Below are 50,796 nucleotides of genomic sequence, written 5' to 3' on the forward strand. Positions count from 1 at the left end.
TTTTTTTTTGAGAGAGATAATTAGTATATAGTCTACAAGATCTTTTAAGGTTGTGTAAAAAATAAAAAAATAAATAAAAAAAAGATCTTTAAGGTAATTTATCGGTAATATAATCAAACAATTTAACCCCCCCCCCCCTTTTTTTTAAAGAAATCATCATTCTAAGGCCTCGTTCACTTCACCTTATTTTTGCTGAACTTATATTGAAATGAAATTAGTTTTACTGAACAGAAATTATTTTTTACTGATTCCACATTATATTTCTTCTTTGAAATTGCTGATTTTTACTGAAATTATATTATTTTTACTAAACTGAACTCATTTTTACTTAACTGAACTTATTTTTACTGAACTGAAATTATTTTTACTTAATATTATTTTTTAAGGTGAAGTGAACAGGGCCTTGGGCCCCATTCACTTCACCTTATTTTTTGCTGAACTGAAATTATATTTACTGAACTAAAACTATTTTTGCTAAACTAAAATTATTTTTACTGAACTGAAATTATTTTTACTGATTTTCTACTATTATATTTCTTCTTTAAAGTTACTAAATTTTACTTAACTAAACTTATTATTACTGAACTCAAATTATTTTATTAAGATGAACTTATTTTTACTAAACTGAACTTATTTTTATTGAAATGAAATTAATTTTACTTATTATTATTTTTTTAAGGTGAATTGAACAGGTCTTGGTATCTTATCTTAACCTATTACTCCATATTTAATTTGAAAAACTTATTTTATTTCCTTTTTTTTTAAAGAAAATTCTTATTCCTTAATTTGTTTTATTTGAATGAGAAATTGATTGAATTTTTCTATTTTATAACCACTTAAAATAAATTTATTTTGTTTGGAATTTATTAATTTTAAAAAACTTGTTTTGACTAAGCTTATTTTTGTTACTCGTTTGATTTTGTTTTGATATAAATTAAATTAAATTGGGGCTTAAGTGTATTACACGAGTTTGAAAACAATTTCATACGGAGTGATGATATCTAATATATAATTTAAGAGTCATTTTCACAACTTCTCACCACATCACTCCAAAACCCAATCCCTCAATTCTCATTCAATCCCTTTTTTTTTTCTTTTTCTTTTTTTTTTTTTTTTTGCCCTACAAATAACTTCCACCTGTCATTTTTTAAAAAATAAATAAAAATACCCTCCTAAAAAAACTTCCACTGTTATTTTTCCTAATAACACACACTACCCCAAAAAACTACCAACGTAGTATTTTATTATATTACCCAATTTCTTTTTAAAAACACCAATATTACAATAATTGCACATGTTTTTCCCAAATTATGTGTACTCTTTTTTTTAGTAATATCGCTACTATAAGTTCCACTATTTACCTCTTTAGAAATTCTTCCAATTGTTTATTTATATTTTAAAAAATCAGTTAACTACCTTATTATTAATTCAATAATCATCGAAACCAGGGGCGGATCTATTAAGGTGCACAGTGAGTCACGTGACTCACCAGCACAAAAAAAAAAAAAAAAAAAAAAAAAAAAAAAAAAAAAAAAAAAAAAAAACCTAAGAGACCGCCTATTACAGTTAGGTGGTCTCTTTGTTGCTTCTATTTGAGATGACCACTGTCATATTTTTTAAACTAGAGTGTACCCGTGCAAAATGCACAAGATATATAAGAAAAAATATATCTAAAATGTGGAAATTTGATTATGATGTTGTAATTTAAACTTGATCTGTAATGGTCGGTTTTATTGAACCCTAATTAGCTCTGTTGTACTGAGTATTAATAATAATCGTATTAATAATGTGTTGACGCCTGCTGTGCTATGCTGAAATATGATACTCTATGCTTTGCTTAGAAGCTCAAAAAACAGGGTCTTACTCTTTTATGTCGGTGGCCACGCAATGCTATTATGGGGTTTACTTTTTCAAAGTTATAGAGGTTGTTACCCATTCAGTGTTATAGGGATTACTCATGTTACTCAGTTAGTGTCATATGGGTTAGTGTCTTGCTCTAGGAGTTACATAATTTGTTCTGTTGTAAGTAGTTATTCGCTGAGGCCAGTTGCACAAAATCGTGTTCTACATTTTTTTTTGTTTTTGATTATTAAAGAAGTGGAAAATGTTTGGAGATTAGTCCCTAAAAAAATGCATATAATCGAAGGGTTGGGGATTTAGAGTACTATGGTGAAATGTTGATAAAGGAACTGTATACTCGTGCTAATGCATGACCAGCTGCCTAGCAGCTTGATCGATCAGTGCGGAACAACGGGGCAATGCATGACATATATTATATTATGTACCAAAAAAAATACTCGTAAAACAAAGTGAAATGTTAATTAGTACGTAGTGTTTAAAAAAAAAGTGAAATGTTGGGGATTTTGAGTGATATAGTGAATTGTTGATAAAGGAACTGTATACTCGTGCTAATGCATGTCATATGTTATACTACGTACCAAAAAAAAACATACACACAAACAAAGTGAAATGTTAGTAGTATTCCCATTAAAAAAAAAAAAAAAAAAAAAAAAAAAAAAAAAAAACAAAAACAAAAACAAAAAAAAAAGAAATAGTGAATGGGTAGTTATTGATTTTTTTTTTTTTTAAAATGATATTATGATAAAAATAGAGTAGTGAAATGGTAGTTATTTTTTCCTTAAAAAAAAAAAAAAAATCAAATGCATTAGAGTTAAGCATTGGGGTTTTGGAGGGCTCTTGTTAAAATGACTCTACAATTATATTATAGGTGTCAAAGAGACCGCCTATTAAAATATCAGATAAGTGGTCTCTTTGTTGCTGCTTTTGCCACCACGTCATTAGAGACCTCTTTTCTAGATAACAGGTCTCTTTTTGTCAGCCAGAATATTTTTTTGCGCTGCTTTCATATTTCATTAAAGAGACCTGTTATATTTAATAACTGGTCTCTTAAGTAATCTCACTTTTTTTTAATTAATTCTTGTTTCTAAGTAAAAAAAAAATCATAAAGTTAGTTTAATGTAATAGTTTTATAGTATGTATTTTTATGTCCTATTTTTGGATTGAAATCATTTTGGTGAAATATAAATTTTTTTATATAATTTTTAGATTGAAATAAGTGATCAATTAATAATGGTGTCTCATAAGTTCGAAAATCCTAGATCCGCCACTGATCAAAACAAAAGATACATACATAATGTTTTTTATGTGACAACATGTTTTTTTTTTTTTTTTTTTTTTTTTTTTTTTTTTTTTTTTTGCGACAAACAGACTGGAGTAACCCCTATAATATTGACGGAGTAACCCTCTTTAACACAAAACACATAACCCTTATAACATTGGCGGGATAACAACAATAACTAAACGGGTAACCCCTATAACATTGACAGAGTAACCCCTATAACACTGATAAAGTAACTTCTATAATATCTAGCTACACGGAGTATCCAGACACATAAAAGAGTCAGTTGCTATAGCACAAACAACTTCACGTATTTAAAATATATTTTTGTTATTGGATTTTTGTAATGTCTTTTTATAAAATATATATCCCGTGCATTCTGCACGGGTACACTCTAGTCTAATATATAATTGTAGAGTTAATTTTGGAACACTTCACCACAATCCTTCAAAACCCCAACTCTTAAATCTCATTAACTCTCCTTTTTTTTATTTTTATTTTTATTTTATTTGGCATCCAAACAACTTCTACCTCTCTAAAAAAATAAATCTCCAAATAACTTCCACTATTATTTTTCCTAATAATACACAACTACCCAAAAAACTACCAATTTTATTATACACTATATAAAAATCAACTTCACGTTTTTGAAATATAATTTTGTTATTAGATTTTTTATATATATCCCGTGCATTTTGCACGGGTACACTCTAGTTAAAACAATTATCAAGTAGAGAATAAACATTATCATATTAAACACCATATTTCTTCAAAAAAATTAGATTTTTATGGTATGATTTAAAGTACTTAGTAATAATTACAGTATATTATGTGTAATAAACTAATTGATATTGTCTTGTCAAAAAAAAAAAAAAAAAAGAGACTTATTGATATTGTTAGAAGCGTGATACCTAATTAAAAACCTTTTAAGAGGAAGAAGGTACTTTAGATTCAATAAACAAATTTTCAACTAATTTTGATATTGTCTTGTCAAAAAAAAAAAAAAAAAAAAAAAAAAGAAAAAGACTTATTGATATTGTTAGAAGCGTGATACCTAATTAAAATCCTTTTAAGAGGAAGAAGGTACTTTAGATTCAATAAACAAATTTTCTTTAATTAGCAATTAGATAAAGAGCAAATCTGAAATCGACAACCAAGGTTACAGAATCCTAAGAAGGTACATAGAACAATCCCAAAATATTGAAAACAAAACATTGTTACGATACCCACTTCTTACCATTTTGCTTAATTAATCATCGGAGAATAAGTTAATGCAAGTTGACATGCAATATACTCTTACTTAATTAACCCATTTTTGGACCACCTATTATGTATGTCCTACTTATAAATTTAGTAAGAACAACGTTATTAGTTCACCAAGTACAACTAATAATTTGAAAATTATATACATTTTATTTATAATAATTAATATGAAATTATTATCAGATAATAATATGTGTTGATAATTATATTTATTTGAGTTTTGTAAAAAAAAAATAGTAAATAAAATATTGTTTTGTGAATCAATATTTGATGCACTTGAGTCTTAAGAACATCACTTCATTGTAAAATGATACGAAGAATACCTTCCATCTTTAAAAATAAAGCATACTTCAATTGGAAAAACTTTTAGACTCCGAGAGGGAGTAATATTTAGTAAAAAAAAAAAAAAAAAATTCTAATGTCCATGTTGTTCCTCTATTTATGCTAGCTAGAAAGTTTATTTATAGTGAAGTAAATAATTATAGGGTACGATTATGGCTTTTTAGATTTTCAAGTAAAAATAAGTAAATCACATGCCCTAACTAACAGTATGTAAAGCAAATTTTATACCGGTATAATTGATACAATTTTAGCAATTACTACTAAGGGGTAAGGGCAACTTGAATCAGTTCAGTTCAGCTCATTTCAATTCAGCTCCTAATTTTCTTCTCTCATAAAAATTCATTTCAACTCACTTCAATTCAGTTCAGTAGAGAACTAATAAATCGACATTAGTTAAAGAAAATATACTCCGTAATATTTAATGAGATACACGAAATAAAAGTTAGGTAGTTAGATGATATGCACATACATACGTTACCATAGTTGATTATCCATCGATCCATGGTGCTTTTGCTTTAGTAATCTATAGGGAAACTATCTAGCCTGCTGTCCCCTGTTCTTAAGTTTAATTAAACAGTAACAAGCAACACCACAATAAGGAATCAACTTGCATGGCCAAGACACTTTAAAGCTTGCATACTTTATTATCATGAACAACTTTCACACAAGTTAACAAAAAGATTCACATGATTTAATTAATTAACATTATAATTCATCATTTGTACATCTTTAACAAACTCTACTAGCTTGATTGATGTATACTTCAATTATAGGGACAAGCACATTGATTAATAATTTAATCTTCTCTCTCTTTTTTTTTTCATATATTTTCACATTACATTATTTTCAACTTCAATTTCTTTAGTATACTATATATATACTTTGTACCTCATATCATGAGTCGTATTTGTTTTGTTGACACCGGTTAATAATTAAATCTCATTCTCAATTTCTCGTACCACTAGGGAGAGAATAATTTTGTTTCGATAGTGCAATCGAAGTAAAAAGGCATAAAGGTGAAAAATAAAGATCAATAATGCAAACAAAGATCATTGTCCTCCACTCCATCTCCTTTCTCATTGGTGAGAAAGACGAATCGCGATTAAAGTTTTTGTAAATCATCATAACTCGTTGAGTTGTAAGATAATAACATAAACTAACATTTTGAATTTCATCAATCTAGTGAGTATTGAAGCCCTATGAAAGACCTCAATCTATATTTAAAAAGAAAGTTCTTCTTCATCTACTTAATTATTAATTAAAAACTTATTAATGAACTTCAAATTGTTTTGAAATTTCTAACAAGATCTTCTATAAACAATTAGGTATTCATCACTACTACACCCTATCTAAACATCATTTCTCAAGAAAAAATAATCTTATCATAAAATTAAAGTAGCAATATAAACATCTAGATTTGATGAATACTACTTTAGTGCTTTGAAAGAATTTGGTCCCTACCATTCACTGCTTCTTAATTGCTGCTTCACTACTTTGAAAATTGGTCACTACATTGTTTTTCACTACATTTACTTATGAGCTTGTTCCTAACCTTAGCATGCATCCACTTTATGTATTCAAATGGAGCTAATTAATTTTACTAGCTTTTACTTGCTACCTGTTTAAAAAAAAACAAAACAAAAAAAATATGTTTACTAGCTAATTATTGTAGATTTGTTGTATGACTATTTTTTTAATGATATTATTACTTCCCGTTAAAAAAAATAATAATAATAATAATAAAATACGTAGTAGAATTATTCCCTCCATATGCAAGTAAATAATATGCCATATTTGATTATTTTGTGTAATTGTTACATAATTAATTAGTACGAAAAAATTCTTATGTGCCTAAAAGTTTTTGTTTGAACAATGATTGTCTTTAAAAAAAAAATTCAAAAACTTAGATACGAGGAAAGTAGTTTAAAATACCTTTCTATTTAGTTTTACAATTTCATTATATCACTAGGTAGTCCTCGTTGAAATTATCATTAAGCTTATTATGGACAAGTACGCAAGTTTAATTTTTTTTTTTTTTTTTTTTTTGGTTAAAGGTTTAATAGCCTACTTCAGGAAATCAAAACCAAAACTAAAACACCAAAAAAATACTCCGTAAACAATATGGAGTAATAGGGCATTATATAATGAGAACCATTTTTATGTGAGAATTAACATTTGCAATTTACAATCACCTTTTTACCTTCTCTCTTACCGATTTTGAAATTAAAAATAAATAAATTCTTGTTGATGTGTCAAATATTGAAAAATAAAGGTAAAATAAAAGAAATCTATATAGGATTATAGGAACAGGCTATACTTAGCTTTCCCTTTATAATTTAAGGTAATGGAAGTTGGAAGTTTGATACACACCTTTTTAATTAATTATAATGTAACCTAATATATGTTAAAGCATCTCCTATACACACCCTAAATCATCACTTAGTGAAAGAGGAGTGAAATAGCTCCTGGACCACTTTAACTTTCTTCTTAAACCAGGGAGTTAATTATGGGTGATCATAATAGAAAATTTTAAGTTAGGACATGCATACATACTTTACATACTCATTTAGGTTCCATATGATATATAATTAATTTTAAGTGGGAAGTTTATATGTCTGCAATCAGTCTATATAATCTTTACATACATACATTAAAGATTAAATGATGCAACAAATGGCAATGATCCTAGTATTAAACAGAATTTAATCTCACGTCTCATATTCAATATCCTAGATTTCTAGACTTTAAGAATGTGTTCGTTCTATTCACCTGATTTTCACTTATTTGAATTTATCTTAATTATCTTATAAGAACTTATCTGAACTTACCTGAACATATTTGAACTTATTTGACCTTATGAAAACTTATTTTAGTTGTAATTTGTACTTGAGTAACCCTTATATTAGAACTAATTTTTCTAGAATTGAACTTATTATATTATACCTGATATAAGGAGAACAAAACATGTAAGTCATCTAGCTATTCACATCCACATAATACCTTTTTTTTTTTTTAAAAAAAAAAAAAAAAAAAAACTTTTTACAATTTTACAAATAAGTGAAAATAAAGTGAACATGACATGTAAATTATCTAGCTATTCACATCCACATACTACCTTTGTTTCTTTAAACTCTTTAATATACAATTTTACTTTTGTCCGTGCTTACAAACTATCTTCGATCATATTTGTAATTTACATACAAAGAAAAAAAAAATCGGGTAGTAGGTTCTAGGCAATTAGATTCATTTCAATATGTATTTTCACAAAATCAACTTTTCTTAATATATTAAGGAAAATATAGAGATATTAATGGTACAAGAAACTTCTACAAGACAAATGTGAAAAGTTAAAGTGTAAAGAATTTACAAAAACTAAAACGAAAGGTAAATCACAATATAGAACAATTGAGTACATGTAGTACAAACTATTGCAATGGAGTAATTGTTTTGATGATTATAATTAAACTAACTGTTTAGAGAACAAATTCGATCTGCACTGTCTGTTATAGTATCTAGATGAGTACAATTAACTTAAGCTTACATCTCTTCTTTCTTTGACCGAATCATTCATACCTAATCAGCTTTTTATCAGTCAACTACATCTAGGGTTTTGAACTTCCCTAAAACAACCAACATTTTAATTTCTTCCGTATTTATTAGGGTTTTTTTTTAATATATTTATACTTCTTTTGGGAAAATGAGAGAGTAGGTTATTCTTAATATCTTATATTATCTTTGAATTAATTTTAATTTTATTTTATAATTTTGTAGATGAGGAGAATACATGTATTTTGCTAAAGATAAAGGTAAAGTTTGACCATCCAAAAAAAAAAAAAAAAAAGTAGACATTTAACAGGAACAAAAAGTCCCATCAAAAAAAGGAAAGTAAAATTAAGAAGAAAGATTAACTAACTAATTACATAAATATTAAAAATTAAATCTGAAATCATGAACATATCTTACACAGAAAATCTCAAACAACCCAAACAATAAGAATTATAAAAATAATTCCTGAATTTTGAATTTCTAATTTGGTCACATTTAGTAGCTCTTTATGCCCCTAAAAATAATTAAAATCCTTAATTTGGTCATAATAACATTAATTAGAAGCTAAAGCATGCTCCTAGTCCAACTTAAAAGACTACACACTTTCTGGGAAACAAAACCTCACGGCATACAAGTTGTTGCTAATGGTCCATGTTCTTGAGTCCATTGCAAACTCTTGACTAGCTATAACATCGCAATCGTTAATTTGCTGCTCGATTTGCTTCCCTATTTTCACGCTTGATTAATTATCACTTGATCCGTCTCCATTTGCTCTTTAATCATTAGATCAAGCACAATCATATGAAAATTAATTGCAATATTATGCTGAAAATACAATAACTTTTAGTAGCTAACACCAATAATTAATTTCCAAAATATAATAATTAATAGTACAACCTTAACCAATCAAAATTAAAATTAAATATTACCTGGATTGCAGCCAACTGATCAGCCTTCTCTACAGTAAAATTATTAAAAAATATTTTGTAAATTAAACTAAAAAAAACCCTAAAATTTTATTCAATATCATGGTAATAAAACCACAAATATTTTTCATTTAGCAAAAACAGGTAAAGACGAGAAAAAGGAAGATAGAAAAACGAGTAGGCGGGCGGGGGAGACAGACAGAGAGTAAGCACGCATAGCTTCAAGCATAAGAAAAGATGCAAGAAAAGAACCATGTGTGCTCACTCTCTTCTGTCACCTCCCTCTTACCATTCATTTGTTTGGTTATTTACGCCGAAAGGATGCCCTAATTAGGTAATTAGGGCATTTAATAGAAGAAAGATTGCCCTAATTTAGTGTTGAGTAGATTGGAAACAGTGAAATGGATTGTTGTGGTGAAGAGAAGGCATGCTGGTTGATGTGTTTATATAGAGGGAGTTGGAAGGAGGGGTGTTGATAGTGAGTAGTGGGTAGCATGACATTTCGAATAAATGTGCATTCTCTCTCCTTTTAGTTTTTTATTTGCTTATATTAAATCTTTCTACAAGTGGTAGTGGGAGGATAACTCATATAATTATCAATGGACAATTTTAATTACTTCATTTAACTAACCTTGGCTTTCAATACTTGAATACTTTTTTTTTTTTTTGAAGACTCGATACTTTGACTATTATGATGAGTATGTTGTTTGTCGTTTTTAAATAATTGACCGTGTGAGCTGAATGATTTGAAACATGATTTTTGATGAAATTAATCGGAAATTTTGACTAATTTTGACAATTGGTCATCCTTTTAGAATTTATTGGGCCAATTGGCATACAAGGGATCTTATCAGTGTGAAACACAATCTATGTCTATGTCGAGATTTAGGAGGGAGGCACGAAGAGTCTTCCATGAGTTTAGTCCATTGGAACATGATCCCAAGCTTACAAGATTCACCAATATAGGGTCACAAAGTTAGTTTTAGTCAAGGATGAGTTCGGAAAAACAATTTGAATTGTCGTCTAGGGCATGGTTTGTGCTTACTCCTAGCTACAAGGTGGAACAAAGGTTGTAGTGATGGACTATGCATGTTTTACTTCATTCAAGGTTTCTTTTGTGACTTCCAATCTACCATAGGGCAAGCCAATTGTCTTAAGTTGCCTAGTTTAATGTGTATTTTATAAGTATCAGGTTGTTGGTATCTTTTGTAGCATAGCCAAAGTTTGTGTCATTTAAGATATATTCTTTTTAGCTTAAATTATTTCATTGTCTTTAAATCAAGATAAGCTCAATCAATCAACTCATAAACCCACATTAATGCTTAATCCCTCTCTAGCTCTATGATAATTTATAATTAATTCATTAAAATCAAGATTGGTGCCAATTAATATAAATTCATGAAATGTTGTGGACAATAATGAAAACACAAACATAAGTTTATTTCTCAAGAAAGATGCCCTGATATAATTAAGTTGTCACGTCTTAGGGCCTGTTCACATTTACTAAACTGAGATGATCTGAACTGAATTGAAATGAACTGATTGGAGTTGAATTGAACTGAACTGAAGTGATTAGAGCTGAACTGAACTGAGCAGAGCAGAGCTGAGCTGAAATGAATATTTTATAAGAGAGGAAAATTAAGAGATGAAATGAACTGAACTGATTGGAGCTGAACTAAACTGAACTGAAATTAAGTAAAGGTGAACATGCCCTTAGATTCAAATCAATCTGAAATGGTTAGTAAATTTACTTAACCGGTGAATACAAGCTAGTAAACCTACAATAAAATTATAACAATTGTTTTTAAGTGAAAAAAAACAATTAAAACATAGATCAAAACTTCAATTATCTTTTTAACAATATCCTTGTGAGAAATCAACTAGAATAAACAATGTAATATAAAATGATTAAGCAGAGAATAACATGTAAATCTACATCCAATGTCCAATAGCTAATAACCATACATTTTATTATAAATTAACTTCCAAGAAATTTTGAAATGGAGTTAAGTAAATTATATTATCCCTAATGTTTATTACAAAATACAAATATATAAAAATATAGAAATAGAAAGATAGCTAGTGAAAAGTGTAAGCAAAGGGTGTGTGGTGTGATCTATTTCCTGACATTTTTTATGTATTATTTATAATTTAGTTATTATTATTACAGTTATTAAATAATTTAAAAAACCAATGCAATGCATCTTGTGCTTCCAAAAATTGTCAAAGCTCGAATCCCTTATCAATTGCAGGCCATGCATATCTAACGGAATCCTCTGATTCTTGTTTTTATCCTTTCCCTTGTTTTTTTCATCGATATCTCTTTTTTCCTCTTTTCTTTTTCTTTTTGACGATTTAATAATGTCTAGGAGACTCGAGAGACAATAAGGAGACATGGAATTTTTTAGGGTAACAAGTCATCAATCAGGTTATGGTTTTTTGGTTGTTACATTCTTGACACGTAATGCTCGAGTCATGCTCGGATTTTTAATTTGACAATTGACATCGATTATAGCCGTATTAATTTGTATAATTAGGGAGTATAAAAATTTTCTAAATGCAAACTATCTAGATATTATAGCTTTAATTACGTTTTTCATTTATTGTAATCATATAATTGCATTCGAAAATGATCATGCTTTAGTTTAGGAGAGATCTTTAACTATAAGAAAAAAATCTACTTTGATTTTATGTATTTCTCTTAATTAATGTATTATAGACTATAGAGCTAGTATATAGACAAGAGACATGTATACCCATATGTTTTTTTAGAGTAGCCTTAAGAATATGTATGGAAATTTATTATATTATCCAAATAAATTGGATATTAACAATTACCCACTAAGCTAACTTTTAAACTAACCTTTAATTTCCTAAATACAAAATACAAATGTAAGTATACTACTATTAGTTTTGTTTTGCAAATATACATTTTTTATAAGGTAAGAAGAAGGACCCTACCGAACCGGTACCTCTCACAAGTTTAGCCAGCCCAGCTCCGCATGTTATCGCTTGAGAGTAGAGGGGGGAGGTAAGGAAATCCCCCTACACTCCACCATTTTGTAGTTGGTGGGGCTCGCACTCGTGACCTCAAAATCACAAGGTGAGTTCCCCACCAACTCCACCAAACTTTGTTGGGTTATTGCTATACATGCATACGAGTATTCTATATTACAAATACTTATACTAAGCTAAGGGATCATTCTCTTTATCGTCTAATTTTCACTTTTTTGAACTAGTGTGATCCTTTATTTAGAGATGGATACGACTTAGGGTCTATTCACATTTACTAAACTGAACTGATTGGAGCTGAACTGAACTGATTGGAGCTAAACTGAACTGAATTGAACTGAACTGAGCTGAAATGAATATTCTATGAGAGAGGGAAATTAGGAGCTGAAATGAATTGAACTGATTGGAGCTGAACTGAATTGAACTGAACTGAACTGAACTGAATTGACTGAAATTAAGTAAATGTGAACATGCCCTTAACATGTTAATTAATCTTCCTCAAACTAATTAAAAAAAAAATGCTAAAGTTTTCCAAAATGGTGACATTCAAATATCCCTTGGTGTTTTTCTTTTTAGTCTTATTTTTATTTAATTTTTTTCCTTAAAAATGCTCTAATGCTCCACAAATGTTATGTTAGTAATATAAGGTACAAATTCAAACACGTTAAGTGACCTTCGCCCTTTGAAGAAAGTGGGGGACGATAAAAGATAAAGATGGTCCAAAAAAAAATTATAAATTGATTTTATGATTTAAATTGATGAATTAACACACACTTTTTTTTAATTACAGGTCTTTCATAAACCTGCCCAGTTGCCCACGCGAAGATCTAATGCGGCGCAAAAGCAGTATAAAGTATATATCCTTTTATATTAATTATTATGAGTATTATACTAATCAAAGACACTAATTACAGTAATCAGTGATACAATGAAGTAGAATCACTGACAATTTTCTTGTTAATTGCCAATACAATCACTGGATTAACGTGGTTAGCGGCCGTAATTGTCCTTCTTTCACTCTTTTATCCAAATCACATTCAAGGGAATAAATATAGGATGTCAACTAATTTAATTAGAAAAGCATATTGCCATATTAGAAATAACGAAAGGTACTCAATACCTAAAATCAAATCTTATCTACTTTATTGCTGTCTGATTACTCTCGTATATTTATGCCAAATAACAAATGTAACAAATAGGAATAGATATTTATGCTTTTACATATGCTTGGGAATAGATATTCTCTTATATCCTCTAATCCCCCCCTGCCCCACTAAAGTGTTAGGCCCTGTTCTTTTTAGTTGTTGTGATCTGCTCTGCTGAGTCCTGGTCTGCTGAGTATTAATAATCTGCTCCGCTCTATTGACACTTGCTTTGCTGACATCTGCTCTAATCTGCGGAAATCTGCTTTGCTCTGCTCAAAAGAACATGACCTTACTTGAGTAGCTAGCCTAGCAGAACTATAAGACATAACGATTCACTAAGATCCTTAGCTTTCCCTTAAAAATAAATAAAAATTAGACTATATCGAGCCTACAGTCTAATTAACCACATAGATACATAAAATGCATGTGAATGGATCTCACATTTTCACATAATATGGGCATATAATTATTAATATGAAACCAAACAATTGAACTGTAATAATGATCAGAGAAATTAGGACATTGGTAATTAAAAGAAGTATATATGCAATAGCCATTAATTAAAGGAAAAGAAAGGCATGCCAGAATCCAAGAGATTAATTAAGTTGCTAATCTTCCATGATACAAGGCTTTACCCTAATGATGACAATTGGTGGGCTAAATGAAAGACACGTAAGCAACCTTCCTTTTCTGGAAGGATATTATTTTAAGATTAATAAACTTTCCCCTTCCAGAAGGAGCATATATACACCTATAATCTTGTTTAGTGATTCCCAACACCTTTGTCTTCACCACTAAATGGAGTACGTTTCGAGCTGTAAGAGGCTATATATTATCGAATATAACACATTCCTTTCTTTTCTTATTGGTGTTAATCGGGTGTAATTTTATATCACCCGCTGTTTTTCCTATAATCCTATGTGTTATGTATGTATGTATCAATGTATATATATACATAACGAGCATGTGGTTGAGAGAGTAAAAAAATTACTTACGACATTACCTATTACAAAATTTTATTAAATTCTTTTGTCTAGCCAAAATGTAAAGGTACTCTTATTGAATTGAAAGATTAATGGCATTTTTTTATAAGAGGGAATTCAAACACGTCATCAATGTACATAATAGGGCTTCACTGATAAATTTTGAGATGAAAAGGAAATATAAAGCAAATTAACAACTTTGATAATATTTTACACATGGTATAAAAACCAATAGTACAATTGGTACCAATAATCTTCATTAGGGTTTGAGTAGGCTATGCATGCCCTCCTTGAAGGCTTGTCTAAGCCCTAAAAATAGGCAAATTGTGTGAAGTAAAAAGCTTTGTATCGCTTCATATTATTGTACTCTGTCACAATCAAGCTTAACTTCGCCTCTAAATAAAATAAAATTTGACACCGGCCAATAAAGGACCACCACATGTACCTTCCTAAATTATGTAGTCGATATATTACTCCAAAAGGAGGTAAAAGGGTTATGGGATTGATCTGGCAAATGGTGATCCAATCTTTTCCACTTTCGGCAAACAAAATGGGCATCATATGTGTAGGCAGGGTGGATCACCACGTGGCAGGCTAGGGTTGGTCTACTTTAAAGGCTGACAACCAACCATATATGAGAGATATGTTTGCTTTATGGAGGTTTTGATTAGGTTAGAGATATGTAGATCGATGTAGCCTTACTTTGGTCTAACTACTTTGGCATTTAGTAAGGTCAATTTCTCATGCTATCTATTATTGTTACCCCACGATCGACATCTCCATCAGCAAGATAGGGCATTTAGGGTGTAGGGATGGGAATGAGACCATGAGTTGTCGCCATATGAATTATATACTTTCTCCGTTACCCTAATATTGTAAATATTGAGGATTACACGTCTGTATTTGTAAGTAGGGAATATCCTGACTAAACAATATCAATCCTTCCGATTTTATTCCACGATTTGTGGACCAAACACTTAGTAGTAAATGGGAGAGTAGTAAGAGAATTCTCGCCCTGGCCCCAAGCACATCACTTGATAGGATTCAAATCTCAAATTTCTAAATTTTTGAGGTAAAAAAGAAACTTATAAAATGAGCTACGAGCCAACACTTTATTGATCAATATGAATCGCGAATAAGGGCTTGTTCACATTTACTGAATTGAATTGAACTGAACAGAATATTTTATTAGAGAAGGAAATTGAGAGCTGAACTGAACTGAGCTGATTGGAGCTGAACTGAACTGAACTGAACTGAACTGAAATTCAGCTGAAGTGAACAAGCCTTAATTCGTCTTGTAATACGGAAGAAGGTGCAAAGAAGGGGTGTAAAAAGGGGGGAATGATTAGGGTAAATTGGAGGCATGTGCCATAATCACATGCCTTATAAACGTTGGGAACATGCAATGCAGCAACATAACAGTAAATTGAATAAGCCTGCATTTGCATAATGTTGTTAATATTGCTCGGAGATCTGCATGTACACTACTGTTACGGCCACATTCCACCGCCCTCTCTTTTCTGCATATTGTTGTTGGTCAACTTTAGTATTTACTTCGTTCTTTCCTGTCAATTTTCATGCATAAATCTGCATTTTCTTAAAGTTTGTCACATGATGATGATGCATATAACTTCTTTATTTCAATAATTTAAAGAAATGTCGTTTATGACTGTAAATGTAACCATTAAACTATTACAAAAACATATACTTATATATGTTACACAGTCTTACTATCATACATATAAGCATGATGTCATACACTCCATATACCGGTAACCGGTTTATGGTATGAATTTCACCATACATTTTTACAGCATTTTGGTTAAAAAAATGTTTGCTATAATTATTATTTTTTTTATTTTTTTAGGAAACACTAATGCTACCCTAACTATGGACATTCTTTTTTAAAAAAGTTTCAACTATTGATTAACTCATAACGGTCCCACTTTTTCGGGGTGGGGTACTTCTTAAAATAGTCCCTAGCTTATTAAGTACAACTAGGTTAATCAATTGAAATTGTCACATGTTGAAAACTAATCCGTTTTACTCAATAGTATTGTATTGTCTTATGAGGAAGAAAATAAACAAGGCATGAAGGAAGGGGTGGGTGTTAGAGTGGTGGATGATTTTTTTAACTACGCTTCATGAAAACAAGATACATAGCACTTTTAACCAACCAAACTAGTTAAACTATATTAGGGATCGTTTTCAAAAGGACCCCTCCCCCCCCCCCCCCCTAAAAAAAAATTAAGAAAAAAAAAACTAGGCTCGTCCTAAGGGCTTGTTCTGTTCGGCTTAAATTTAATTCAATTCAGTTCCTAATTTCCTTCTCGCATAAACAATTCATTTCAACTCTATTCAGTTCATTTCAATTGTTTTCTGCAATTGGAACAGGCCCTAAGTTAATTGATAATTGGAATCTTGTAAAGAACACTTGCCATAGTTAGGACTACTAGTGTCAGTTTTTCTTTTTTATTTTTGGTGCAAAATTAGAGTAAGCCCTAATATATTTTAGTTGATTTAATTTCAATGTATGTATGTGCAAGACACCAAAAAATTAGTAAATGATAGTACCATTATTAGATCTCTTTTTATATAGTCTATGAAGACACATTAGGATGGACAACTTATTATTTGATTATTTTAATATTTCTCATGTTAAAAAGGTATACCTTATAGTAAGATGAGATAAGATAAGATACTTGTGGCAATATAGAGTATATTTGTATTGGTTTTTTTTCCCCATAAAGTCTCTATTTTGGCGTAATTGGATTTGATTTAGTGAAATGCCCAATATCTTCCCCTAAAAAAATATAAATAAAGTTGAGAAGAAGAATGTCAATTAAACCCCCCCTCCCCCACTCCCACTCTTTCCTCCGAAAAAAAAGTAAATAAATAAATAAAATCCCTGCTCTTTTTTGTTTATTTTTACCCCAAACCCTCTCCCAACGTGGACTGTTTGGAAGTGAGAATTCTCTTGCTTCGATCCCCCCCCCCCTCTCTTTTTAGGGATAATCTAGCTCGTCGACCTAAAATAGATTTATTTAACTACGCGAGAGTACTCTAACTTAACATGGATAACTCCTAAATCAGTGAGTCATGTGTGTTGCCACATTTGTTTATAAGAGTTCCCTTTATTCATTGATATGAATAGCCCCAATTATAGATAAGGATAACATTTTCTTTTTGTCTATAAAGAATATTAAGCATAACCCTAAATTATTGTTCGTGTAATATCATTTAATTAAAAAAAATAATTCATTTGTTCATTCGACTAACCTTTCAATTTTATTTTTACTATTAAAATAATAACCCCACTTTTTATCTATAAAAGGTTACTTTGTTTCTCATTACATCAACCTCATTTGTCAAATAAACACCAATTGATTATCATTGTGCCTCTCATAACTCAGTTAATTGTTTATATGTGAAGCTGTCACACCATCAACTAGTGGTGTTACTAGCCATACACTTCCTTTGTTCTTTTTTACTTGACCTGATTCTATCACCACGATTGTCAATGCAAAACTTTAATGACCAATAACTTTAATTCTCCATAAGTAAAAATTATGAAAGTTATACTTCCTCCGTTTTCTTTTAGATGCAACACACACTTTTTCACGGTATTTAAGAAATGTGGGGTTCACATGAAATGGGATGAGTGGTTGTTATGAGTGTAATTTAGTGGGTCACGTGCTTTAAATAAGGGAAATAGTATAGTTTTTCCCTAAAGTAACTTTCCTTTATAGTGTGCTGCAAGTATTATGACATTTCCTTTTTAGGGAAGTGTTGCAAGTAAAAGAAAACGGAGGAAGTATATATTATGATAGTACTTATTGAGATGAATTAAAAAAGATCTCACATGAATATGTTTTTCCTTACATACTATCATAAAAGACAGTTACAGAAGGAATGGTGAATAGTATAAAAGTCAAAGTGGGTCAAGTAAAAAAAAAATTGGAAGAAGTATAAAAAATTTGTGCTCTAATTGGTAAAAAAAAATTATTTTAGCTTGCTAGTAAACCCTTTCCTGCCTCTTTTCCAGCAAATGAGGTAAATAACTCAAATACTTAATACCAATAAAGAGCAAGTGGCCCAATGAATAACCATTTTGTGAATAAGCAGGCCCAAGAAAAGGTAGTTGGACCTAACAATGTAATAATGATCAAAGCTAGATCTAACAAAGTCAACCTGGGATAGTGGAATACCAAGCAACTAGTAACATCATACAATTACTTTATCTTTCTCCCTATAACTTCTTAATTATGTTTCATTCTTGTCCAAATACATTAGGAACTTCGCTTGTGATTAAAATTATCTATTGTTTATTTATAGTACATTCTAATTAAAAGTTAACCGTAAATTTATTTCCTCTTTTAAAATTTATAGTCGCGTACTTGCGTATAATTAAATAATCCAAAAGGAATTCCCACTTTTTCGATATTAGGCCCTACAACCCCTATTATATTAACTTTGACATTTTGACTTATTTTAGAGTGATGATTTCAAATACTACATCCTCCCTTCGTTCTTAAAAATTCTTTGCATTTTATTATGTGTGTTTGCTAATGTATTACCTTGACCATAATGTTCTTTAGTTAAAAACATAAGTGTAACAATTGAATGTAAATAAACCAATCATTGAGATGAATCAATTACAATCAAATATTATTATACGGACTTTATATCAGGAATAATTTTGAAAATTCTTTCATCTTAACAAGATTTCAAATGAAATTAACAATAAGGAAAGTATAAGTTAATGGCATTTCTTACAAAATTTAAAGACAAAGAAAAATCAATTCTTTTTTTTTTTTTTTGGCTTAACCAACTACAGTTTAAAAAGTCACAAAAATAAAAAGGGTGCATGTACTCCGACACTTTATTCTAACTCTTACCTCTCGTTGGCATTTGTAATTAAAATAAATAAAATCAAGAAATTAGTAAAAAAAAAAATATAACTCTAAATTTTGAATCAAGTAATACTTTTAATCTCAATACAAATATATTTGCTACCATTATTACAGTCCAAGGTAAGTGAATTTTCACAAGACTTTACACCGGTATAATCCCACTTGAAGTAGGTATGACCGCATGAGTATAACTTTGTTGGATAATAAAGCAGTAAGCTAGTAAGCATGTACGATCAGCAAAAGCCAAACTCAAGGACAACGACCGGGCCTAAAAACTAATTTGAATGATTTAAGGCGAAATTGAATGATTTAAGACGAAATTATACTTTTGATGCACCTAGACTACACGTACATGAGTGAACGAACAATAGAGGTTGTAAAGGGGGGGAATGGAAAAGAAAAGAGTTGGTCAAACTAGAGTTTAAGCACATGTTCTCAATAAAAAAAAGATGAGATACGAATCTCGACCAAAATTTATTCACACAACTATCATCCAATCATAAAAGCAAAAACCCAAGAATATTCTACAATTATAAATGGTTTATTCGATCAAAGAAAAACATGCCTAAAGTAAAAGAACACCAAAGTTTACACATTTTATTGAAGCCTAGCTTTAAGTCTTTAACCCCATCCATACAAATTCACCGGATTTAACGCTTGCGTCATAGAATCATCAAAAGAATAAGATCCAATTCACCACAAAACATTGCCAATGAGAATTCAATTCTTGCATTGATCTTCTTTGAGAGTTAAGACCACCCTTTACTAATGCGGAAAGGGTGCTTGGAGATGTAATCGAATATTATAGTTAAGAATCTCAAGATCATATTCCTTGTGGAGGTTCGGGAGCACTACCAAATCTATAACTGTGATATATTTATCGTAGCAAAGATTTTTCAGTGCGGCAGGCCACATGGTGCGGTAGGGGTTACTGGTAAGTTGTTATTGATTTTGTCAGGGATTACTTGTATTTTGAGTAAGTGTTATTTGTATTCTTGGATTACTTGTACCCAGACCAAACCCCCATACCAAATCAGTAACACCCTACAAGTAACCCCTGACTAAAACCAGTGTCACCTTACAAGTAAGCCCTGACTAAACCAGCAACACCCTACAAGTAACCCCTGCCGCATACAAAAATTTGTATTATCTGTATTATCGTAGAGGTATTTCGAGTATACTGAGAGCATTGGAAGTTTTTGTTGATCAAGGGTTAGTTACAAGGTACTTAATGAACATGTAGGTAAATTACCAAATTACTACTTCCTCTATTTTTTAGTAAGTGCAATATTTGAAATTTTACTTTTGTCTATGCAGATCTTTGCCCATTATTAATGTATCTAATTAGCGTTTAATACGAAGTATCAATTATAAAACTTTGGTATTCTCACTTTAAGAAATATTTTAAATGCTCATCTAACACTCTCAACAATTTCAGTTCAGTTCAGCTCCAATCAGTTCATAATTTCCTTTTCTCATAGAATATTCAGTTCAGTTCAGCTCCAATCAATTCAGTTGAGCTTAATAAATCAGAATAGGCCCTAATTTCAAATTGGAAGGAATGTTGTATGCCAAAGAATGATTTGAGTTGTTTTTATGCCACATCTAGATATTAGAGCGGTGCACAGGCTGAGTTCCCCAGCTGATTGCTGATACTGATGGACATTAAATTGGGATTATCTGCTCCACTTTCCTTTTGCGGTCGTTTTTAAATACTTGTTTCATTTCCTTATTTAGAAAGTTTTTATAATATTTAATTCATTTTTCTCAACTAGTGGACCCAATTTTTTTACTTTTAGATTCTCTCTCCTTCAATTTACCTTCCACCAACCCCACTATCTCCATATTTTAATACTTTCTCCAATTTCTCCTTAAACTCCGCGCATGGAGAAATTGAGCAAGTATTCAAAAACGGAGGGAGTAATTATTTACAATATTTGATCTATAAACGTAGTATAAAATTATTGGAAAAATTGATGGGAATAATCCTACCTTTGGAGCGTCGGAGATTAATAATCCCACCTTTGGGATTCTTTTTAATAATCCCACCTTTATACCCAATTTGCTGAAAATAGTCCCAACCGGTCATGTAACCTGTTATAACAAGTTACATGACACGTGGCAGCCTGTGATTGGTCAAAAAAAAAATTAATTAAATTTTTTTTAAAAAATTAGATTTTTGTATAATAATAATAATAATAACTAAAAAACCAAACCCACCAATTTCAGGCTTCAGCCACCATCCCCGCCCCTGCCCCGTGTCTCCGACCACCCATCCCTCAGACACGACGACGGCGACAGCGCTGGTGACAGCGCCAGACCCTCCCCCTCCCCTGAACCACATGAATCACCAACGTAACCCCCTCGTTCACGCACGATTCCACGAAACCCAGGCTCATTTAAACCCCCCCCCCCCCTTCCCTCACCGTCGCAATTTCGGCCGCCAAACCACCACCACGCCTCCCTTCTCTTCACTTCGCCCCTTCCCCGTCCTGATTCCGACCTTCTTCTTCTGGGTCTGGATTGGTGGGTTTCAATTTTTCGAAATCCCACCAGCGCGGTGGTTTCTTGGTGACGGTGGTTTCGGGGCTAAATTGGGTGGTGGTTCCGGTCCGTTTGGGTGGTCTCCCCTTCCTCCGTCTCGATCTCGGCCTCCCTCCCTTTTCCCCGGCTTTGATTCAGTCCGATTGGTGGGTTTTCGGTTATTGAAGGTGGTTTGGGTTTGGTGGGTTTTTGATTTTTTGAAGGTGGTATTGGGGTAGGGTTGGCTGGGGTAGATTGATGGACGGTGGTTTCGGGTGCGGCTAATGGTGGCGGTGGTTTTGGGTCTGGGCGGTGGGGTGGTGGTTCTGATGTCTGGGTTTGGTTAGTGGTGGGGTGGTGGTTCTGATGTCTGGGTTTGGTTAGTGGTGGGGATGGTGGTGGCTGTGGTGTAGCTTAGGTGGTGGTGTTTTTTTTTTAGTTTTTAGTTTTTACTTTTTTTTATTATTATTTTTTTAATTTTGGACAAATCAAATTGTGACACGTGTAAAAAAATTAATTAAAAAAAAAATACCTCTTCAGCCGGTTACTGGTCACCCGGGATCATTTTGAGCGGATTGATATCAAAGGTGGGATTATTAAAAAGAATCCCAAAGGTGGGATTATTAATCTCCGACGCTCAAAAGGTGGGATTATTCCCATCAATTTTTCCAAAACTATTTGGAGTTCCAAGTTATTCATCTAAGTATCGAACCTATTATTTGTTCGAACTATCTAGTAATTTTTGGCTATTTAGAAGTAGTATTTTTTTATTCTGAACAGGTTTGAACAACCTTAGATAATGCTATGGCAACTTTCAACCTGGAGATATACAGAGTGCATGTTCAGATTTGGCTAGGCCGATTCCTTTTCTTTACAAGAAACACTGCTTCAATTTTTATTAATCTCACAAGCACAAGTACAAACATACTCTCAAATTAACATTGATGAATGCATGGATCTACCAATTACACAAAAAAATACAACTATCAATGTAAGTAATAGCTAGTTCCGTGAATCTCCTAACACTAATCCGTCGATTAGACTCTCTAACTAAACCAAGTTTATTAAGTATAAGCCATACAGAAAACTTCTGATGGGAAAGGAAAGAGAGGGATAGCCCTAGAGGATGGGGTGGGGAACAATTGCCCTCACTTGAAGGGTTTACCCCCCCCCCCCCCCCCCCCCCCCAAACACAACACTCTTCCTCGTCAATAAGGAGGCAATCATGTCTAAAACAAGAAGTGGTTGATGAAACGATGTGGTGATAGTTGACAGAAAGGATAATTACCCTCATTGTGGAGGTTATCGCCCTAAGGGGTGGGTAACGGAGCTATTACCTCCATTAAAAGGGTAAAAATCACCCCACACCCCTTCCCTCGTCACTATAACACCACATCCTCTCAGCAGGCCATCAATCCAAGAATGCACTGTAATGATGATGAAATGACATGAAGACAATAAATCAGGGTTAAAGGAAGCAGCAAAATAAACAAATGGTACAAGGAAAGGAGGTTAAATTGGAAGCAAATGGTTAGATTTAGCTGAATGTGAATAAAAATGGAAGTAAATGGCGTAATAAAGGCAAATGGTACGTCAAGGTACCGTTATTGTGTTGTCAAAGAATAGATTGTCTTCCAAATACAAATAACTAAAACCATTTCAGGCTCGTAGAAAAGGTTTCAGGTTTCTTAATTTTAGCCAAAGAATATGCCTAACCAATCCATCTGCCAATAGTTTGGCTCACGGGCATGCAGAAATGCAGAATTACAAGCAAAACCAAAATCATGCCAAAACGAACAGCATATATGCCAACAGGGCAACAGAGGACACGATCCTTGAGCCAAATAGGATAAAGAGTATAATTTAAACTTGTCTCTAAGCTCCTACAAAATTTTAACCCGGGGCATCCACAACACAATTTAGTGATGTTCCCATAATAGAGAAAAAAAGGAAAAGACAACACGCAGTAATTTGCCCAAATCTTTAGTAAGCTGGACAGACAAAACATCTTACCTCAAAACACAAACAAAGTGACAACTTGTACTTATCATATAAGATCCGCAACATTGGCAGGGAGCTCCTCAATCACCACACTGTAGAATTTCTGGATATCAAAGAGCATTCTATCATCAGCACTGGTCACAAAATTGATGGCAACACCCTTTCTTCCAAAACGTCCACTTCGTCCAATCCTGTGAAGATAGTTCTCTGGTTGAGTCGGCAAATCATAATTGATCACCAAAGAGACTTGCTGCACATCAATACCACGAGCAAGAAGATCAGTGGTAATGAGGACACGGGATGAACCAGAGCGAAATTCACGCATAATGATATCCCTAGTATTCTGGTCCATGTCTCCGTGTGTGGCAGACACGGTGTGATCACGAGCTCTCATTTGGTCGGTCAACCAGTCAACCTTCCTCCTGGTGTTCACAAATATGACACTTTGGGTGATTGCCAAGGTTTCATACAGATCACAAAGAGTGTCAAGTTTCCATTCTTCTTTGTCAACATTCACATAAAACTGCTTGATACCCTCAAGGGTGAGCTCATCTCGTTTCACAAGAATCCTCACAGGCTTGTTCATGAACTTTCTGGTGATCTCAAGGGCCTCAGGAGGCATAGTAGCAGAGAAAACTCCCACCTGGATCTTAGGGGGTAATTGCTGGAAAATGTCATAGATCTGTGAAGGAAAAACGAAAAAATAAGTACCAATAGTACACATATTTAACCCACAGCAATTTAGAAAAATAAGTGTATGACATTAACCAAGTCCCAAATACTGCATAGTCAAATTTACGAGTAACCCTACTCCCACAGACCCACATGTAGCATGCACACGTAGAAAACTCCTCATTAACTACTCCCCCAATATTCCATATTACTCTCTCCATCCCAGGACTTTATTTCAGTTTCATATATTAACTTTGCCCATAGTTTTTTAGTGACATTAAAAATACATTTTATCATTAAATATGTTGTTAAATAGGTTTTAATAATAAGTTTCATATAATCAATTTTATCTTTTTAACTCATATTTAACTATATATCTAAAGTCAGAGTAATACATTAGCAGTGGATCATTATTTGAATTATATCTATCTAAACTAATATAGAGTAACTACTACAACTGAATGCCTCCAAACCCCATTGATTCTTTTGTGCATTCGCACAACAAAATCATATAAACATGACTATAGTAGAAACACCAAGCTTTTTAAACAAGAAAGATTAACCACACAAATAAATTCTACCAATCATTCTAACTTGGTTAGTAATAGGACAATAATAGACTCAACAAAACACTATCAAGGTTTGCCTCTAATGCAAAATGGCACCAATAAACAAGGCAACATACTGAAAACAACATAGCACACAACAAGAACATATATAGCAGTGCTGTAAACATGACACCAAATTTCTATGCCATCCCATATAACCAGCCAGAATTTGTTAAGCATATCCACAAAGATCCCACAGAGAAACAACTTATAAAAGGCCACATAAATTTAAAAAAAATTAAAAATTAAAAATTTTTTAAAAAAAATCAAAAAAGTGCATAAAAACACCACCATGCAAACATTATAATAAAAAAACCAGTAATTAAACACTCCAACCACTTCCCCTGAATCCCTCACAGCCTCATCCTTATAGTCATCCATTTCTGATTGCCACTTATGGTAAAAAAGATACAGCGTAGATCATAAAGTTAAAACATAAGACTGCATCCAAAGAGAAGAATGATATAAGCCTTCCCACCGATTTTCACAACCCCCACTCCAACCCCCCAATAGGAAGCAACACCTAAAAATTAATATACAACTAAAGTAGAGAACAAACCACATCATATCCAAAAGGCCAACCCAAAAATTAAAAAATAAAATAAATATGGAAGTAGAGCCAGCTTTTAAACACACACCACCCAACAAGTAAGACTAGGAAAAGGGCACTAGGCTCTATGATTCTTAGAGACAAGGTACTTGCAATAAACAAAGGTAAGTGTCCAAGTGTTAGACTTAAGTGTTTCATGAAACTAACATCATAATTTAGCCTACAAAGAAGTGACAAGTGTCTGTACCCATGGCAGATAGGCAAGGATCTATAGGAAAGAAGAATAGGAGTTATTAGCAAATCCACAAAGTGCTTTATGAAATAATTAAGCAGTGTAATTTGTAAATAGAAAAAACTGCAGAATAGTAACCTATATAGTTATTCAACCATTACAAGAAACATTCATATAAGTACAGATTTCCAATGATCATAATACATAGAAATAGGCAGGACAAAACATAAACAGTCTCATTAAATATTGCAATGCAGAAAACCTAATTGCAAATGAATATACAAATAAAATGTGCAGCGTACCTGGTCTTTGAAACCTCGAGAAAGCATTTCATCAGCCTCATCAAGAACAAACATCTTGATGCTATTTGCACGAAGGGACTGTCTACGCAACATGTCAAAGACACGACCAGGGGTACCAACAACCACATGTACTCCATCATTAAGGATTCTTTGATCCTCACGAACACTTGTTCCACCAACACAAGCATGTACCTTCACACCCAAATAGTCACCAAGAGCCCTCATAACCTTCTCAATTTGCTGAGCAAGCTCCCTAGTAGGAGCAAGAACAAGAGCTTGACATTCCAGTAATTCATAATCCAGTTGCTCCAAGATCCCAGAGCAGAAAGTGGCAGTCTTTCCAGTACCAGATTGGGCTTGCTGAATCACATCAAGACCCTTACAGAAGGGGACAATTCCCCTTTGCTGAATTGCTGAAGGTTTCTCAAAACCTGGCAGCAGACATCAATACAAATTAACCAAGGGACAGAGTAAGCACATAATTTCAATTTAAAGTAATTGCATCTTTAAATTACCATAAGCATAGATTCCTCTGAGAAGGTTCTCTTTCAAACCCATCTTATCAAAGCTATCATGAACCTCGTCATATGAAGTGAAGAAATCGTTTCCTTCCTCAGAAAGCCTTCATCATAGGATTAAAGGAAGTCAGAAAAAGAAAAGAGCAAAAAGTTCTTCCCACATACAAATATAGATTTAAAAGCACGGGTCCTTATTTACTAAATGCTCAAGTGCAAATGAATTGGGTGTATGACTTCAGAAAGGAAGGAGGTGGACAAACTTACATTTCAGTCATTTTGGTGTCATACTGACGAGGATCAAACTGAGAACCTTCAGGAGCAGCTCCAGCCATGACTGCATAATGTACAACCAAAGCCCATTAACACATTGAAAAAAGCAAACTGATTACAAAACTTAAAAAAGAATAAACACAAAAAGATTTCTAACATTATCAAAGCTCATTTACATGAACTCCTATTTACCGTTTAAGTAGCTGGGAGCCTGGGATAGATACAAAATACTAGCCTCTTGATATTAATATCAAAGCCATGTGCTTTATTCTTGATTCATTAAAGAATAAATGTAGCCTCCCTTTCAAAAATAAATATCATACAAAAAAGAACGTACTAATTTGAGATGTCTTGAATAAGTTATCATCTTTAAAATAAAAATTAATTATGATTGGATTTCTCAGGATGTTCAACTTAAAAGGGATTATTACAGAGGGTTTCTCAATGAAATCACTCGAAAATTATCATAAGGCTTGACACAACCATTAACATTTATTTCCAAAGATCTAAGATATCATCCTGTCAGACTGTCCAATACAGAATAGATTAAAGAAAGAATCATACTTTAGACCAAAAAACGCCTCGGCCCTAAGTCTGATTCACTACACAGCGACGCATCATCATCAATACTAATTCCGTATCACTACGCAACGATGCAGAACAGGAGATATAAATCGATGCATAATCAAGCTAAGCTAAGCTGTGCAGGTAAGAAAATTTGAACTCCACAACACAGCAATCAACAAAATTCCATGTTATCAGCACAAAATGAATACAATTACCAACAATTCCGACATTCAATAGATATCAGAAAAATCAATCAACAAAAATAATAAGCAAATCGATCACAATTCAACTTTAATTCCTCCCTAAAAGATCGTCAATTTCATCAAGCAACAGCATTAATTCACAAAATTCATCTATAATTCAGCTAATTTATACGATACAAAACGCATCAAACATCAAATCAACAAAAAGATTAAAACATCAACAGATCTCAAACCACAGATCTCACACAATCGCCAAAAATACAGCTAAACCAACAACATCAAAATTGAAGAAAAAGAGGTGAAAATCCAACAAATTAAGAATCAAATGAAGAAGCATACTTGAAATATATGATGATTGAAATTGAAACGAATCGAAAAATCGAGAGTGGTGATTGAAGTTAGGGTTAGAGCCGTGGAGGAACTCTAACCGGATCTGAGGAGGAGAGAGAAAGGGAAAGCTGAAGCTTTTTTTTGCGAAAAATCGAGGACAATTGTTTACCAATGAAAGGGTAAAGGGTAATATCTCCGCTTATTTATATTATTATTAGTTTATTATTTTTTGATTTATATTAGAACTATAATTAATTATTTATGGAAAGAAAAAAATATAGTTAATTTCATAATGTAGGTAATGATTTTAAGTTTTTTTCAATTAGTTTGTATTCAAATCGTTTTAGGATATATAAAAGATAAAAATAGAAATTATTACGTATAATTTAGTATATATGGAAAGAAAAAAATTATAAAAATAAATAAATTGTTTTCTTAATATGTAGGCAATGATTTTAAGTTTATTTCAACTAGTTTGTATTCAAGTCGTTTTAGGATTCTATTCGAAAGAAACAAGTAGTTTCTTCTTTAATTAATTTCACCTTGATGTCTAATATGTCTACAACTTACTTTTAATTATTAACTTTTATTTTAATTTTTTTATATTTAATACTAAAAGATATTAATTGTATGATTATACATAAGTGTAAAAGTCCAAACATCTCAATTCAATAATAATAATAATAATAACAATAATAACTGTAAATTGATTGAGGTTTTTTGTTATATTAATAATAATAATAAGGAAAATTTGTCAATTACTACCGCAAGTTAATACTACTTTGTAAATTACTACCGCAAATTTAAAAAGTTGTGAATTACTACCGCAAAAAAAATTTAAGTTGTTGCGATTACTACCAAACCCCCATTAAACCCAACTATGACGTCATTATATCACTTTAACCCATGGTTAAAGCCCTTAACCATGACGTCATTATATCCCTAAACCATTTTCTTTTTGGGGGGGCTGGTTAAAGCCCTTAACCATGGTCAAACACGGGTTAAAGGGATATAATGACGTCATAGTTGGGTTTAATGGGGGTTTGGTAGTAATCGCAACATCTTAAAATTTTTGCGGTAGTAATTCACAACTTTTTAAATTTGCGGTAGTAATTCACAACTTTTTAAATTTGCGGTAGTAATTTACAAAGTGGTATTAACTTGCGGTAGTAATTAGCAAATTATCCTAATAATAATGACATATTTGTAACCAAAAATAAAATAAAATAAAAAAACCTAATACATACAATAAAACTTTAATCATTTTTCAAAAGAAGTATAAAGATTCAACATTAAAGGACTACTTTCCCATCTAAAATAGGTGGTTAGCCTTAATAAAGTATTCTTCATCTAAATTATGCACTTAGGTCCATTCTTTTTGAATTGTTCAGCTCTGCTCTGCTGAAATCTGTTCTACTCTGCAGTGTTGAACCTCTGCTCTATATTACCCAGAAGCTCAGAAAAACAAGGCTTTAAAGTTTCAATTAGTTATGTATTTTAATATTTCCCTTTTGTTCAATCACTTTCATCTTTCGTCAAAAAAATTACTCCCATAAAAAAATAAAAAAAAAAAAAAAAGTTACAATGAATTCTCCTATAAGAGTATAAGACAACACAACTAAGAAGTGGGGTTTGATTGAAGTGGTTAACAGGTTAGTGCTCAAATGAGTCAAATCCTTACAAAATTGCACCCCATCCTTTGGGGTAGGAATTTGTTATTGATATTTTATACTCCGTAGATAGGAACAGATAACCTTGGCAAAGGGTTCACCGTTTCACAACCTCCTTTAAAACACAATTATAAGTCGGTTCACAAACCAATTGTTACATCATATAGAGCTAAAGTGGTATCAATATTTTGTCAAATTTTCCTTCTAATTGCAATTACTTATTGATATTTGCTACTTCCTCTGTCTACGTGTTTTAAAACAAATATTAGCTCTTATAGATCAATGACAATTAATAGTCAAAGTTTTAAAAGTTTGACCCAAATAATAGCAATGAGGCAAAAAATTAGAGACGAGAAAAGTAGTTAACTTTAGAGATAGCCCCTAATCATCACTTTGTATGCCAAGTTTAGTACCAACGATTATAGCATGGAAATTGAAGTAATTTGAAGACTCAAGTATAGACGAGTTATGTACTTCCATCGGCCTCATTTCTATACCCGAATCACAATATAGTAAATAGTAGTAACTAGCAAGTAATTTACAGACTCTTGTATAGACGAGTTATGTACTTCCATAGGCCTCATTTCTATACCCGAATCACAGTATAGTAGCAACTAGCAAGACACAAGATCAATGACAGGAAAATTAAAACAAACGAAGATAAAGATAAGCAAATGAGCAGAGGTGAAAAAAACTCTTCTTAACCTAAAATACAAAAGTACATTAAACTTTGTCTCCTACAAAAATTTAAGCTGGGACACCCACAGCGTGGTTAGTGATGTTCCCAAATAAAGGAAGAAAAATTGAAACGCATAGTAATAAAACTGATAGCTGTGAACTGTCATCCGATAAATAATTATCATCCAATAAACACCACGTTGTCCAAATGGAATCTTTACTAATTGGACAGACAAAACACCTTCCCTAAAAACACAAACAAAATATCAGCCCTCAGGTCATCAGATAAGATCGGCGACGTTAGCAGGGAGCTCCTCAACTGTGACATTGTAGAATTTCTGGATGTCAAAGAGCATCTTGTCATCGTCACTGGTCACAAAATTGATGGCAACACCCTTCCTTCCAAATCGTCCACTACGTCCTATCCTGTGCAGGTAGTTCTCAGGTTGAGTAGGTAAATCATAATTGATCACAAGGGAGACTTGCTGCACATCAATACCACGAGCAAGAAGATCGGTGGTAATGAGGACACGGGAGGAACCAGAACGGAACTCCCTCATGATGATGTCCCTAGTGTTCTGGTCCATGTCTCCGTGAGTGGCTGAAACAGTGTGATCACGGGCTCTCATCTGGTCGGTCAACCAGTCGACCTTCCTCCTGGTGTTTACGAAGATGACACTTTGGGTGATTGCCAAGGTTTCATACAGATCACAAAGAGTATCAAGCTTCCAGTCTTCCTTGTCAACATTCACATAAAACTGCTTGATACCTTCAAGAGTGAGCTCATCACGCTTCACAAGAATCCTCACAGGTTTGTTCATGAACTTCCTGGTGATCTCAAGAGCCTCTGGGGGCATAGTTGCAGAAAATACTCCAACTTGGATCTTGGGTGGTAGTTGCTGGAAGATGTCATAAATCTGTAGCACAACAAGAAATTAGTTCTACTAATCTACAAAAATGGTTACTCGTACAAATTAATCACAGCAGGAAATAAATAGCACAATTAATCATTAAACATCACATAAATCACCAAAGCATTAATAAAAAGACTGACTTAGTCATCAAGATACAAAACAAAGCAGCTACATTCTCTTATGAGATTCCAGTGTATCAACAGAAAAAGTTACAATACCTAGCCTCAACAGATGCCAGACAGATTACTTCTGCCTAAAACTCAAGCCAAGTTATCTCACACACAAAAGCGCAGACCAGTCTAGCAACTATGCCTTAACAGCAATAAGTGGCATAAATCACCTACTACGACATTCGAGTGATACGTCACACAACTAGAATAAAGATAGTATCGTAAACTAGAAACCAAAACACAATATTTACCATAGGTTATCAGACATAGTTTAACCCTAATTATCAACTAGAATTAAAATTGTTACAAAGCACCATCTTTTCTCAACTAGCAATTATAAAAATAAAATAAAAAAATAAAAAAAAAAACACGAAGGCAGATGCATGTAGATTTAATATGAACAGTATGTATACCTGATCCTTGAAACCCCGAGAAAGCATTTCATCAGCTTCATCCAAAACAAACATCTTAATTTGATTGGCACGAAGTGATTGTCTTCGCAACATGTCAAAGACACGACCGGGGGTACCAACAACCACATGTACCCCAGCAGCAAGGATTCTTTGATCCTCACGAACACTGGTTCCTCCAACACAGGCATGCACCTTCACGCCCAAATAGTCACCAAGGGCCCTCATAACCTTCTCAATTTGTTGAGCAAGCTCCCTAGTAGGAGCAAGCACAAGAGCTTGGCATTCCAGTAATTCGTAATCCAGCTGCTCCAGGATCCCAGAGCAGAAAGTGGCAGTCTTTCCAGTACCAGATTGGGCTTGCTGGATCACATCAAGACCCTTACAGAAGGGAACAATTCCCCTTTGTTGAATAGCAGAAGGTTTCTCAAAACCTGACAGAAGACATCAATACAAATTAACCAAAGGACAAAGTAAACACATAATTTTAACTTAAAGTAATCAAGTCCTTAAATTTACCATAAGCATAGATTCCTCTGAGAAGGTTCTCTTTCAAACCCATCTTATCAAAGCTTTCATAAACCTCATCATACGAAGTAAAGAAATCACTTCCTTCCTCGGAAAGCCTTCATCATCATAGGAAAAGACAGAAATCAATATAACAAGAAATTCAACAAACTAGTTCAGATTACATATAACAAACAAGCCAAACTTACAATTCACTCATTTTGTTGTCGTACTGACGAGCATCATACTGAGAACCTTCGGGTGCAACTCCTGCCATGACTGCAATAATCATGCACATACGATCAGATTCCCCAATCACAAATTAAAGTCGCTCAAAGCACAAACACAGTAACAACACAATTGAATTACAAAAATCGAATGCGGCAAAGACAAAATCTTTGATAAAAGATTTCTAATAAACAGCCGATGATTCAAGCATTAATTCACAAAGACTACAAATCAAGAGTAGCCAACGACGATAATCCCTCACTTTAATTCCCACAGTCATCTTCAATTCACAGAAATCATTGCAATTTAACGGAAACAAGTAAATTTGACGAAAAGATTCTAGCTTTTTAGCCAAAATAACCCTCATTCTCTTAAAAATTATAGATCAAATCCGGGTATATCAATATATCTAGCTTTCTAAAATCAAAATAATGCACCTAACAACATTAACAATCAAAATAGCAAATTTCCAACACAAAAACCTAAAATCATAAATAAATCTAAACAAACTACAACAGGGAAGACAAAAACGATAGGATAACACAATTGCAATACCAAATTAACAATATTATTGATAAATTAAAAATCATTATCACATTAATCACCTCAAAAAACGCAGATTACAGGATAAATCAAGCATTAAAATCAAAAACACATGATACAACACAAAAACCAACTAAATCTATAACAAATTTGAACAAAAAAATCAGCAACAATAAAGAAAAGATTAATACATGAATAAAACGAAAAGGAGAGAAGAAACATACTTGAAAATTGGGGGAAAAAAAGAGCGAAAAGGAGATTGAAAAGCGGAGAAGAGCGAAAGGAAGAACTAGGGTTAGAGCCGTGAAGGAACTCTAACAGGATCTGAAGAGAGTGAAGGAGAGAGAAAAAAGGAAGCTTTTATATTTGAAACAAGGAACGACAACCAATTGCCGATGTTCCAATTCTATTTATATTAGGGTTTTGCTATTCTTTCTTTTGCTTTAGATTGTCCCTTCATTGAGGCTTTTACCCGGCCTGCTTTCTTTTTGGGTCGGGTTATGGAATTTGGAAGGTTTGGGCTTCATGCTTCTTGGGTCTTTTATTATCTCTTCATAGGTTGTTTTGGGTTACTTGTGTAGTTTGATGGAGTTGGGCATGGGTTTTGTAACTTTTTGTGATAGTACTTGTGTTATCGTGTTGTGTCATACGTGGTATTAAATTGTGTTTAGATGGGTCTTTAATATATAATCTTGAGCCCGGATTTACAAATTAGTGTTGGGCTTGTCAGGTTTAGGCTTTTTGCGGTTTTTTGGGTTAGATATGGGTTTTGAACTAAAAAACAAATGTGTTTTAGGGTTACCCAAATATGAACCTTTTTAGGCTGGCTCGGGTCATTATTGATCACCTCTAGGCTCTAGCTTTTTATGCTTATGAAGGTTGTTGGCATGTTAAAGGAATGCGGTGGGTAAATTTTATGTGTATTGTAATGTATTTTTGTGTCGAGATGAGCTAACATGGGTAAGAAGAGGCTTGTGAATGATTTTATAAAAAATAAAAAATATAATAAAGAAAAAATTGTTCAATTAAAATAGAAGGGCCAACAAACTTCATTTTCGTAGTGATTAAGTTATTGGTAATTATATCAATTACGTCATATTTGGTTCAAAATATGGTTAAAGGGGGTAAAGTTGTACTGATCTGTAACCAAATGTGGAGTATAATGTAAAGGTGTAACGTAATAATAAAACTAAAAAATGTGCAAAGCATAAAGAGCACCAAGGGACAGAACTAGTGCTTATGAAACTTTATTACTCATATCTCTTATTATGAAATACTCCGTAATTGATATCACACGTATAACGGTATAAGCACATCCTAGATCCCTTATATGATAACTTTATCAATTTTTTTTTTTTTGACACATACTATATCATATCTTCAGTTGATTAAAATGTAGAGATATGCCATGTATTATACGGAGTATGAGTATAATATTATTGTTAGTTAAGTGCAATGGATATCTGCTAAATTTATGAATGCCATTGCTTGATTTCATTAATAACTTTGCCACACATATATAATACAAAGACTAACCCTTTTTTTTTTTTTTTTGACAAGAAGAAGAATATTATTATTAATAAACTAGTTAAAGTCCCGTCCAATGCACGGATTTTTAATAACTTATATAGCGAATTACGACATTAATTTAACAATTATATATTTAAAAAAAAAAGAATTACAGTAAAATATATACATTCAAAAATATTTCGTTTGAGTGCGTATGGCAAAAATATAATCGTTAAATTGGAAAGTAAATATTACTTGTATAGGCTATAAATATTTTTCATAAGGAAAGATAAAGAGTGGAGGGAAAATTTATAACCATTGAATGACATGTGTCATCACTGGTTTCGCTTTTACTATTAAGTTATTGATTATTGATAGCCATACGGCATCTACAACAATAATAAAGATTTGTAACCACAGATCTAGAGAAAATAACATAAGTTTTACAATCAAAATCATAACTAATTTGCATATCGGGCATAACTCACACTCCACCGCTTCAAACTTGAAGCGAGTAGTGATTTTCGATGTCTTTGCATCTTTCCAAGTAGAGACCTTCGCAATCTGCGCTGATGATTTGATTGTAGAGTTGATAACGAACCCTAAACCCATATGAATCCAAATCACCTTCTCAATTATTATTAAAACCCTAAAATTATAATTCTCATCCATAGATGAGAATCAAAATCCCAAAAAATTGGGAAAAACCCAAAAAAAATTGGGATAGACTCTCACATACGGAGAGAACAAAACAAAGAAAAACAAATCAAATAACAAAAAAGCAAATTAAATTGATAAAAAGTGTCGGAAATAGTCTAAACGGCCAAGGAAATTAAAACCCTAAAGAGAAGAGAGATAAGAGAGAAAAGAGAGAAGAGGGAGGCGGCTTTCAGACTAACCCTTAATTGCCTAGGATTAGGAAACTACCAAAAGATAAAGATATCAAAAGATAGACTAGCTCAAAATATGCAAACCAAAGATATTCTAAGATCTCCTAAATATGTTTTATGGAAAGATTTTAGTGGTTTACATAAGATAGATTTAAATTTAGGGTTATAAATATTGATTATATGACATATGAGTGACAAATAAAAATTGAGTTTAAGATGCGTGATTGGGGTAATATACCTCGCGAAATAGCGAGTGTGATTGCAGAACATGTGGAAACAGTAGAAGACTTGGAAGCGTTTGGGTTGGTATGTTCAAGTTGGAGAAGAGGGGCGAAAGAATGCAAGTTTGAGTTCGAAGGGAAGCCATGGCTCATGCTGCCTCGGCGCAAAGAAGATGGGCCGAAGCAACGTCAGTTTTACAGCCTCTATAACCGCAAACTGCGCACAGTCAACCTTTCTCTGTGGATCCACGGCATTGACATAAGATTATTATCGTCTCATGGATGGTTACTGGCCAGTGTTACTTACACTGACCAGGAAAATAATGTGTTTATTTTCAACCCCAAGTCAGGTGCCAAAATAAACATTCCTAAGGTTACCTGCTTGATTAGTAATATATTTCAAGAATATTACTATGCCTTTAAAGGCAAGGAAATTCTCAAGTTCATCCTCCTCTAGTGATTTCACAATCGCCTTAGTTGCGCCCGATCCCAACTCTTATAGTCATGGGGTCATCTGTTTCTGGAGAGAAGGCTATGAAAGATGGCAGACAGTTTTTACGGACACACGAATTGATGTAACTTTTTATAAGGGTAACTTTTATGGCGTGAGTGATTATGGATATATATGGTGTTATGAGTTTGAGCAATCAACAGGTCGTCCTCACCAGCGGCGTGTTGCTAAACTGGAACCTACCGGCATTTTCTGCAGATACCTTTTCCCTAAAGATTCACGCTACTACTCGACTTGCAGGCTAATAGAATGCTACTTGGTTGAATCAGAGAATCGGTTGTTGCTGGTGATTAGGGTGAGACCAATGGTTTGGGATGAATTATGCGGCCATGAAATCTTCAAAACAAGGTTTTTCAAGGTGTATGAGGTCAATGTTAACAATGGAGAGACGAAACATGTTCCTGATTTGGGTGATATAGCGATATTCGTGGGTTGGAATTCATCCTTTTCTATAAAGGCATCATCTCTTGCTCATGGAATCAAACATAACTCTATCTATTTTAGTGGTGATTATCGGATACCTGGGGATGATGACGCCGGCATCTTCATTTTGGTAGATGAAAATATTCATCGCTTTGATGGCATTATTAAACCAGAATATTGCTATGAACATGCACCATATGTGTGGCTTCAGGATCCAACCTTATGATCTATCTCTTATACCAGCTTTTCTAATTAAGATTCTATCAATAATACAACTTTTCTTATTTTTGTATTTTAATGGTTTGCGTTAGTTTACATTTGAGGCTATCCCCATTAATATCCTACATTAACATTGTTTGTTAATATAGTGGCATTCTACTAGTAAATAACAAATTATGAGAGAGAGAGAGGGGGGGAGGATTCGCTTAAGAATCTACCAAAAACGTTGGGTTTTTCTAAGCTATGCCCCTAAACTTCTTCGGTTTCTAAGCTGTGCCCACGGTTTTTAAAATGTCTAAGCTATGCCCTCCACTTTACTATTTTTAATTAACAATAACCAATTACGTTTAAACTCCGTTAGTAGTTGTGGAACTGTTCAGTACCTCTGTTTGGAGGGAATAACTTGTATTATAAAAGGGGCTTGTATAACACAGTTCCCCTGTTTCTTCTTGTCTACAAAAAATTTAGCCCAAAAAATTTAGCTATTACCATGACAAGCTCCCGTTCTTCTCCAGCAATTTCTAGTTGTCAATGGGATTTTGTTAGTCCCAAGTGCAATTGCAAGCCTCCTTTAGATTGCAAGTTACATGTTTCCACTTCAACAAGGAACCCTAGAAAGGCATATTGGAGGTGTGATTTTTGCAGATTTTTCGAATGGGTAGGCCCTCATAACATGTTGTGGAGAGGAGAGTACCAACAAGCGTATTACGATGGTTTTGATGGTGGTGAAAGCGTTGACAATGGTGCGCTGATGGAGGTGAATGAAGCGTGAATTGCCCAGCCACCACGACTCCACCTCGCAACCAAAACGCAAGCACAAAGACGAGTTTCGATCCGCGAAATTCAACAACGAAAGCTGTGTTTATAAATGAAGATCGCTCATCGCATTCTTTGTTTGATTTCAATCGCAAATTCTGGGCACTACTTTTTAAGGGTTTTGATTTTCTTTTGAGTGTTTATGAAACAGAGTAGAAGAGGAGTTTGATCAGTGTGTGTAAGGGAACAGGAAGGATTTTTTTTTATTTTAATCGTTTTTTTTAAAGGGAATTCAATCGTTTTTTTTTTCTTTTTATTTTCTATTTTAACTAGCAACGACAACTAACAGAGCTTAACGTCGGTTAATTACTGTTGATAATATAGGGTATTGTTAATTAAAAATAGTAAGGTGGAGGGCATAGCTTAGACGTTTTAAAAACCGTGGGTACAGCTTAGAAACCGAAGAAGTTTAGGGGCATAGCTTAGAAAAACCCAATTATGTTAATATAGGATATTCACTTGAATTTTCTCTTATTATTCTACAATACGCCAACTTTATGAGAGCTTTGCATTTGAGCAATCGAAAGACATATCATATCTGCAAGTACTCACATAATGAAGTCAGATTATCAGATTTTTTTTTTAAAAAAAAAAGGTTTATGTACGAGTAGTAGAAATCAATCTTCAGCGTCTTAATCAAAAATTTCATGTCTTCAAGTGGCCGTATAAGGTTTTACAAAGTTACAAAAAACTAACTCATTACGCCCCTTCTCTAATCTCTATGGATGCAAATTGCAGACGAGGCACTATCGCAGGTGTCCGCCATAGTAAAGAATATGGTTTACTTCTTAGGTGACATAAAAGCAACCCTAGAGTAGTTGTATAAACCGTATTGACAAATCACTGTACACTATAATATGAACAAAAAGCATATGCAGAAATTAGTACGACTGTACCCTACACTCAATGCAGCAGAAAACCTTGCTGTGACTTAGTGATGACCTTTTCTGAAAGCTTAGAAGACTCAGCCACCACCATGTTTGTCTTTCTGACCTTCAGCACTTGCAAGTAGTCACAACCTGTTTCAAATAATGAGCAGTCAGAAACACACAGAGAAGAAAGGAAGGAGAGGCCAAAGGTATCAAAATACAAAATGGGGGCAAAAATGTAAATAAACTTTTTCAGGGTTAAAATGGTCAGGGAGAAATGTCATACTAGAACAAGCTAGCCATTTAGCCATCCCATGACTGATAAGATTCACCAACTTCAGCTCAACTCCAAGTTTGTGGCTTTAGACGCATAACCCCACTTAAATTCAATGCAACATCAACAACATAACAGAAATAAAATACTGAAAAGGCCATTACCAGTTTACCCCCCCCCCCCCCCCCAAATATGAACAAATTAGTATAATTTGAGGGAAAACTAAGGCCCAGCCCAGCCCAGCTCAGTCAATGAGAACAGGCCCTAAAATAATAGACTTTGAGAGTGCCAGAAACAACTTGGAAAAGAGATGGCAAGCCTGCAATTGGGAGAAAGAGATGAGAAGGATATTTTCCTGAAAATTTTTTATATTTATCTTTTCTCCGAAAACACCCATGAAGGTTAACTAATCTCCGATTTTTTTTTTATATTTGTTAGTAAATCTGCTAAATAGTTTAAGGTAGATCCATCAAGAAGTATTATTTAGAAAGGTAGGTCCCTTAAAGAATATTCCCCAAGCAAACTAAATGCACATAGATTTTTACAGTTGGGAAGGGAAAGATAGAAAGAGAGACATACACAAAAATCATGTCAACTTAGTGCGATGTATCTCATCCACATGTATAAGCCCACCACCATCTGATCCACAACAAACACAACCATCGCCATGCTTCCTAATTTGGGCAGGAAAAAAAAACACAATTGCATGATTAATTTGATTAGGGAATTTCCAAAAGCAGTAACTTTATTATAAATTACCTGTTTTTAATGAGCAGGTTAAGTTTCTCATGAAAAAATCCTAGCTTTCCTTCGTACACCATAAAATCCACCTGAAATTAATTAGATCATACTATTAACAAGCTGGAGGTTACGGAAATGGGCATGTTAAGACAGATAGCTAGTTTTAAAAAATAAAAAAAATGGCCAGGGAGAGTGGCTGGATAATAATATGGTGGGGGCGAGGGAGGGAGATGCAGGGCAGAACATGGAGTACCGAGCTGGTTAAGAGGGGTGATTGAAGAATACCAGGGGGTTTTTCAATAGCCAGAAGTGTTGCCTCCCATTCGGGGGCATGAACACTCGATACATGGGCATGGTCTTATTTGTGAGATGCTAGTAGTGGAATAATTAAGCCCTTAACTATTCCAGAATGGGAGGCTAGTTAAGGGCTTAATTGTTCCAGAATGTGAGGAATTAAGCCTGCAACTTCAAAATACACTAAAAACCTGGTGCAAGAAATAGGGTGGTAGACACCTTGTCAAGGAAGGGAGGTGAAGTGGTTCAGTTGGGAGCCTTCATCAATCATCACATTACAGGGGGGATGGATTGGAACGAGTTGAGAAAGGAGGTTCAAAGCGATTCTGAAGTTCTGAACTGGGAAAAATTCAGCAGAATGATGGTAGGCGAGGAAGGAAATCAGGGCTATTCGTGTGAAGGTGGCAGATTAATGTTCTGAGGGAGAGTGGTCATTCCCAGAGAATACCATGACACTCCTGTATCAGGGCACTAGGGAGAAACTAAGACCTATTTAAGAATTGCAGCTGAGCGGTATTGGATGGGTATGAGAAAAGACATTTGGAGCTATGTGAAACAATGCACGGTCTGTCAACGGTGCTAGTATTCACATAGCTGAGTGTGGTTCAGCCTGTCAACGGTCTGTTCAGTCTGTCAACAGTGTAGATAAGAAGAGAAGAGATGAAGGGAGAAGGGGTATACTTCAGATCAACAATCTTAAGAGATGAAGAGATAACTTACATTCTCGAGCATAGAATTATCAGCTGGAATTCCTATTGCACCATCTAACAACAATCTTGATGGAAATTCAGGAAATTTGGGACATGGAATTGTCTCCTCGGCTCCAGCAAGCCTCTGTCAAAACCAAAGTTAGTTAACCGAATAAAAAAAAAAACAAAAATTGAAAAGTTTCAGGATTTCGTCTTACCTTCAGCACCATCCGTCCACCGACACATGGTTCAAGGAGGTAAAAATGAGGCATAGAAAAAAAATTCATAGTATCAAGATTAAATGGACCTCGACATATCAACCCCAGTTGTTTTATTGCAAGTGTGTAGCAAAGTTTTTCGAAAGCTATTACATGCGACGACTCTTCTGGAATGACCCAGTAAGGTCTTCCAATCACCAAACCTATCAAAAAACAAGTAACACAAATAATGAAACGTGTATTCAGTGACATATGTTTAGATCATAAGCAGCTAATTACTTTCTTAATATACACTTGTTTAGGCATGGTCATGCCTTATAGGACATTCTAAAGCAGCACATATTCCTTGCCAACAGATATCTGATGTTAAGCACCCAATTATGATAACTAGTCAACAACAGATAGAAGATACTTCTTACGATGTCATTTCAAGTGAGAAATTATTAAACATCAACATCAAGACCCATAGATAAGGTTACTTCCATACATCAGTAATGTTAGCAAAAATACATGCAACAATCGAAAATCAAAAAACAATAAAGTTTACGATTCATAGTTTATTATTATTTCAATCCTTCTTTTAATCTCTCTTTCCTATTTCAATTCTAGCTCCTAATTTGATTTAAAGGTGAAACACAAAGCATTTAAACCAAAAAAAAAATGATTATAGCACTGTATAATCAAGTATATGGAGATAATGCAGCCAATAATGCAAACATGAGAGCACATGTCTCTCAAATACAAATTATAGCACTGTATAATCAAGTATATGGAGATAACACATGTAACATTCCATGACTTAGTGTGTGAGTGGTTGTTTAGAGCAAAATTAAGGCATAAAAAAGAAATCCTTAATATAAAATGAGGTTCTACTTTCACTTGGCATTTATAATTCCTCATTGTGATTGTGCTGGAAGAAAACCAAGATATACTATAAAACTCCATGTTTTTTAACCAAGCATTACAAGGAATTCAACTCGAGTCTGAAATTAATTATAAACTGGAATTTACGATTCCCACTCTCCCATAAAATCAAGGAACATTTGAAGAACATACTTCTGGTCCTGCCTAGATGCAAAGTACCAGAAAGTGGCAAGCCTAATTAATGCACTGCTATTTAAACTAAAAAAAGAAATAAAAATGAAAAAAGAAATTCAGTACATGGGAATTAAATGGAAAAAAAAATTAATATAGCAACTCTTTCAATCCTAAATGATAAACAATTGAAGCCACTAACCTTTATCCAAAGAAGTCAATCCAGTGCTCCCAATTACATCAAATCTAACAGCACCGGGAGCTTCTTTGAGTTTTTCGCAACTCCTAGACTCTTCTTCTAGTAAGGTATCTTCATCAATGGTTGTGGAGTTAAGCATTTGATGATACCCATGTGCCTACATATTGAAATCAAATTTTATTACCATCATCTATAATTTGGGAAAAAAACATATACATGAAGCAAAATAAGAGAAACTACTTCAACAAACTTTAGTACCTGACAAAGGGAGAATTCATTTAGTATCTGATTTGAGGAACTAAACAATCTGCAGTATATTGAACGATTATTGCTCCTTTGAAAGTAAAAAAAAGCCTCCAATCCTCTATCGTCTTTCAATTCTTCAATCCATTTTTTTGCTTTTTTATTCATTCCCAGTTCATCTGCAGTTTATATCCATTGCTTGGATGCTTTAAATCAGCTCAAAAAATGTATATTGTTGCAACATATGTATTAATACTACTTCTTAGCATTAAGAAAAGAATTGCAGTGTAATGTAACTGTCCATACGAAAATTTGCCCTCAAATCTCGATTAATGAGTCATTAAATTGGCAATCCTGGTATCATAGTCCAAGGTGGATCCAGCCTAAGACGACTTGCTTTCAATAGTCTACTACAGTACAAAAACAGACTGCCTAAACATCAAGGGCATAAACATGACATGTAGGTGCCATAAAGTACTATATCATGTGGATAACTTTCCGAAACACTTAAAGATGCTTTGGAAATTAGCTATTTTAAGTAAGACATCTAACAAGAAAAAACATACTTCCCTCAAAAATACTTTACATGGAACGCAAAAAAGCAATTATTTAACCATCTCAAATGCAAAAGAGCATCAGTCTAACCTTGAAGAAATGCATCAGACAAGTTATTCATATCACAGTTCTTAAGGATCACAGATTCCACATAATTGTCTCTGCCTTCAGCATCCTGTATAGAGCAGACAGCAGTGACTTTGAAATTAAAAGGATCACTATTCTTAAGAGAAGTTTGGAACGCTTTCATAATAAATGTAACAAGCAAATATACCGGTAAAATCACCGTAGAGTCTACTTTGCTCTGTATACATGCACCGATCAAAATTATTTTGCCCTTAGTTTCTTTTCTTCTAGCAGATACTAACATTCGATCATTAAGGATCAATGCAAGGTTCCCATCTGCACAATTTTCCACCACAAAAAATAAAATAAAATAAAAAATAATTATCAATGCATGTAATTAGTGCAAATGGAGCACAAAGGGAAATAAAGAGAGACCTTTTGGAAGGGTTGTTCTCTCAAGCAAATGTGGAGCATAACAACAGGACAGCGCGTTGACAGCATCATGCCAATCAAGTAGGTTGAAGCTTTCGGGAGAGTATGCAACCTTAAGCTGTTGATGCAAACACAAATACGTTCAGAACTTAAGCTTCACAGATGAGAAATAGACAGTAGTCTTGTATGAAGAAAGATGTACTTTGTGGGAATATGTCATGGGAATAGAGATTAGAGAGTATGCCAACTGAGAATAAACGCCATACTTAACCTAAGAGATATTATCCTCAAGGACTGAGACCAGTTAATTCTCCAAGAAAATACCACAACCAACACACATAGATACTCAAGAATAAAATCTGCAAATATGAACTGATTTTCCTTGAGTTACCTATCCACACACAATGCGACACTCTCCGACCTCAACCAACACACATAGATACTCTAGAATAAAATCTGCAAATATGAACTGATTTTCCTTGAGTTATCTATCCACACACGATGCGACACTCTCCGACCTCAACCCGAGACATAGCTCAATAAAGTAGCAGGACACTACAGGTCTACAGCCACAAGCTAAAAAATCGATCATATCACCTAACCATGAGAAGACCATCGCCTTGATTGCTCAACTAATACTTCTCAAACTCAACATCAAAAAAACGCTCCAAATCAAACCCTAAACCAATTCATACTTGAATTCAACAATTAAAACCCTAGCTAATTTCACTCCATTATACAAAAATCGAAACTCTCAAGCATCCATAATTCAAAGATCCAAACAAATCAAATCATAAAACAATTCAACAAACAAAAAATAAAATACATAAATCAGCATGCAAATCAATCAACAGTAAAGTAAATTAAAATTCAAATTTGAAAAAATAGAAAGAAAACATGTAGAATTTTGAAGAATAAGAGAAATACGTGACCTAAATCAGTTTTTTGAACAATTAATCGTACAACAACAATGAAATATCATAATCTTGAATTCAATTGAAGAAATAAGCAAAAACCTAACCTCAGATTCGGATTGTAAGTAGCAAAGAGCAATTCGATCTTTGAGAGAAGACAACGCAAACAGATTTGTGAATTGAAGTAGGCTATCCTTGATTGACTTCAAGAATTGAGGTGAAAGAGTGCGAAGATCAAGAATGAATGCTAAAAAGGCCATGAGATAATTGCTTTGCTTCGATTGAAAAAAATGGAAGAGAAGAAATTGATTTTGAAAGGAAAATGAGGAATGTAATATCTTTCATTTGGATGACTAATATATAAACAAGGGAATTGGGTGGAAAAGAAATAGAGGACATCGATTATGAACAACTTAGAGCCTGCAGGGGGAAACATTGTGAAGGGAGATTTTTTTTTTTTTTTTTTTTTTTTTTGATAGAAATGAATATTAGAACTTAGAACAAAGAAAATTGCAGTGATGGAGTAAGAGTTCAGCATGGAAGAAGGATGAATAATAAAAATAAAAAATAAATTAAAAAAAGCCACGTGGCCCGGGCCCACACCTCAAAATTGTGTTTTTAATTTTTAATTCTACTTTTTTTTTTTTTCTTCAGGAAAGGCAATTAATTACATAAACTGATAAACTCCGAATATGTTCTCTTCAATATATTTTAGATTTTTTGTTCAGATCAGATTAGAACTATTTAGACCAGATCAAACCAGGGCACATACTTTATTATTATTTTTTTTTGAAAATATTATTATTATTATTATTATTAAAGAGTTAGTAATAATTATAATAAAAATTATATAATAGTATAAAATAAAGTTGTTAAACAATGATAATAAAATTCAGATCAAATCAAACATATTCAAGTCAAATCAAAAGTATTCAGATCAGACCAGACCAGATCAGACGAAGAGAACAAGTCAAAAATGTCGTCATTACACATTTACATGTTATAAAATTAACATTTGTACTTTGAAATATTATTTATTTAGTGAACTTATTTATAATCGTAATTATAAAGTATTCAATTTGAATTTTTTAGGTTTTCTCTAAAATAATTAAAGTACTCCCTCCGTTTCAAGTTACTCGCAACAAAGGAGGGAGTTGCAGACTCCTAGGAAAAAGATCATAAGCTTGATTATTGAAAAATTAGGGATACAATTAAGTACTAATCCAACCCAAAACCAACACCTAGCACCACCACCACCTACAGCTAGCACCACCACCTACAGCTAGCACCACCACCAACACCTACCACCACCAGTCCACCACCGAGCACCACGAAACCACCACAAAACCACCCACGAATCCACCCCCGATTCCACCACAAAACCACCCACGAATCCACCCACGAAACCCCCACGAATCCACCCACGAAACCACCCCCAAACACACCCACGAATCCACCCCCGAATCCATAACCTAACACCACCCACGCACGAACCCAAAAACTCAAGAATTCAAATTTCAAACACCAAAACCCACAACCCACCACCATCCTGCACGTACCCAGATTTCGAACCCAAAACCCACAACCCAGATTTCGAACCCAAACCCACAAGCGAGGGGACGGCCGACAACGTCATGACTTCCGGCGAGGTGTTGTGGTCGAATTGAGGGTAGATCGGTGAAGAAAGAGAGAGAAATTCTGGGTATGGTGGTGGTGGTGGTAGTAGTAGTGGTAATGGTGGTGACGGTAGTGGTGGTGGTTGGCAATTTAATTAAATTGGGAGGGGAATGATTTTGGGGGAATTGATTAAGTTAATTAATGTAGAGTTTAAGTTAATGAGATAAAATCAAAAGTTTAATTAAGGTGTTTAAAACCAAAAGTAAGGGCATATTTGTAAAATCACTTTAAAAAATTTACTATAAAAGGAAAAAAAAACTTGTTGCAAGTAATGTGAAACGACCATTTTTGGTAATTGTTGCGAGTAACTTGAAACGGAGGGAGTATATCAAAATTTTTGCACTCGATATACTTCCTCCGTTCTTTTATTATTGCACCACTTGACTTTTAAGGAAATTTCACAAATATTGCACCATTTTCATTTAAAGAAACAAAATATGTGTGTTCACATTGTAAATATCCAATATACCCTTACTTTTAACACTTGATTCTTTACTTTATTTTTACATCACATGGCCTTATTTGTACTTTTACCCTTCTCTCTCCACATTTTTCCCACTACCAAAAAATGTGAGCCCAACATGTATGGTGCAATAATTAAAAAACGGAGGAAGTATATAGTATTACAGTACACAAACAAACGTAGAAACATTTTCTTTGGAAAGAGGGAGATGAAGCAATCAAATATAATTCACCATTTTTTTATTGAAAGAGTATAACTTCACATCACAGAATGAGAATAATGTCAATTTTTTTTTCCTTTTTTTTAACCTAACATACCCGTAAAAAAAAAAAAAAAAAAAAAAAAAAAAAAAAAAAACATAGAACAAAGAAAAGAGTTATATGATTATGAACATGTATGTGCTTGATTCAACATATGTTCTTCGTTTACACTTGAATCTACACCGCGATTGAGGCTAGTAACGGAACGTTGTTCTAGTATAGAATATTGTTCATCATCATCACCATCATCATCAATTGAAATTACTTCATCATCAACTTCATTAGGAAGCCTACATCTTTCACCAAGTATAATCCTCTTAGTCCATAATGACTCGGAATCATGCTTTGTCTTCATATGACTTAATTCGGATGCCTTGTCCTTAAAATCGGACGCCTTATCCTTAATCTTCATAGACATTCTCATGCTAAGACTTGAGGATAACTTCCTTCTTCTTGATCCTTTTGACATGTAATTTTGTAAAGATGATGGTGACTTATCAATCTTGGAGGGTTGATTTGTCTTTTTGTTCCCTATAGTTTCACCAAATTCTAGCTTTGTGGCTGCCGGTGGTGGTGGTAATGGCTTCGATAAACCACCATCATCGTTCGTCGTGGTGGTTGTAGTATGATCAATGTTATTTGTATCTTGTGATTGTGAGGGAGGTGAATCCGTTGATTCTGTTGTCATGGTTGTTGTAATTCGTGCATTCTTTTTCTCTTCTTCGTGTTGAGATTTAAAACTTTTCTTGGAACACATTCCACATAAACTTGATACGGTAGCGATCATAGCTACAACCCACGTAACAAATAATGCTAACGATAATATTGGGTGAATTGATGTTATTACCATGTTTGAAGGAAATTTTCTTCCCATGCTAAATATTTCACCCTTAAAAGGGTGTTTTTCTTCCAAAAATCCCTTTCAATCCCTCCTTTTTGTTCTTTTGCTAGCTTTACAATTAATTTTATTTAATACGATCAATTGACGAAGCCTGAAAAGGTAAAGAGATGGACGTGTTTCTCTTACTCCATATTGTTTCAAATGAAGATGAATACATCAATTTGATAATAGTTATTACAAGGGTGGTTTAGGATTTGAAATTGTGCCCCTTCTCAATTTAAAGGGGCATATGATTAATTGTATGATTTGAAGAAATTTGCTATAATAGTCTTTGCTTTAAGTTTCATCTGGATTTTGGATATGCTTTTCATATTTGTTAGTGTAAGGATTAACAAAAATGAAAAGAAAAAAAAAATTATTTTTTTTTATTTTCTTTCGTAATCTACTTTGTTTCCTTAACATTGCTATAAACATATAGATCCTTCAATATAGGACGGACATGAGGAAAAGGATAATGAGGGAGATCGCATCATTTTGACTTGACATATTTGTATGATACCATAAATGGTAAATTCTATTATGTCAAACCGTTAACACAGGTTATATATATTTGACCAAAGAAAATGTTAAACATATAACTCTTAGTTTGACAGAAAATAAAGATATAGCGTTCTTGTTGTTCCTTGCTTGACAACCAACTTTATAGCAATAAAAAACAAAAATAAAATAAAATAAAAAATGGTATAAAGAAATGTTTGAATCATATAGTAGCCACTTCAAAAAGGTTTATATTAAAATGAAGGCCTTGTATATTTAGGTGTTTGAAATTGAATTTGATTTTGATCGTTTTAAAAACTTTGATTATTTTCTTTATCTTGATCGAGTTCGACTCTTTTACCATGTATACGCTCAAAATAAAATAAAATACTCTGTATGTAATTGTATTTTATCCGTAGTTTATATTAAAGGAAGAAAAATTACAATTAAGACTTTGATATATAAATTTGCCTCAATGTTAATACGGACTACAAAGTAGTATTGAATGGTCCGATTTCTATTTGTAATTTTCACACACAGACACACATATAAGGACTGTTCTGTTTAGCTTAATTTCAATTCAGTTCAGCTCCAATCAGTTCAGTTCAGTTCCAATCAACAATTCATTTCTATTCAGTCAGCCCCAATCAATTCAGTTGAGTTCAGTTAATTTGTTTTCAATAAATCGAAACAGGCCCATAGTTGATGACATTAATGTTCAAAGGTACAAATTGAAAACCGTGTTTGAATTGACTTTACATTGTGATTATTGTTTGTACTCAGTATATCATAATTCATAAACAAGTTTTGTATGATTAGTTGATTACATATTTACATAATTTGGTCTTCAAAAACCACAATATGTCATTAATGTTCTTTCTAATTAAGAAATTAATGAGATGCATTCTTAAGTTTTTTTTTGGTTTTTTTAGATTTTAACACCTGCTAAAAAAACGAAAATGGTTTTTAACACCTCCAAAAAAAAAAAAATGGGTATTAACACCATACAAATTTCCAAAAAATTGGTATTACCACCACTTAACGGTTTCCGTTAAAAAATTCCGTTAAATGTGGTCCACAGTGACACGTGTTACTATTTTATTTGTTTAAAAAAAATTAAAAAAATAAAAAAAAAAATTAAAAACCTAAAACTACCCCAGCCACCCCAGCCCCACCCACCGCGCCACCACCGCTGTCCCCAAACCCACCCCCTTCCGGCGTCCGGCGTCCCAGAGAATCGCCCGGCGCCGACGGCCCCACCTCCACCACCCTTTCCTTCACCTACGTACCCCACCCCTTCCCTTTCCCCATTTTCGTTTCCCGACCCACAACCCCGAAACCACCCTAAACGAGTTTTAGGGTTTCGTTTGGGGTGGTAGGGAATCGATTAAGGGAGGGGGAAAGGAGAGGGAGGGCGTTTCCGAGGGAGGAGGAAGGGGAGGAGGGGCATTTTCCGGGGGAGGGGCGTTTAGGGTGGTTTCGGGGTGGTGGGTCGGGAAACGAAAATGGGGAAAGGGAAGGGGTGGGGTGCGTAGGTGGAGGAAAGGGTGGTGGGGGTGGGGTCACCGGCGCCAGGCGATTCTCTGGGACGTCGGACGCCGGCAGGGGGTGGGTTCGGGGACGGCGGTGGGTGGGGCTAGGGTGGTTGGGGTAGTTTTAGGTTTATTTATTTTTTAAATTTTTTTTTTTAAAATTTTTTTTTTTATTTTTTGTTTTTAAAATTTTTATTATTTTTTTATTTTTTGGCTAATAACAAAGCGACACGTGTCTATATGGCCCTACTTAACGGATTTGTAAACGGAATCAGTTACGTGGTGGTAATACCCAATTTTTTGAAATTTGGGTGGTGTTAAAATCATTTTTTTTTTTTTTTGAGGTGTTAAAAACCATTTTCGGGTCTTTGCAGGTGTTAAAATCTAAAATAACCTTTTTTTATTTTTATTTTTTTTATTTTTACGGGAAGATGCATTCTTAAGTTGATTACCTATTATCTTTCAAAAAAAAAGTTGATTACCTATTAAAATCTTTTTTACAAAACTAAAATCGGACGCCTTTCCGTCTAAGATAGCAACCCAACTAGGCTGGTATAAACCAAACCAATCATATTATATGTTGATCAATTCCTCTCCATTTTTTTTATTAAACTAAAAACATTTAAAAATGAAAGTACAAACAAAGGCTCTAGCTTAGGTCAAATCCTCGAAGATAATGACACAACTCAATGCATATACGGAGTAATATTTAAACCTAGCTCCAACGTCAAGTCGTCAACACATCATCTTTCATTATGGCTTATTGGCTTAGTACTAATGATAAAAGTTAATTAGACTTAAAATCCAAATGTGGAAAAGTAATTCTTATTTTACTTTCCAAATCATTGCTCTTATGTCGTCATGCATGAGATGAACATATCAAGTTGGTGTTGGACCTACTAAGGTCTTACCGACAAGAAAAAGGAAAAGCCTAAAATTTTAAGTTCCATTAATTTATATTTTTATTCGTCTCTAAAAGATTGTCTTATACAAATATTTATCTTTAGTTACTCAGTAGTATCGTTCCCTTAATTATTTTGATTCTATACAATCAATACAACTCATAATAAAATGAATATTAGAGACAAGTCGACAAATTTTATAAATGGGGGAATTTGCTATTTATCATGAATTTTTTTTTTAAAAAAAAATTTACTTTGAAAATCTCTCATTTTTCTAGTGGCATAATTTTCAATGTAGTTC

General features: G+C 33.3%; 4 protein-coding genes across 4 annotated transcripts; 1 reads left to right on the forward strand and 3 right to left on the reverse strand.

Moving 5' to 3' along the window:
* Positions 1-23,596: 23,596 nt before the first annotated feature.
* On the reverse strand, positions 23,597-28,224 carry LOC145642052 (eukaryotic initiation factor 4A-9-like). The gene is made up of 5 exons (XM_081693124.1): positions 28,055-28,224; positions 26,940-27,009; positions 26,673-26,779; positions 26,158-26,588; positions 23,597-24,475 (listed from the first exon to the last, which is right to left on the reverse strand). The coding sequence occupies exons 2-5, from the start codon at positions 27,005-27,007 to the stop codon at positions 23,840-23,842; spliced, it is 1,242 nt and encodes a 413-aa protein (XP_081549250.1). The 5' UTR covers positions 27,008-27,009; positions 28,055-28,224; the 3' UTR covers positions 23,597-23,839.
* A 2,176-nt stretch (positions 28,225-30,400) lies between these two features.
* On the reverse strand, positions 30,401-33,547 carry LOC145642053 (eukaryotic initiation factor 4A-9-like). Its single transcript, XM_081693125.1, has 5 exons — positions 33,390-33,547; positions 32,604-32,673; positions 32,407-32,513; positions 31,891-32,321; positions 30,401-31,310 (listed from the first exon to the last, which is right to left on the reverse strand). The coding sequence occupies exons 2-5, from the start codon at positions 32,669-32,671 to the stop codon at positions 30,675-30,677; spliced, it is 1,242 nt and encodes a 413-aa protein (XP_081549251.1). The 5' UTR covers positions 32,672-32,673; positions 33,390-33,547; the 3' UTR covers positions 30,401-30,674.
* A 2,233-nt stretch (positions 33,548-35,780) lies between these two features.
* LOC145555366 (putative F-box protein At3g25750) lies at positions 35,781-36,945 on the forward strand. The gene is made up of 2 exons (XM_081617112.1): positions 35,781-36,158; positions 36,211-36,945. The coding sequence occupies exons 1-2, from the start codon at positions 35,781-35,783 to the stop codon at positions 36,943-36,945; spliced, it is 1,113 nt and encodes a 370-aa protein (XP_081473238.1).
* A 1,420-nt stretch (positions 36,946-38,365) lies between these two features.
* Positions 38,366-44,820, reverse strand: LOC145556330 (uncharacterized). The gene is made up of 11 exons (XM_081617984.1): positions 44,391-44,820; positions 43,373-43,487; positions 43,146-43,273; positions 42,962-43,046; positions 42,332-42,495; positions 42,077-42,230; positions 40,840-41,042; positions 40,653-40,766; positions 39,657-39,727; positions 39,477-39,571; positions 38,366-38,773 (listed from the first exon to the last, which is right to left on the reverse strand). The coding sequence occupies exons 1-10, from the start codon at positions 44,541-44,543 to the stop codon at positions 39,484-39,486; spliced, it is 1,275 nt and encodes a 424-aa protein (XP_081474110.1). The 5' UTR covers positions 44,544-44,820; the 3' UTR covers positions 38,366-38,773; positions 39,477-39,483.
* Between the last annotated feature and the right edge of the window lie 5,976 nt (positions 44,821-50,796).

The sequence above is a fragment of the Chenopodium album genome, chromosome 8 (assembly GCF_948465745.1).
Source record: "Chenopodium album chromosome 8, dcCheAlbu1.1, whole genome shotgun sequence".
Classification (NCBI taxonomy): domain Eukaryota; kingdom Viridiplantae; phylum Streptophyta; class Magnoliopsida; order Caryophyllales; family Amaranthaceae; genus Chenopodium; species Chenopodium album.

What these genes read in the sequence shown, in the direction of transcription:
- LOC145555366 (XM_081617112.1), top strand. Translation starts at nt 35,781, where the DNA reads ATGCGTGATTGGGGTAATATACCTCGCGAAATAGCGAGTGTGATTGCA. An exon ending in CCAAAATAAACATTCCTAAG is followed by an intron (nt 36,159 to 36,210) that starts GTTACCTGCTTG and finishes ATGCCTTTAAAG; the next exon opens with GCAAGGAAATTCTCAAGTTC.
- LOC145642053 (XM_081693125.1), bottom strand. Translation starts at nt 32,671, where the DNA reads ATGGCAGGAGTTGCACCCGAAGGTTCTCAGTATGATGCTCGTCAGTAC. An exon ending in GACAACAAAATGAGTGAATT is followed by an intron (nt 32,514 to 32,603) that starts GTAAGTTTGGCT and finishes ATGATGATGAAG; the next exon opens with GCTTTCCGAGGAAGGAAGTG. An exon ending in CTCGGGGTTTCAAGGATCAG is followed by an intron (nt 31,311 to 31,890) that starts GTATACATACTG and finishes GTTGTGCTACAG; the next exon opens with ATTTATGACATCTTCCAGCA.
- LOC145556330 (XM_081617984.1), bottom strand. Translation starts at nt 44,543, where the DNA reads ATGGCCTTTTTAGCATTCATTCTTGATCTTCGCACTCTTTCACCTCAA. An exon ending in GTCTGATGCATTTCTTCAAG is followed by an intron (nt 42,496 to 42,961) that starts GTTAGACTGATG and finishes TATAAACTGCAG; the next exon opens with ATGAACTGGGAATGAATAAA. An exon ending in ATAATTCTATGCTCGAGAAT is followed by an intron (nt 39,728 to 40,652) that starts GTAAGTTATCTC and finishes AATTAATTTCAG; the next exon opens with GTGGATTTTATGGTGTACGA.
- LOC145642052 (XM_081693124.1), bottom strand. Translation starts at nt 27,007, where the DNA reads ATGGCTGGAGCTGCTCCTGAAGGTTCTCAGTTTGATCCTCGTCAGTAT. An exon ending in CAGAGGAATCTATGCTTATG is followed by an intron (nt 26,589 to 26,672) that starts GTAATTTAAAGA and finishes GTCTGCTGCCAG; the next exon opens with GTTTTGAGAAACCTTCAGCA. An exon ending in CTCGAGGTTTCAAAGACCAG is followed by an intron (nt 24,476 to 26,157) that starts GTACGCTGCACA and finishes TTTCCTTCACAG; the next exon opens with ATCTATGACATTTTCCAGCA.